Here is a 52,653-nt window from a genome sequence, read left to right as displayed (position 1 = left end):
AGATAACAACAAAAAAAAGGAAACTACAATGCCACTTTGGTTCGGTTGAATGTCTGATTTCAAGACTTCTTTTTTTTCTTCTGTACATAGCCTGCCACGTTCCAGATGCAGCAACTGCATCATTTATTTATCCATTTATTTTTAACCTAAAATCTATACTGTGGTCCAGAAACCTAATAAACGGATACACTCCCTCATCTGACTGAAACATCTGACAAAAAAAAGACACACGACTGTCAACTGACTTTAGAATGAAATATTTTTAAGTGGTGAACACACACACAATAATAAAGTGTGATCCATAACAACAAATTTTTGTCAGCCACTTAGAAATGACACGCCCTCTTCAACCTCGCTTCAAAAATGGATGAGCACGTTGTTCAAAGCTTTTCATGTTTTTTTTTTTTGTATAAAGGAATACCAGGGTGCTGCTGGCTGCTCAATACCTGGCCTCGACAGTCCAACAAAAACATTTATGCAATATGATCTAGAGTTTCAGCTGGTTAACACAACTAAGATAGGCAATGATTGTTTTTCCTATGGCATCTCTAGCCAAGTGATCTGATCATGAGCTACACACACCTAGAAAAAAAAGGGGGGGGGGGGCAAATAGAAATCATATATGCACTTTTTTTTTTTTTTTTTTTTTTTAAAGATTTGAAATAACCTACAGGCCGTGTTTGTCATAAATCACAATCCCTTTAGAAGTAAACCATTTATCCCAACATCAAAGAAACTGTGCACCTGGCTATTTAATGCACTGTTTCATTGCAGTAATATTACAGGACCACTAAAAAAAAAAGGAAAGAAAACTATTTAAGTTTTTAAACACAGTAGTAGGTCATTCAATTAGATTTACCAAAGCTTAACATTACACTCTTAAATCTTGGAAGAAAAAAAAAAGTTAAACACCATAGATTTGTGTATCTGTAAACACTAGAGCACTACAATTCAAAACATTACAAAACAACGTAAAAAGAAAGCCAGTTTTAAATTTGTAATCAGAGAAATACATGTTTATTTCCTGATTCGTATATTTCTAAATATTGAAATCAAAGATGATTTTTTTATTATTATTTTTTTTTAAAGATACTGAAGCTGCACCCAAAAAGCACCATTGCTCATAGAGAAGGAATGGGGACAAAAAGGAAAAAAATCTAAGCTTACTGTCCCGAGCGCAAGCAAGGACAATGATTCGATCTCGAGGAAACACTTGAACTGGGCTAGTATATGTGTATATATATCACGCCCAAAGATTAACGAGAAAGTTATGAGAAATACAGAATACATTTGCAAAAGCACTAACTACCTGCAAATCTAAACGCCTCACAAAAACGCTGAAGTATTCGAATAGGCAAGGCACTTGAAAGTGAGTGGCCGAGTGTCAGATACGTTCTGGTTAACATATCCGAAAGGCTGAAAGTCCAAAAAAAATCCGACACATCTTTGAGGACTTCAGAACACATGTGCTCCTTTAACAACTACATAATGCAGTACTGAATAAATCACTAAAAGTCTTTAGCATACAGTATGTGCCTTACTGATATTCGAGCTGCTGGTTATGCCTAAAATGCATTCAAAATTGTCACTTATTGATTGTAAAAATGTAAATAACAATGAAAAGTAGTAACTACGGTTCCACACTATTGTGTATGAGTATACTAACTATATACTATATTGTGATTTAAGAAATGTGAAATAGTCTACCATATGTTTCACAGTACACACACAAAAAAAAGCTTCATACATTAGCGTGTTTGGGAGGGAGAAACAAAATAAATCTAAAATAATAATAATGATAATGATAAAAAAGAACTCTACAAAAGCAGCTTAAAGCTAATTTTCTAAAATACCCTTTGACAATTTCCAGGTCAACAAAGTGCTTCTATTTTTTTTTTTTTTTTTTTTTTTTAAACAAGAAATAATTTCTCTTCACACAGTAATGATGTCTGACTGATGTTTCTGTAATAAACAGTCAAATCTGGGCTAATTAATTATAAACTCCATGATATCTTTTCTGGGGAGGGGGAGAGGGGGAGGGGTTTAATGCTTAATAAAAATGACCTAGTATCTAGTATAAAAAAAAACCTGTATTGCATGTAAGTATTTGATTTTATATAGATCAGTCAAACACCATTTATTAGATTCTAATAACTATAATTTTAAATCACTATATGAAATACTGAAACACAAAAATGCTATTTAGAAACTGTAAGCTTTATATGTATTAGTAGTTCTTCAAAGGGCTAGATCTTTAAATAGTACCTTAAACAGCTGTACATCACCACTTCAATATTTTTGTCTTACAGTAAGGACATTCTGTTTTACTAGGTGCACAGTTTTCACAAAGTACATAATGTTGGCAAGGCTGCAGTACAATGCAACGATCATGCTTTTGGCAAACTATACATTTCTTTGACTGAAGCTGATATATTACCTGTGTTGAAAGAAGAAACAAAACAAAAGAGTCACGCATTAGAGCAGTCGTATTATGTACAAAGCAAAGTTCCTTTTTCTTATGTGTACAAGATTGTTGTACATAAATGAAGTTTTTCAAATTACTTTGAGAGCCATGTCATGAATACCCAATTCGTCAGACTGCTTTTGAGAAAGAACTACCAGCCAATCACAAGCGCAGGAGGAAAGAAGAGGAGGAGTTGGGCATGTTGTATCAAGAACTTCTTTTCTTTTTGATGGTGTGGTGATCTGAGAAAACCCTTCATATGGTGACATTCTGCAAATGTTTTTTTCCTGTACCACAATGTTTCTCTTTTGCACATACAGCTATATACACTACCGGTCAAAAGTTTGGAGACTGAAATGTTTCTCATGATCTTAAAGATCTTTTTATCTGAAGATGTATGATTAAATGTTTGAAATCGGTGTTGTAGACAAAAATATAATTGCACCAACGTATTCATTTCTTTCATTAGAAAACTAACATTTTATTTACAAAAAAATCATTTTTTTTTTTTTTTTTTTAAACGGACGACTCGGAGCGAAATATTCCAAAAAGCAAAAAGTGTCCAGCGTGGGTGGGAACTCCTTTAATACTGTTTAAAAAGCATCTCAGGGAGATTCCTCAAGAAGTCGGTTGAGAAAATGCCAAGCATACATTTCTGGAAATTCTAAGCAAAAAGGGTGTCTACTTTGAAGATGATAAAATATTAAATTATTTTGACTTATTTTGAATTTTTTATCACAACGTATTTCCCATAGTTCCATTTGTGTTATTCGGGGTTTTGATGACTTTATTATTATTATTCTAAAAGGTGGAAAGGTTTGTGGACACCAGGCCATCACACTCATATGTGGTTCTTCCCCAAACTGTTGGAAGCACACAACTGTATAGAACGTCTTTGTATGCTGTAGGTTTACAATTTCCCTGTACTGGAACTAAGAGGCCTAAACCTGTTCCAGCATGACAAAGTGCACAACACCAGCTCCATGAAGACATGGTGTGTTAAGGTTGGTGTAGATCTCCTCGAGTGTCCTGCAAAGAACCCTGACCTCAACCCTACTGAACACCTTTGGGATGAACTGGAACACCAAATGCACCCCAGACCTCCTCACTCAACATCTTCACTAGTGCTCTTGTAGCTGAATGAACACAAATCCCCACAGCCACACCCCAGAATCTAATGGAAAGCCTTCTCAGAAGATTGGAGCTTATTACAACAGCAAAGTGGGGAATAAATCAAGAATGGGAGGTTCAGAAATCTTGTATAGCTGTGATGGTGAGGTGTGCACAAACTTTTGGCCATATACTATATCTCTGTGTTTACAGCCACCTTTACTCACAGACTCAGAATATTCAGAAGTAGGGATGTATAGTAACCTTTTTTCTTCCTTCTTCAGAATGAGTATGCAGGAGCATGATGATTTTAAATGAAGTGCATTAGCTAGCTACATTAGTTACCTTGTTCTACAGTTTGAAACGTTTTATCAGGGTACCTGTGTTGTAGGAAGATGCCGTATTCTCTCCTCTTGATATTATATTATACATATATTATATGTCCAGATCACGGTCGTGTCGATATATACAAGGCTTACTGTACATAGTAAAATGCAGTGTCTGATACTGATATCAGACCAATCATTTGCAATATAAGTAAGTGAGCATGGTAAAAGCCCAACACCAATAACAGTATCAGAGGTTATTCCGTGGTTAAAGGACATATCCTGAACAGATGATTAGAATCCATTATACTTGGGTTACAAACTAGATACTGGTTCTTCAGTGACTCTGTCATCATCTCTAGATTATCTCAGTTGAAACGGTCTTAACGTGGTGAATCTTGAGATGTCATCAAATGCCTCCTTTCCTCTACATTTATAACCTAGTTATTTTTTTCCCTAAAACAATTAAAAAATTATCGTTCACGGTGGAAAAGGACTAAATTACTTTGATCATTCACATCAACCACTCCAGAGATAAATTTCATCCACGGCATGAGGAAAACACACTTAGCTAGCAAGCTAACAATTAAAACACCTTTAGGTAGACTGGCTGTTTTTTTTTTTTCCTTCTTCTTTTTTTTTTTTTACCACCGGGTTTATTAAACTGGCTCCTTACCTGATATATTTTTGGGGATATAGCATAGGCAAGGTTAGAGAGCAAATTACAAAAAAAAAATATATATATATATATATATATATATATATTGTTTTGAAACATATTTACTATAAGTGGTACAAATTAAACTAACACAGTGGGGTCCAAAATCTGAGACTTGTAAAAAAAAAATGTTTTACTGGACATAAAAAGTTTTAAAACTTTTAAAATTCTAAAACTAAAAAATAAATGTGCAACATGACAATTCTGTATTCAAAATGTTGCACAATTTCTAGGTCACTGTTTACATTTAAAAACCATGTTACAACTCCTTTGTACAAAAGGTCAGGATTTCTGTGAGTCTTATCCCTTCTGCTGAAGCACATGTTCAGAAGACACTGTGATGGATTTGATCTAACTTGGATCGTCAGGTTTTACACAAACTTGCGGAGTCTGTGTCAGCTCAAGCTCATGCTGTCATTAAAGCAAAACAAACTCCTACCAAATACTACGAAACTGAAATTCATGTAAATATTTCTACTTTTCACTCAAGTTATTGCTGATATCATTTATACAGAAAACCTTTGTGTTAAATTGAAAGGAATGCCAAGAAGGAGTATGTTCACTAGTGGTCTCAGACTTTTGGACCTCACTGTATGTTAGAGGCAGAATAAAAACAGCCCTGAATTTATTTATTTTTTTGTCACTTTTACCTTTGTGCCAGAATTCAGCCACGGCAACATCCGACAGGTTTTTCCCAGACCACCACATGTTTTTCCCTTTATCATAATAAACCTGCATACTGCTATTCTTTCACACTCTTAGCACATACATGACGTGATGAGTGTTAGGTGGTGGGAGCGTGATCTTCTTACCCCGTCGATAAGGTCAAGGTCTGAGCGCAGCTGGTTCTGGATGGAGTGGAGTTTTGGCAGTGGGAGCTGGTCCAGGTCTCCATAGCTGCGCAGCAGAGGCGTGCTGGGTGAACGACATAGTGTGTCAAAGTCTCCTTGCAGCTCTTTTAGCTTGAGCTCGGAGTCCTTGCGCTTCTGCTCGGCCAGCTGCCTCTCTGCCTCCGCCACCTTCGCCTGCTCTTTCGCCTCTTTTGCGTCTTTCTGCCATGCTTCACATGCCTTTGAGGAAACCACCAAGAGGAATAAAGATTAATAAAGAAACATTTTCTGAATCCTTACTGCCTGACTAGCTTTGTTCGGGGAGACATATTTACTTATATAGTGGAATGTGGAAGGTTTGCGATGATCTATTTCTTATTTCTCAATTTCTGCTTGGGTGAAGTGTTTAAAAAGGAATCTAAAGTTCGAAGGAGCATTTGTTTAGTAAATTCTGCTTGAAATATCAATCCCTTGTCTCTGACCTGTTTGACCTGGTGCCAGGCATCCTCCCACTGCTTGATTTTCTTCTTGGCCTCGTCCAGATCACGGAGGAGTCGGGCCAGATCTCCACTGCTGGAGCTGACCATACTTGAGCTGAACACTGGAGATGGACTTGGCGAGAGGCTGCCACTCATAAAGTCCCATATACCTCCAGCTCCACCATTCAACCCTATTACACAAAGCAGAACAATAATAAAAACATACAAGAGCAGTAGATGAAGACTGAATGAATTAATAAATATTTACTATATAATAGCTCAGCTTTTATTTACTATATAAAATTTTCTGTAGGTAAAAAGTTTGCATTTTGGTAGTATTTGTTGGAATTGCCTTTTAAATGCTTGGACGTCAATCAAATTCTTGGGGTCACTTCTCACAATACTTTGCTGGAACTTTTGCCCATTCCTCCTGACAGAACTGGTGTAACTCAGACAGGGTTGTGGGCTTTTTCAATTCAGTCCACAAATATTCTATATTTGTGACTCGGGTCACAGCTTTGTGTTGGCCACTCCAATACTTCTACTTCATTGTTTTTAAGTCATTTTGTTACCGCTTTTGAGGCATGCTTAGGATCACTGTCCTGCTAATCCTTCTTGCCAAATGATTCCATCTATTTTCATAACAGTCACCTTTCCAGCAAAACAGCCCTACTACATGATGCTGCCACCCCCATGCTTCAAAAGTTGGGATGGTGTTCTTCAAATCTTCAGATTATAAGGCCTCACCTTTTCCCCCGATCATTATGGCCAATCAGTTAAAATTTTTGTTTCATCTGACCAAAGAACACTCCTCCAAAAGCCTGGTGATCACCTGAAAACTTCACTCAGGCTTTTTTTATGCTGGTTTTAATGTCTTGGAGTATGGGCTTCATCCTCGCGTGACAGCCTTTCAGGCCATGATGAAATGCAGAACTCTCTTCATGGTGGATGTACATATTTGGAACTTGATGCCACAAACTCTTTCATCAGTTCCTTTGTTGTTGTTCGTATATCCCTGGATGTTAACATATGCCTCTTTCTCTGAATGATGCAGTCTGCATGGTCCAAAGAATTGTTTGTACAGATGCTTGTGGTACCTTGGTTGTTTGAAAACCACTCCTAAGGAGAAACCAGACTTGTGGAGATGCACAATTTATTTTCTGAGGTCTTGGCTGAGTTGCCTGGATTTTCCAAAGGTATCAAGGGCAAAAGACACTCTCTCTCAGGTTGCAAATATGTACATCCACCATTAAGAGAGTTCTTAATTTCGTCATGGTCTGGTAGGTTCTAATTACAACCACAGGTGCACTCCCAGTCAACTCCTAATTGGGCAATCTTCTGAAAGTCATTACATCAATTTTTAGAATCTTCCAGACTGTTTAAAGAGACAAGTTGGTGTATGTAAATATTTGACCCACTGTAATTCTGACATAATGAATTAAAGCTGAAATAAATCTTCTCTAATCGACTGCTTTAAAATGACTTCTGATGTTCACATGCCGTAATTGACTTGGCAAAAGTAATGTACGGAATGTGTGGAGTTGTGAAAAATATCTCTAGCCTAGGTATTTGTAATATTTTGCCCTCAACCGTACATAATGTTTTTTCATATTTGTATGAGTTACGTTTTCCTTACCTAAAGAGTTTTGAGTAGATGTAGGTGTCCCTAGGAGATTGTGCTCGGTTTTGACTGGCAAGCCCTGTGTCTGGCTCTGCTGAGAAGCCATTCCACTGAGCAATGACTGGGACAATGACTGGGACAGAGAGCTGAGGGGGGAGGCGGACAGAGAGGAGGAGGAATGCAGCGATGAACACCGTGCCAGAGAGCCAGGAATGTTGACAGGATCCGAGCCTCCTAATAACCTTTGACCTACAGAGGAGAGAACAGATTGTTTCAGTAAGATAGAAAAGCCATGTTAGGCATCAGGGATCAGCTAAAAAAAACAAAAAACATACGTGTAGTTTGACACAACCAAGCATTTACTGCATTTTCTTACTTGTTACAAAGCCATTATTGTCTTGGTCCTCTAGGTCTTTATCAAGGGAGGCAACACTGATGTCATTGAAGTTTAGGTCAAGTGCAGAGCCTAAGAGAATATATGCAAAAAAGGAATTAATTCAGTTGTACCGTTCAGGCTATCATGTAAAGAAAATGAGAAAAATCTGAGCAGCCTTTCCAAATATCAGTTTTAATACTACATTCTCCTCCTGGTAAAAGTATCTTCTATAAATGAACTGATGCTTAGAGAAACCACTGGATGGGAAATTTAAATCACCTCACATGCAGAGCCTTGTAACATAAGAGAAAGGCAGCACTCTACCTACACTATGCACTATAACGAACATACACACAGACCTGTGCCCTGGATGTCACCCAAAACCACTTCCCCACCACCTTCAACTCACACTGTACATCCCTCAGGCATTAGCTGAATTTCAAACACGTTCACATACAGAAATACAGGGAGGCCTGAGGAAGTTCATATCATATAAATATGTTTACCACATACCTATTACTGACTCAACCGTATTGCTTCCTGGATAGAAAGGAGTAGCTTTTGCATTCATAGTTGATAATGTAGTGGGTGAGGAGCTGTCTGAGCCAATGCTTGAGGCTAGGCTGGATGTGATGCTTGATGTTATGCTTGATGCCAGTGGGTTCACCACCGAGAATATGCTGCTGTGGCTCTGTAGACAGAAACATGCTGTCAAGACAACATATTGTGACAGAAAATGCAAGCATCAGCACATGAGATCATTTGTAACGCTAGCAAAACATCAGCTACAGCTAGTTATCAGTTTGATGTGCAAGGTTGAGAAGGTCTTTACCTGCTTATCTTGGTCAGTTATCTTCTGATTATTTTCTCCACACGGTCCTTTATGGTTCTTTGCCTAAAATGAGAAAACCACATTCAGTGACATTAAAGCCAACATGCTCCAGTTTGAACACAAAAATATATGCGTAAGAAAAAAGTTAATTATACCATTTATTCATTCATACATACACACACACACACACATATTTATATTAATTAATATATTATATATATATATATATATATATATATATATATATATTTATATATATATATATATATATATATATATATATATATATACATATACACACACACACATACACACACACACACACACACACACACATACATATATAAAAAGTCAGGACCATGATAATTTGAACCGTCTGTACACCACCACAATGAATTTTAAATGAAGAAATCAAGATGTGATTGAAGTATAGACTTTCAGCTGTAATTCAGGGGATTTAACAAAAAAATATTGCATTAACTGAATTACAGCCATTGTTTGCAGAGTCCCTTCATTTTCACAGGCTCAAAAGTAATTGGTCAAACTAACAATTATAAATATAATGATTATTTTTAATACTCGGATACAAATCCTTTGCAGTCAGTGACTGCCTGAAATCTGAAACCCATGGACATCACTAAATGCTGCGTTTCCTACATTGAGATGCTTTGCCAGGTCTTTATTGCAGCGGCCTTCAGTTGCTGCGTGTTTGTGGGTCTTTCTGCCATCAGTTTGTGTTCACTAATGTAAAAGCATGTTAAATTGGGTTGAGTCGTTATCCATCTTTACTGTGAAGCGCCGTCACTTTTGCAGCATTTGACAGAAACTGAGCAGAAAGTATAGTTCTATACAGACCCAGTTCCGTTGGCAGCCATACACGACCACGCTATAACACTTCCTCCACCATGTTTAACAGATGCTGTGGTATGCTTTGGATCATGAGCCCTTCCTTTCCTTCTCCATACTCTTCTCTTCCCATCATGCCGGTACATGTTAATCCTGGTTTCATCTGTCCAAAAATCTTGCTCCAGAACTGGGCAGGCTTTATTAGACGTTTTCTAGCAAAGTCTAATCTGGGTTTTCTGTTCTTAAGTGTTACCATTGGTTTGCATCTTGAGGTAAACCCTCTGTATTGATATTCATGAAGGAGTATCTTGATTGTAGCCTTTGACAATGATAAGCCTACCTCCTCCAGAGTGTTCTTGACTTGGCTAGATGTTAAGAGGTTTTTCTTCACCAAGGAAAGAATTCTGTGATGGTAAATGATCTGCACATATATAGTGGTTCTACAAAGTGCTTTACACTGTTCCACATTCAACACACACACACACCAATGGTGGCAGAGCTGCCATGCAAGGCGCTAGCTTGCCATTGGGAGCAACTTTGGCTTCAGCGTCTTGCCCAAGGACACTTCGGCATGTGGAGTCATGTGGGCCGGGAATTGCACCACCAACCCTACGATTAGTGGACATTAGTGGCTCTACCACTTGAGCCATCATCCACTAGTTGTCTTCCATGGTGTATTGGTGTTGCTGAGCTCACAAGTGCATTCTTCCTTTGAATAATGTACCAAATTGTTGATTAGGCCGTTTCTAAAATTTTCAGCTATCTTTCTGATAGGTCTGTTGTTTTTTTTTTTTAATTTAAATGATGACCTCCTTCACTTGCATCTACACATCTTTGGACCGCATATTGAGAGTCCCCATGAACAGCTACCAAATGCAAAGTCAACCCTTGGAATCATCTCCAGACCTTGAAATAACAAGGAAACAGGCCATACCTGGCCATAAAACTGCTTATCAGTCAAGTGTCCCCAATTACTTTTGAGCCTGTGAAAATGGAGGGACTACGTAAAAACAAAAGGCTGTAATTCCTAAATTGTTAATGCAGTATTTTTGTTATAAGCTGAAACTCTACACTTCAATCACATATCGATTGCTTCATTTCAAATCCATCGTGGTGATGTAGTCACAAAAATTACAAAAATTGTCTCAGTGTCCAAATACTTATAGACCCATTGACTGTATATACACACATATTTACAAGTCTATGCCTTATCGAGGATAAAATGATGCATTTGACTAATATCGTGTGAATGTCATGTGTAGAGACTGTTAGAGGAATGTGAGTTTAGAGAATTTAGATAATTAGCTAGAGTACCATATGGTATGCAAGAATGCATTTTATGGTCAATGTATTAGTGGAACAAAATGCAAAAGCAGAACCTCAAAACTTTCCCAACGTGTCAAATAATTCCTTTTTTTTGGAATCAAATAAAACAAAAACTGAATAAGTAATAAAAAATTCAAGGGGGGGAAAAAAGAATCAAACAGAACAGAATGCCTGGCAGTGTGGCCACGTCTGCAGTTCTGGAGGAAAGTCCCTTTCAGAGAGCGGAAAGAGAAGCGAGTCGTGGAATACCTGGTCCTCCCGTTCAAAGCCCGGCGCTTTGGGATAGTTAGACGTTGGAGATGAAACACTGGATGTGGTGGACTCTGAACATAAGCTACCATTAGTAAAGCTTTTGGGCCTGCCGATGGGTCCAATTGGGGACAATGAACTGGTGCTTCCTGAGCTTGATGTTACAGTTGAACTATTAGTGCATGACACCTGAAGGAGAGAAGCACAGAGGAGCTTAATGGAGGCCTTTCAGAGGTGGCCAAATAGCCCGAGTCTGCAGCGTTTGGTTCATTTACTTCACTTGCTAATTCTAAGGGAGCATTAGTAGTGGTTTGGGCTCCTGACCTGGTCAAATAGGTATAATTTGTCATTGTAAGCCTAATTCAAATTAAAATGCTCTCATCTGAATCTGAAAGTGAGCAACTCTTCCTACAGACTGCAACAAAGTGGGGGAAAAGAAATATGCAAATAAACCCAACTGAAACAGAACGGAACAAAATATTACTAAAACAACAAGAAAAGAGTTTTTCCAGTGATCAGGTGTAATCAGTACGCTGCCTACTACTTTATTCAGTACTGTGTGTTGACTGTTGAGTGTTTAAATGTGTCGTCGTTCCCTCAGCACTCCAGTAGTTGTGTGGCAGGTGGGTGCAAACAGTCAAACACATACGCTTGCCATCTGCCCGTTGTTGCTGGTGCTGCTGCTGATGGAATTGGTGTTGCTGCTCCAGTCACTGCCGAGACACTCGGGATATTGTTGGGAGCCCAGCTTAGCCTGAGAGCCTGACTGCATTGCTGTGAGCAGAGTGCTCATGGTCTCTTCGGTAGAAGGAATTCCTAAGAACCACACAAACGCTTTAGAAGATTTTCACCCTCGCAAATTCCCAACTAAGCACAGATATGTCGTTTAGCTTACTTTCAACGTGTGCAAAAGCACAGAATGGCCCCCTGGGACAGTATCCAGTTTGCTTCATGTCATTGCATTTTGTAGACTTGTATATCTGTAGGAACAGATTTGTTACAGTATATGACATACAACCACTACAGGTAAGTTCAAGATGATTCCCCCCCCCTCTATCAGTAGATAAAAAGGGATAGATGGAAACAGAGTGCCACCGGCTAAGATGACAGGTGCTGTTGAGTTAAATTTTCATTAGTCTCTTGACTTGAAGAGGTAGCTCAGGCAATAAGAGACGTTCAAATCCATTCCACATTCATATGTTTACCTATATATACAGTCTGTAAAACATTGTATTTTGATCTAGATATGCTCTGGACTGTTTTTAATCCCACTTCCAACAGCTGCCAAAGGAATTACGAACAAACCCTCCAAGTCCTTGGATACTTAACCACAGTCACACAATAAACAACGGAACATGATACAACATTGTGGCACAAACTGGACCCTTTCCAGACTGTAGTCAGTTCATTCATTGTTATTCATTGTCGTTCCATCACATAAGCACTAGTAACAAATATTAACGAAATGACTTTTCTTGTTTGTGAACACCTACAGTCAGTCTATAAATATTCAGACATTGACAAAGGCGATGTTATTTTAGCAGTCTATCACAGTGTAGTGAAACTAAATCTGCTGTTTAAAAAACTTTTACCACACTAAACCAGTATATATTTATATACAATAAATAGTGTATATAAAATGTCAGCGAGAGTCTGAGGGAGGAGGAAAGATGTCACTTTACTTTCTGTGGTGCAGTAAACCTGAAATAAACAGATAGTACTGACATTACTGCTACCTGACATTACTGCTACCAGCACAAACAGCTAAAAAAAAAAAAAAAATCTTCGTGGTCTTCTCTTGCAGTAAACGATACGTTTATTACAATTAATAGTAAGAAGCAAATTATGAAAACAAGTTGACAGGCATTTTAATTCACTGACCTCGGGGTGAAACTGCTGCTCGGTGCGTGAGTGGCAATACTGACAGCTGTCTCCACTCTCACACTTTGAAGGCTCTCCCCATTCATCACCATGCTTTACACTTGGGCATGGAGTTGACCTATCGGAAAGCACAGGAGCCCAGGTCCATATTCCACACACATTTAATCCAATCTTTTCCTTTTTGAGCATGTTATTACGCACATAGCGGCACATCTGCTCCTACCTGTATTTGAACTTGCGTGGATTCCGTCTTCTATCTCGACTATTATGGTAATGGGGACAGGCGTAGCCTTGTCTGCATAGACGAGGGGGCTTGGTGCATTGCTCTGTTTTATAGTTGGCCAAAACAAAATTGGTGTCTGCAAAAATAAGGAAAACAAAATAGCTCTGAATACAACCAAGTGCAACTTTGTCTTCATGATTTTCAGTTCACACACCTCAAAAGTTTACATCTGTAGTGTTTAATGAACCTCACCCTGCCATCGAGGATCTTCAATAAGAGTCTTCTCGATCATGGCCTGGCTGGCCAGAACTCCCGGCTGCAGATCCGGGATTCCCTCTCCAGAACCCAACTGGCCGTTCTGCAAAGCTTCTTGTGCTTGTATCTCTCTGTGAAAGAGATTTGTACAAATCAGAACAGCTCCAAAATCATGCATTCAGAGCCAGCGACTCTTGAGCCTGTAGAGGTGAAAACCTCAAACAAAGATGCAGCAGTGACTCCCAATTTCACAAACCAGTTGCTAGGCAACTGCAAGACAGCATATCTAAATCTTCATTTTTCTGTTATTCAACCGGTGAATCACATTCTGTTATATTTGCATGCATGATTGCAACAATTTGTTCATTATTTACATATTTGCCAATTATGTTAACTATCTAGTTCTTTATTGCCTATTATTCTGTCAATCAACAGTAAAACATTTTGTCTCACCTGGAGGGATTCACAAAAAAAAAAGTTGCAAATGACATAGCAAAACATTCTGCCTGGAGAGCATTTATACTGCATTAGGGAAGCTGCTACAGAAATCCCCTGCTTCAGCAGAAACAGGATTTTCAGTTCCACCAAGTGAAAGTAAACACAAATTTCTTCCTGGTTCTGCCAATGAGCAGGTCTGTTATTCCCCTCTTGGACTGAGTTCACAAAGTCATTGTCAAAAACAATAAAAATGCTTTCAGTAATGATGTCATATCCTGCAGTAGCCTGCTGTCACATACGTGTAGCTTTCTTTGTCTGTAAATGTGTTTCCATCAAGACTTTCACATACATTGCAAACTTGCCTGTCTTTTACTTCCCTTGCCCCCTGATGCGGGTGACAAAACTAGACAGAACACTCCCGTATTGATTGACTGATTGAGATATATATATAAGAATAGGCCAAGCCCCAAAAGGCAAAATATTAAGCTTTTAATGGTCTCCATAACAAATCATTGGTCAGGAAATTAGCAAGAATTAAATAAATAGATAAAGTAAATTAGTACGGGATAGCTTTTCCCTTTGATTTATTTGAAAGTTTAAGCCTTGTGTAAACTTGCAGACAACTTTTTATTTATTTTTGATTTTTCTTTCTTTTTTTTAAAATGTTGTACACCCAGACATGTGTTAGATTGAATTTTACATCAAATATTTTAATCATCATGATTTTTGCACCTTGGAGTGGATCCTGTGCTACCAACCAAACACTCTTGCTGAAGACGTCCAGCTGGCCGAGGGAACCTGCAGGCTGTCCTCCCTAGCCTGGGATCTCCACCGACCCCAGTCCCCTGACAAAACAACCTGGCACAGCCTACAGCACTCTATGGACTGGCACTGCTGCTAAGTAGGTGGGACACCACTCATTAAGAATCGTTAGGGGATGTGGCTACAAGAGGCGAGAGCAGGCCCGGCTTGCTATGGCACCTAGCATTGTGTTTTGGCTGACCAAATCCATCCCTTCCTCTACTAACCTGTGTTTGTCTTTCCTCCCTTCTCTTCCTCAGGGTGCCACACAGCCTATCCCCAGAGAGCTGGAATAGGAACCGAGTCAGGACACTGGAGAGGTGTGGGGAAACGTGACGTATGCATGGTTATGTGCACACGTATCCATTAATGCCACTTGAAATTGAACGTATGAGCTAAAAAGCATAAAACAAGCTTGGGTTTAGGAATGAACTGGCTGAGGTTTGCTCAGTTGGCAGCAGCCTTAGCAATGGCTGGATCCTGGCAAATAAGACAGTGTGTGGTTTGTATTGCAAATGCTGATGCCAAAAGGTCACCCTGAAATGCTTTTACACATGGCTCATTATAACCCCATGGTTGGGCATGAAGGAGTTAATGACCTGTTTCTATTGTCTGGGCATTCTCAGTGATGCATGTTAGAGTGGTGTGTACCTTGCTGCAAATATCAGTTGATGAATCCCCAAAAGTGCGCTCTCTTCCCCTTTGAAAGAATTGGCATGAATTGGGCAATTAGTCTGGTCTGCAAAGAGATTATGGTTTGAATTATGCAACCCTGTATCCCGAAGTAGTGTCTCCCTGAAGAGTGCTGCCGAGGCACTCTTTCACGTAATCTCCAATGGTGAAATTCTAAAAGAGCTCCTAACTGATCATGTACACTACATCCCCTTTGTGCTTGTGACCAAGCCACATGGGATGATCTGTTTCTGCGCGGATGTTTCGGAGTTCACGGATCAGCTGGGCACAGTTTGTTTTTACCTGACCCTGAATTTAATCAAGGGCTACTGGCAGATTCCCTTGTCACCAAAGTCCAAGGAAGAAAATGACTTTCTCCACATCATTTGGTTTACACTAATTTTTCACTCTTGGGTTTGGGCGGTTCAGGCTCAAGACTCTATTATTCTAATGTGCAAATGCTGCAGCTTATTACGATGAAGTAACTTATACTAACTACTAACAGTGGCATATGCAGCATAGAGTGCAATTCTAAAGTCCTTGAAGCAATCCGGCTTCATGGTGGATCTGGTAATGTATGTGATTGGAAGGTTGAAGGTACAGAATCAGGGCTTTCACTTGGATCATGGGCAGGTGCGTCCCCCAAAGTGATGATGCTGTGATTGCAGCCTGCCCGTAACCTAGCATTGCACCTAGAGATGGCAGTTCCTGAAACTCACCAGCAGGCCAAGGGTGTGCTCTTATGCACTCTTACCATGAGTCTGCTGTTTTCTCTAAGCAGTGTACTGTTGAGATTGTTTTGTACAGCAATGTGAGACCAAAAGAATATAATAATTTGTTGGAGGTGGATTTTTTTTCCCCTGGACATTCCCCTATGCATATTTACCAAATTGAAAAGCATGTTCTATTTTCAGCTCTCATATTGAGATACATACAAGAATAAAACATACCTACAACCAACCAGCAACTCATGTCAATACTCTTACCCTATAGAGAAGTAATTGCACTTACCTGATGTCATAGACTGGAGGCCGAAGGTCGTGAGGCCCATGAGCAAAGGCGCAATGCAGACCATTTTTTACACAGTGCCCCCGGGCATCTGTTTCATGGATGCAGGTGCCAGTCTTATAATAGCGCAAGTGGTACTTGCGCTCTGTATCACCAGTGGTCCGGTGCAAGTATGGGCAGCTGAGAACAGGAAGATATCATTAGAACCACGATTCTTTTTGCCAGTCATTGCCAATTCACAGCTAGTTGAACTAGCTAGTTCTCCCTATTGCATGAAAGCAATCACTCCAGGTGCAAACTACCAAGGGCTTCCGTTGAGACACGTACAGCTGCATCTGCAAGCATCTTTTCAAACTGCTGGTCATACAAATATTCAAATCATGCATTCTCAATTAATAGCAAAACGCAAAATCGGCTAAACCCGAGGCCACAAGTTTAAATACCACTTGTTGTTAAACTGCAGTGATTTCTCACTGACAATTTGTCCATTGCAACTTACGCACATGTAAATTCCAGTCAGCTTTATAGATGTAATATAAATATATGGCATTATTTTTGTCAACAGTGTCAGAAAACTCATACAAAAAAATCTCTAAAACATCTTTACTTTTTTTTTTGTAGTAGCTATATATGGTACTAAATACAATTTAAAAAAAAAAACATTTTTATCTGATCTCCATGTACCGCAAATTTAGTGTATGGGGGATCGCCATGGACAGTAACGCGTAAAGAAAAGCAGTTTACACAATACTTATGCTTATTATAGACATATGCTTAAAATGGCCATATGCAACAGGTATTTATATATATTTTTTTATCCCTTCTTTCTCACTTCTATCCCTTCTTTCTCTCTCCCTTCTTCTGTTTTTCAAACTGCTGCTCATAGTGCTGCAACACACTTGGAGGAAAGCGTTATCCGCCCACTTCCACCTGTGTGATGCCCATTATTGGCGAATGTCACTGTGATTGATAGGGGAGCGAGAATATGCCCCCCTCCCAATTTTGCTGCATGTCCCAAGATTGACATTTAGCAATCAATCTTTAAAAGGTGCCATTTATGAGTGTACTTTATATTTCATCTGTGTCAACTTTCTGCACCTTGTTGTGAGCACCACAGACAGCAATTACTTCAACTTCAGAGAACCGACTGTTCGCTTGCTACCTAATATATCCCACCCTGTGACAGGTGCCATTGTAACGAGATAATCATTGTTGTTCACTTCACCTGGAGTGGTTTTAATGTTATGGCTGATGGGTGTATGTTCAGGGTTAAGTGCAAAGCAAAGCTCTGGACTGGACCCTAACAATGCCATTCAGTGTGTTTACATGTACAAAGTAATCTGACTGTGAGGAAACTAAATGTCTACATCAGTCACTTAAGTCAGATTAGTAACTATGCTACTAGTAGTGAATAAAGGGACGTAAAGTAACCGCAGTCACAGTGTTCTGAGGGCCTTATACAGAGCTGGTAATTTAAGTCTAAAAGTTATTAAATTAATATCTCATTCAGAGTTCAATTATACACCTGCTGAATTTGATTTTCTGGGTGCGCCATTCATAATTTGCTAATTATTTGCATGTGATTGAAGAAAAATCTGGCAACCTCTAAGGTACCAGTGAAGTATCAAACAGGTCTTTCAACAGCATCTTAGACTACTGGGTTTAGACACAAGCCATTGCCTTTAAGCCCAAAAAAATGAAATCAGGGATAGAAAATGTTGACTGAAGATGGAAGTACTGTTTTCCTTCCCCCTTTGGTGTCAAATGTAATACAATTTAACACAAAAGAGACAAGACCTCAAGCATTGAAATAATAAAGTAATATAATAGGAGCGTAGCATATTGCCTGTGTACATCTGTATGAATTGTACTCGTCACATGAATAAATGCAAACTGGTTTAATTTAACAATAAGGCTTCCATTCAGCTTATAAAATAGCACTTTATCCATCAGATCCTATTATTTGGGATTTTATTCTTATATATCTCTCTCTGTATATATATTAGAGCTGCAACAACTAATTGATAAAATCGATAATAATTGATGATGAAAATCATTGTCAACGAATCTCATTATCGATTAGTTGGTCTCCGCGCGGCACGGGGTGCGTTTACTCACTAGCAGACACCCAGAGTCACCGACAATGACTTTCTTCAGTTTACTTTCTGTCAGCGTTACCTTTTATTCCCAACATGACCTCAGTAACCAACAGATGGAGGTGAACTCATCACGTGAATGAGGAAGAAAGTCCTCTAAGGCAGGGGGGCATTTTATATTAAACACCGCGGAGATCAAACACTGATGTATGAGCACAAACTCGTGTTTAAATCCAAAATGCTCCACTGTGTGTAAGGGGCAGGGGAAACTGGTGCAAGTAGCTTAAAAGGTTTAGTTTCAAGTTTGCACGCTTGCAGTGTAACTTCTGTAGTTTATTATACCGGAAGTGATGTGTTAGTAACGAGGCCGCGTTGCTGATCACGCATGGTGTAAACGCACTGATACAGAGTGGGAGCGCAAGTAAGATCTGTAATGTCTAATTACAACATTATGATCACAAATAAACACAAGTAAAATAATATTCCTAAAGGCAGCGAGTAATAGAAACCATGAGATGCAGTTAAAGTGAGTTTTTATTATTAATTTAGGACTGTAGTTTAATTCTGTGCTTTTTGTGCATCCATAAAAAATAATGCATATTTACCGTAATTTTCGGACTATTGAGCGCACCTGAATATAAGCCGCACCCACTAACTTAAAAAAAAAAAAAATTTTGTACATATATAGGCCGCACTTGTCTATAAGCCGCAGGTGTCCACGTTGTAAACATGAGATATGTACACAGAAATATGTTACACAGAGATTTTTTTTAACTTTTAATTAAATACGTACCGTAAATGCTTTATTCCGAACAGTGCCTGTAACACGGCTGGTTAAAAAAATAAAAAATACAGTTGCCTACCAGGAAAAGTCATTGATCGCTATCTTCATCTTCCTCCTGCGCACTAAAACCACTAAAGTCGTCTTCTTCAGTGTTGGAATTGAACAGCCTCAGAATTACCGGTACTTCGTCACACACTTCCTCAGTCTCTCTTTTGTTGTCGCTCTCAATGTCACTTACGTCTCGAGGCAAATTCGCCCTTGAGCTCGTGCTGTCCTCTTCATCACACAGCAGTCCAGCCTTTCGAAACCCGCTGGTGATAGATTTTTTGACACTGCTCCACGCTGTTAGGATCCACTGGCAGACTTGAGCAAAAGTTGCTCCTCGCATGCTATTTCCTTCTTCGACAGCCAGATCGATTGCCTTTAACTTGAAAGCTGCATCATATGCATTTCTTCATGTGTTTTCCATGATAAGGGTGTGTGCATGAAGCGCAAAATGACTGATCTGAAGAATTTAGTGTGAGTGCGTTTGATTTAATTCGAACAGTTTCATTGGTCGACTGTGACCTGTTCGGTAATTTCATTGGTAAGCTCGTTAGCCCGTAAAAATCCATAAATTAGCCGCATCATTGTTTAAGCCGCAGTGTTCAAAGCGTGTGAAAAAAGTAGCGGCTTATAGTCCGGAAATTACAGTACTATAAAAAATTACATATTATATATAATTAATTTTATTCATTTATTTTAGTTTATATTGTATTGTATTTATGCATTACTTTTTATGGATGCACAAAAAGCACAGAATTAAACTACAGTCCTAAATTAATAATATATATTCTGGTGTGTGTGTTTGTATTGGGTTCTTTTCTGTTTTGGGCAAACAGTTGTGTAAAGTTTTAGCCTGAAGTTTATATTTGTAACACTCAGTTTGTGGATTTTATTTTAAATAAAAAAAAATTTAAAAAATGGTATAGAAAGGTTGCCCCCAATCAGAAAAATAATCGGCCAACTAATCGATTATGAAAATAATCATTAGTTGCAGACCTAATAAATATATATATTTGTAGTTCACCAACAGTTACTTGAGCACACACACAATGTGCACACTAAATCGAGGACATGAAATTGTAATGTGTGCACAGGATGTAGACGATTTTATCATGATTTTAATTCACTATTACGAGATGTCAAATTAATAAAATAATGGCAATGTTTTTGTTCGTTCATTGTGCTCTCCGGTAAATAAAACATGCCCACGATTGGGAGGATAAGCTTACTGAACACTCATTTGTTATGCTTACAGCAAACACTTTTGTTTAAGTCAATGTTGTTCATAACTATCAATAAAATAGTCGCTCCTTGGCATGAGCAACGTCCCAGATTAAGATGGGGTCTCCTCTGATCTTGTCTGTGTGACTTTAAAAGGGATGATATTATTAATAAATGAATAATGTCATATTAATGTATTTAATATTGACATCAAATGGCATTCCATAGGGTTAGGGTTTTTTGTTGAAGTACATTTACAGCCCAAAACCTACATTTCCGTGTGACATATTGTGGCTAAATTACCCTATCAGAGAGAGGAGCTGGACCTCATACTGCCCCTAGAGAAAACTACTACTTCAACTTGTCTACATGGAGGAATATCTTTATTTAATCTTACTGAAACACAGTTAACCTGTCTGGTGCACTTTATGATCAATTTAACATTTGGTATAGAGTCAAAGTAAATGTAGCACATAGAAAATAATCACATTATGAGCCTATCATTAACACTTTATTTAGATCTCTACAGGCCAAATGAGCAGAAGACTAAATCAGTCCTGTGGTTTACACATTTATAGAGATAAAGCTACAAGCTGGCAGTGGGGAAAACCTGATTCTACAGGGTTGATCTAACAAACAAACAAACAAACATTACACTGATTACAATATTATATAAAATAGGTTTTATAACAAAACACAGACAGAAATTAAAGAGTGAGATTAGTTCACAGTATGATACTGAAAATGCAGCAATTCCAAGAATCTCAAATATAGAAACTGTGTCTCATTTAGGTAGCAACAGTTACTATAGTAACAGCTATGCAATGACAGAATGGTTTCTACAGGATGAATGAATGTGTGAGCGTGATTACAGTGAAGCTGCATGGCACTCAGAAGCTTCCCATCATATGAACACACATACACACATACACATTATGCCATTCCAATAATATCTGGAGGCCAAAAGAAATAATGACTCAACCTTGGAAACACATAATGGATTTTCAAACAAATTTTAAACTGCATTAGTGTCCTAAGAAATTATACTAAGTACACTATATTGCCACTGACTATCATGCCCATATGTGCTTGTTGAATATCCCATTCCAGATTTATTCCCCGTTTGCTGTTATAATAAGCTCCAGTCTTCTGGGAAGGCTTTCCACTAGATTTTGGGGCATGGCTGTGTGGATCTGTGTTCATTCAGCTTCAAGAGCGTTAGTGAAGTTGAGATCAGGGACTGATTTTGGGATGTCGAGGAGGCTCCAGTTCCGGTTCATCACAAAGGTGTTCAGCATGGTTGAGATCAGGGCTCTGTGCAGGACACTCGAGTTCTTCCACCTTCTTCCGAACTTAACACACCATGTGGCTCTATATACAGGGGTATTGTCATGCTGGAACAAGTTTGCACCTCTTAGTTCCAGTGAAGGGAAACTGTAATGCTACAGCCTACAAAGGCATTCTATAAAACTGTGTGCTTCAAATGTTTTGGTAGCAGTTTGGTGAAGGAGGAAATATGGGTGTGATGGACAGGTGTCCACATACTTTTGGCCACAGTGTATACAGTGTAGCATGTTCCTCGTACATCAGCATTCGGAATTAGCATGAACAATCTGAGTGTGACATGTATTTTTATGACACACTTGTAACCAGTGCATTCACTTATACCACCTAACAACCGAGGCAACAACTGTTTCAGCAATAATTCCATATAAATTCACTGGGAGTACCATACTAGCAGAATATCAAATTTAAACAATGCTGCCTCTTGCATCAAAATTTCACAACACACAATAATAATAATAATAATAATAATAATAATAATAATAATAATACACACGTTTACTTCCTTGCACATATTCCATGCCAAGTAGTAAACATATCAAGTGTGAACCAATGAGAAAACACTACGTGCAATAGAGAGCCAATCAGGGGCCAGACCCCAGGGGGTGTGTCCTGTATCTTGTATTTTTGGTTGTTGTTGTTTCTTTCTCGGAGGTAGTAGGGGAAATCTCAGCCATTAGTATCTCGTATCTCACACACACACGTCTATAACAGCAACTTCATTTCCTGGTTTCATTTAAGGTATTGGACTCGCGCTCGGGTAAATAAATAAATACGCGCGCTGTTAAAAATTTGAAGTCGTAGCCATGACATCAGCACGTGACGATGTCACCTCGCGCGTTGGAGAAGAACAAGACACAAAAATCAGCTCGTTGATTTGTTGTTGTTGCAGTAAACCACAGATTATGATAAACAAGAGAGCGTTGCTTTATAAAGTTACTTCCTATTTCAGGTGAAGACTGCGCTTCCTCTTCACTTCACAGAGAGGCGTGTATGTGTGCGCGCGCATCACTGAACCTTTACAACAATGCAAAGAAGCAACTCTGTATTTACCGTGCTGCAGCGAGCACGTGCACAATAACGCGATAACGCATGAAGTCCATTAAAGTGCATGCAGGTGTAGCATAAACCAGTTGCGTAATAAAAGCCAATGTGTGTCGATGACATGTAAAGTATACACGCGTGCACGTTACACTACTGATGGAGGACGGGTGTGATGTAAAATGCCACTTACTCGTCTCCATCCGGACATATGCCTGTTGTTTCGTCGTACTTCGTGCAGTAGACATCGGGGCTGTAATTAAAAGTCCCGTCTCTCCTCCTGATTGGTCTCCGTCTTCGCTGGTTTAGAAAATGCCAGTGAAAACAGGTAAAGGGTCTATGCTGTGTGCATTTGTGCTGCAAAAACAGCGGGCACTGCTCGGTCCTGAACTCCTTCAAATATCTGTCAGGGATGTGGGAAAGAGACTTAACAACACCTCAGCTTTGTTGGAACTGCAATAAAAACACGTCGGAAATACCCCCAAAAAGCCACAGGTACGCGGTTATTATTATTATTATTATTATCTTATTAAATTGAACAAACAAAACAAAGGTATTGAGGAGGAGGAGGGTATAAAGTTAAGAGTTACTATTTCTAATCCAAAACACCCCCAAACGAGCCATCATGCTAGTATCCTTGCTGTTTCTAAGCTGCCGTTGGATATTTAATAACATGGGGTCCAACATAACAAACTGTAACGCAAACCGCGATTACGGATCGAACTTACGCACGATCTGGGACGTGCACCCCAGTGCCACGGTAATGGCGTACGCCAAAAGCGCAGCGTAAAAGACGGGGAAAAAACCAAAACGCCTGAGTTCGGGCCGAGGCGAAGGGAAGAAAAGCTCATCTGCCTGATTTGCGTTGTTGCTTTTCAAACCATGTTTCCAGAAAGCTTTCTTTTGCACAAACTAGACTTTTTTTCGTCTAAAAGATTCCCGCGTCCTAAGTTTGTCTCGAGTAGAATGATACTACAAATCCGTATCGTTGAACAGGGTTTATGTAAATATGTATTTTTTTACGTAAAACCAGCGAGCTGCGTGCAATACGAAAGAATTTAGAAAAGGGAAAAGCACCATATTTAAACGCACGAAGGAACGCAGTGATAGCAAGCTCTGCACATTTCTATCAGGTAGCCGAGTACCACAGAAGTACTGTCTTTTCTTTCAAAAAACGCATTTTCGTCCTTTAAAGCGTGCACTTTACTTACGTATAGTGGGTTGGTTTCTCGGTTTGAGGAGAAGCGCTCGCCGCCGTTTTCGAAACCGACGGCATTTTCAGTCAAAACAATAACTGCGCATGCGCCGCAGCGGCCCATCTTCTCCTCTCTTCCTCGCGCGCTCACAACGCCACTGCGAGGCCAATATTAGCCAGTGCCGGGACTCAAAAACTCCAGCAGATTTACAAATAATTTGGTTGTTTATTGTGCTTATTAAAACTACAAGTGTCCCAACCGCCATATTTTCTAATAATAATAATAATATTCATAGTGGACGATATGATTTATCCTTTCTGGTTTATTCTCTTACTGCTTTTGTTGTTGTTGTTGTTGTTGTTGTTGTGATTCCTTCACATCCATTTCAATTTGGCTCGAAAGCACTTCACTGTCGATATAAACGTGAACTACAGGAAACAAAGAAGCGATGTTAATACATATTAGAATGCGATATAGAGAGTTTTAAAGCCGTCTATTCTTACATTTCTGTTGTATTTCTGCTGCATTTCTGCACAGTACCATAATAAGGGAGGATAGCCGTGTGGGGGAGGCGCTTCAGTGGGTCACGTGCCGCTGGTGTGTCTGTTACTATAAATACCACGCGCACGAACCCATTATTTTCATACACATCGGGATATCTAAAGCGGGAGGTCGTGGGGACACGAGGAAAGAAAGCACGTAAGTCAGGAAGTAAAGCCGTGTCTTTGAGCACTGTAACGTAAACTACAGCTTATTAATCTTGTTTAGACGCCTGGAAATACTTTGACTTGGGGGAAGATGCATAATAGACGTATAAAATGATATTTGAAACCAGATTACAAGTTAGCTGACTAGCTAACAATGTTTTTTAACAAATAAATTTATTCAAATTCCTGCGAGGTATGGTGTAAATTAATACTTCTTCAGCCACATTAATACACACGTGTGTGTGTGTGTGTGTGTAATTTTTATTCGGTCTGTGGGGTCTCCAGCAGTTTCGCCGGCGCTGTTTTTATTTGCCCGCCATTTTGGACAATGAGTACTGAATGGTTAACGCTTATGCTGGGACATATTCCAGCTGGCTATGCACAATAAACCTGTCGTGTCAAACTCCTTTGTGGCTTAACTTATTTTTGGTTTATTACAGTGGAATTTAATAACTATACACAAATCTGTTATAAAATGGTTAGATAGCCGCCTACATAACCAGAGTATAACAGAATTGTATTTAGATTATTGCTCTGAGGATACACATGGCGTTAACACGGGTGGAAAACCTCTGTAAGTTTTTTTTAAAACACACTTTGGACCGAACTACGGTTTCAATACGTGTGTGTGTGGTCGAGTTTAATGTCGTCTAGCCGGTTATTGTGAAGAGGCAGCCATAAAGCGAACAGCCGCCATTTTGTCTGCGACACAATTTCTGCGAGTGCTTAGTTAGGATGGATAACTGTTCACTTGGGCTAAATAGAGGTGAAGCTTTGACTACCTGATGAGTAGTTGACTAATTTAATAGCTTAACTTTGGCTTTATTTTTGTTATTTTGTTTAGGACTGTTTTATTGACTTTTCAGCGTGAGGGGAGACCATGGCTCGTACCAAGCAGACTGCGCGTAAATCTACTGGTGGGAAAGCGCCCAGGAAACAACTGGCTACTAAAGCAGCGAGGAAGAGCGCGCCCTCTACTGGTGGAGTCAAGAAACCTCACCGATACAGGTGAGCAAACTGCCATCGACTATGCTTTACGAAGCTGCCCTGGTTATGACACCAGTTTCATTCACTCACTTATTGTTTTGATTTTGTTTCCCTTCTTTGAAGACCTGGGACTGTTGCTCTGAGAGAGATTCGTCGTTACCAGAAGTCGACGGAGTTGCTCATTCGCAAGTTGCCGTTTCAGCGTCTGGTCAGAGAAATCGCACAGGATTTCAAAACTGACTTGAGGTTCCAGAGTGCAGCCATCGGTGCTCTTCAGGTATATTCCTTCTCACATGCAGTCATGCATGTCTCCTGTAATGCTCCTTCTTAATGTGGATGCTACCACATTAACCCAGTATGCACTTCAATCCCGTAAACTGGGAAGGAGCTCGGGTTTTGAGTGCCACCCCTCAGTTGCCATGGTGTTTTGCATCATGAAAAACACTGTCCCCAATTGCTCTGTCAGGGAAGCTGGGGCAGTTTGCTGCCTTGTGTGAAAATGGTTACAGTGGTATTATAATTGCAAATAGTGTGAATATTTTTAAATATATCTTTCTTTCTTTGAAAGAAGCATTGTTTGCACTACTTGCTATAGATGGTGCTGTTACTTTTGTTCTTTTTTTTTCTCCAAGCTTTGAAAAATGTAGATGTGCAACTTGTTTAATTACGTTATGTAGGGACAAAATTGTGAATGGTTCATAAAGTTGAGAATGTGTAGACCAGAGTTCATTCAAAGTGTTTGAAGTACTTGAATTTGGCTTTTTGAAATGAAGTACTGCAGAACCTTGAAATTAGCACTTTATTTTAATCTAGTGGTGCTTAAAGTGCTTGAATTGCAAGTCATTAACTAAATAAAAAAAAATTAGTGTTTTTGATGAAACACTAATACGATACTCAACCCCAACTATTAGTTATTAATTTTTTTGACAAACTTTGGCTACTTTCCATAGTCTCAATGTACGTAAGGTCCTACTTTCCCCCGCAGATGCATGTCTCTCTGTGGACACTGTTCAGAGAGGAACAGCACATTTCATTTATTTCTAACCTTCTCTGAATGATTCAGTTACATATAAATATAACTGAAATCACAGCACACTGTCTTTGGCGTTTATGGTGACTTGTCATTCCCTTGTGGTTATAAAGTCAGGATTTTAGCAGAGCAGCAGCTTGGCAGTGACTGCTGGTTAATGTGTAGTCTTAATGGGTAAAAACATGTGTTCGTTCAATTGTCTGACAACAAACAGAAACGAGTAAATGAGCAGCTTTATTTTGAATTTGGCTGTACTTGAGCACAGAAGAGATGGGCTGCTGTGGCTCAGGTGGTAGAGCGGGTTGTCCACTAATCGTAGGGTTGGCGGTTTGATTCCTAGCCCACATGACTCCACATGCTGAAGTGTCCTTGGGCAAGAAACTGAACAAGTTAACGCCTTACATGGCAGTTCTGCTACCATGGGTGAATGAGACGCAGTGTAAAGCACTTTGCATAAAAGTGCGGAGTGCAGACCTTTTAGAGGTGATGCACTGATGTAATGAATGTGCAAATTATCACATGACCTCATCTAGCAAGATTTAGCAACTATCAATTGAAAGTTACTGTGCTTGTGGGGGGGCATTTAAATTTTGTATGACATCTCTTATATAGTCCTTCAAAACAAGTCCTTAAGTCATGGAATTTCATTACAAAGCATTTGTATGGACCTTGTGTCTAGATCTTTTTTTTTTTTTTTTTTTTTTTTTTTTTTTTTTTTTTTGCTGCAATATTGCCCAGCCTTAACCAAGCCCAACTTGATCATTGACACTGCTGTATGTATTTTATTTGTTTTTTTTTTTGTGTGTGGAAGCACGTGATTGCCTTCACTATCCTGGATGACTGGTTTCAATTGAACCTACCAGTCACTAATCTGTGTTAACCATCTGTTACCTTCACAGGAAGCAAGTGAGGCTTACCTTGTTGGCCTGTTTGAAGACACTAACCTGTGTGCCATTCACGCCAAGAGGGTCACAATCATGCCCAAGGACATCCAACTGGCAAGGCGAATCCGAGGGGAGCGAGCATAATGACCATTTTGTCTTGTTTTAATCTTTGTTTAACCGTACACTCTAAAGCAGTGGATTTTAACTGATTGCATAATTTTGTAAAACATTCCCTACAGACTCAGGTTTCCGGTGAATAATGTGTATTTACTATTAGCAGTGCTCATTGTAGAGTAGCATTAGTTTGCATGCTGCAATATTTATCTTTTTACATTGATTATTGGGTTGTTAATAAAATTTCACTACCTCAGTTTGTGTACTTGGCCCTTTTTTTCCTCTCTAAATAAATGTACAGAGGGTTTTGTGAACATGCACTGTGCTTAATTCCATATGGTGCTAGTATTTCTGGTACATGGGTGTAGTCTGGCTACTGATTAAACTGTCTTTGCAAGTGAAAATGATCACACTAATTACAAGAAGGCTCAGCATTCTTATTGTGTAGTTTTCTGAGATCATTGGCTTGTGGTTGTCTCTTCTAGCTCACCCACTAGAGGTCAGGATTATATCATTACCATGTGCACATGACTGTAACATCTTTAACTTCTGACAATTTAAAGGACTTTTATTACTGCCCATATCTTGCTCTGGTGTGGGTTTTTTTTTTTTTTTTTTTTTTTTTTTTTTTTTTTTAAAAAAGACTTTTACCCTTGTAAAATTTTATTGCTACCTGACAGTTGGTGTCTACAATGCATGCTGATCTGCCCTTGCTAATGTTTGAAACCCCAATTCAATTTCTTCCTCTTTTTCCAGTGAGTATTTTAAAATGTAAATGTAATTGCAGGTCAGCTCCATTATTCAAGCTAGAATTCCCCCTGTATGCACAACTCCAGGATTATGCATTAATTCACACCTCATTAATTAGCTTTGCCTTGACAGCACTCTCTCATTGGTGTCTGGCTCCTGTTGATGTATTAATGGAGCTAAAAGCCTGAGGCTGTTTGGTTTGTGGATCGTTTTCATAATCCATGATGTCAGCCTGTTACAAGAATCAGTGCTGCACAAATGCCAAGCAAGCCAAAAGAAGAATGTTTCAGCTTTATACTTTGTGGTTAATTTAACAGGAAGCTCAGTGTAACTATATAGCTGATTTTTTTTTTTTTTCTCCACAAACTAAGCTCTAAAACTTTTTCATGAAAGTGTTTGTATATAACTTTATATTGATTGCACTTACACTTTAATATTGGTATATGACTTTAGAGCTGGTTGAACCACATCAAAGGAGAGGCTGTGCATATGAAACATGCCAGCAGCTGTGACATCAGAGTCCTTCAACTCTGAGCCTTTCTCAAGTCTCAGCTGCATCTGCAGGTCTCCTGTCACACACTTCTCACAGTCTGTACTGGACCTCTGTCCCTCTATTCTTGCTCTTTGTATCTATGAGCTCATGTGTTATCCTGTCTTTTTATTCACACATGCACATAATGAAAATGCCCCACTTGCTAGTTCTCTTGGGATGGACCAAAAGGGTTCTGGGCTCTGTCTTGGCGCCACTTGTTTTAAGTAACGGCGCTCACCAGCCCTTCATTAAATTTTCACTTGTATGTCTTCCCACCATGGTCCCTATGTCCCTGCCTCTTGTGCATCCCCCGGCGGTTCTCAGCATGTTCCTGATAGCATCTGTGGGCCTGAACATACACAAATCTCATAAGGAACTCCCTGGGGTCTGTCTGTGATTTGATGTTTATTAAGCTACTTCATTAAGTTAATTGATGTAACCGTACAGAATTCCTTACGTTAAGAACACAACATGATGCGTGGTTCTCATTTCCCAGGCCATTCCCATTGTCACAGCTGAAAAAACAACTGCTTGATGGCCACTGTTTTTGTTTTTGGTTTGTTTGTTATGTTTTCCCAGACCAGACTAAACCTGCCAGGGGGGAGGGGAAATATACCACTATCTGAGCTAGTAAAAAAAAAGGCTAGGCTTTTAGAAATCAAAGTCAGGATCCAGAGCCTTTCCTGGTAACACTGGGAGCAGGGCAGGAGAATTCTCCTTGGTTTGGACACCAGTCATCACAGAGCACCATGAACACACATTCTAACCTAGGGGCAGTTTAGCGTAATCCGCCTACTTGCATGTTTTTTGGACAGTGGGAGGAAAGGAGAACCAGGAGGAAATCTGGACTCTGGAGTTGTGAGGTGGCAATGCTACCCACTGCGCCAACATGCCGCTCTCAGCTACAAAACTTTCAAAATAGCTGTTGATGTTAGGTGCTGTTGAGTTGACTGAAAATTGTCCAGTCTTCTATCAACCGGCTAAGTCAGGGGTCCATCCATCCATCTTCTATACCGCTTATCCTTTTCAGGGTCACGGAGAACCTGGAGCCTATCCCAGGAAGCATCGGGCACAAGGCGGGGTACACGCTGGACAGGGTGCTAAGTCAGGGGTGTCCAATCTTACCTACAAAGGGCCGGTGTGGGTGCAGGTTTTCGTTCCAATCAAGCAGGAGCCACACCTGATTAATCGCTTGATCTTGGCTTTCACTCCTGGTGATTGTGTCAATCCACTGTGTAGCAGGCGTTCCTCTGCTGCACTGACCTTCCACTTTGCCCAGAATTGCATAGAAATAATTATGAAAAAAGGACATCAAAGGAGTATTAATAAAGTCATAGCTGCCTGGCAGAACGTGTAAGAAAGCTTAATTTAAACATTTATAGATATTAAAATTACTCTCACTCACTTAGTCTCCGGACCTGCTTTATCCTGGTCCGGTTACTGTGGATTCGGAAACCTATCCCGGGAATACTGGGCATGAGGCAGGAGAACATGCACAAAATCTCTCTGGAGCTGTGAGGTAGCATCGCTACCTACTGTAAGTAGATAAATGTAGATGTAGGTAGAGCTAGCTAGTCAGGTAGCCAGTTTAGCTAACGCTTATGCGCTGTATTCTCATCTGAAACATCACATCAGTGACTAAATTGAGGTTTAAGCTGTTGTAATGACTACACCACGATTTCAAACAAGGGCCAAAATGGTGCGAAAATGGCAACACAGGCAACCCCACTGGGGGCTATCTTTTCACAATGACGTTCACTTCGAGAGGGAGGGGGCAATTTGCATATACACAAAACATTTAACTTCTTCATTTAACATTTATTTTTAATAAACGTAAAAAAATAAAGTCCGTGTAAAACACTAGTCTGCATGTCATGGGTCAGGAAGCTTGTTTGGGACCATGGTTTCACCAATACAACTGATAAATCCTGTAATTAGTCTTTGCTATGAAGTTACAGATGTGGAGAAATAGGTATAAGGTATAAGGCTAAGATGGCTACCTGACTAGCTAGTATGACAGGCACTATCTGTTTTTACATTTACCTACTTTTGTCATTTGTATGTCTGTAATTTCATCGCAGAAATTCATTTCAGGATTTAACAGTTGTAGTGATGACATCACGGTTCCAAACAAGCACCCTGAATCAGTCTTTGCAGTATATACTAAAACAAATGGTTCTGTACATAGTAGAAAGGACTGCTGTGTCGATGTTTTCCCCTTTGTTTGCTATAGCATATGTTTGCAGAAACTATTTATAGAAACTATTACATTACATATTATAGAAATTTTTAGAAACTATTACTATTTACTTTAGAACAAGATCCAGCCACGAGCTGTTTTTAAATCAGCCCATAAAGGACACCTTGCTTTTTACATCTTCAACCTTATTCCAAGACTGGCATAAAAATGGTGACACTGGCAACCCTGCTGGCTCTGTATTTTACCAGCAGCACTCTCAGACGATATAAAATGTACATTTATATTTATCATTTACATTTAACATTTATAGTTACCTAAAATGTAATGTTAAATCCAAATGTAACATTTGGATTTATATTTAAAATTTACATGGAAACTTAAAAATATAAAGTCAGACAGAATTTTTTCTTCTTCTTTTGGTGCCTCATACACACCATTTTAAATTTGGCATCAGTGAGACCTCATGATATAATGCATTGCCCAGATGTAATAGTTTTACTGTCAAACTGTTGGTAGATATTAGATTTTCACCTTGTCATCTATTATCATGATATCTCCAGCTGTCTGATATCACCACTGAAGTATTTACATATACAGTATGTACAGAAAAATGCAGATGTAGGTAGGAACAGTTGTGCTGCTCTATTTATTTATTTAATATAAAGAAAAATAAATATTTAGAAACCCTTGTTCTGCTTGCACATGATTTTTCTTCATTGTAAGCCATAATTAATCACATTTAAAGGAGGGCTTTTAAGGTTCATTGTGAATACGCACAAACTCAGCCTGTCTGGATTTGAGTTAAATATTGGACTCTTTATGGGGGAGTTTAAGCCTTTTTCAAGCCCTCTTTCTGGAATGATGCCTGAATTCTAACTTATGGTTGCAAAACAACAACAATAATAATCTTCTATACTGCTTATCCTACATAGGGTCTTGAGGACCTTGGGGCACAAAGTGGGGGACACCCTGGACGTAGTGCCAACCCATCACAGGGCACAATCACACACACATTCACACACTATAGAGAATTTGGAAATGCCAGTCAGCCTACAAATCATGTCTTTGGAATGGGGGAGGAAACCGGAATACCTGTAGAAAACCCCCGTAACACAAGGAGCACATACAAACTCCACGCACACATTCAGAATTGAACCCCCAACCCCAGAGGTGAAAGTCAAACATGCTAACCACTAAGCCAACAATAATGCCCAACAACAACAACAACAACAACAATAATAATAATAATAATAATAATAATAATAATAATAATAATAATAATAATAATAATAATAATAATACAACCCCAATTCCCAAAAAGTTGGGACACTCTGTAAAATGTAAATAAAAACAGAATGCAATGATTTGCAAATCTCATAAACCCATATGTTATTCACAGCAGAACACAGAAAACATATCAAATGTTTAAACCAAGTAAATGTGCCATTTTAAGAAAAAAATAAGGTAATTTTGAATTTTGATTACTGGAACACATCTTAAAAAAATGTTGGGACGAGGGCAACAAAATAATAATAATAATAATAATAATAATAATAATAATAATAATAATACACAATAAAGTAGTTATGCTTCACAAAGGGAGTATATAATATATACTTTGATATCTGGGGGAAAAGCCACAGTCTCAATGCTAACAAATTCATTGCTGCCTCATACAAAGTGGAATCTTTATGAGAGCTGCATCATCTATCAGTTGCAGCTGCTTGTGAGTGCACATTTTGTCTATCTGTTGACATTTTTAACAGTTCGAGACTCATCTAAAGCACCTCTAAATACTCCAATTTTATTGGATAAATAATTATAATTTCATAATCGTAATTTTACTTACGAATTATTGTATATTGCTCTCATTTTTAGGTCTAATTGTAGAAGTAAATGTTAATGTAAATTATTATTATTTTTTTTTTCCGATCTGAGTGATTTCATACATACTAGCCCTGGTTTCAATGACCAGTTTATTTGTGTTTGAGTATGAGCCTTTGGGAACTCATGTTTAAGGCATAAATAAAGGTTTATTATGTTTTACAAACTATTTTATCTCCATAGGCCCACCGAGACAGAAAACACCATTTTAACATGCTTTGGTTATTCGGAGAATGTGCATTGGAGACTGTAATGTGATGGAAATCATCTTTAGAAAGAAATCAGACAATCCACCCTACCTGCATGTAACAACTACTTACTTGTTTTACTCGATATTATATAGGAGGTGGCACAGTGGCTTAGTGGTCAGCATGCTTGCCTCGCATCTCAGGAGTTGGGGTTCAAATCGCACCTCTGCCCTGTGTGCCCAGAGCCTGCATGTTCTCCTCGTACCTCACGGGCCTGCTCTGGGTATTCCAGTTTCCTCCCCCAGTGAAAAAGACATACATTGTAGTCTGATTGCCATTTCCAAATTGTCTGTCGTGTGTGAAGGTGTGACCGATTGTGCCCCGCTTCGTGCCCCAAGTTCCCTAGGATAGGCTCCAATGTTAATCACAGATTATATTTGCTGTTTGTTGAAGAGAACATGAGTTTTAACAAATTTTAACAGCTTTATACATATCAACCCTATTACTACATAGTCTCCAGTCCAGGAATTGCCATTGGTTGCAGTGTTAGTAAACCACAGATTATAATTAGAAATCACTGGTGGCTTGTCGAAGGTGGCAGGTAAGCCAAAGCCCAACCACATACACTCACTGTCCACTTTATTAGGAACACCTGTACACCTCTGGCAGAGCACAATGCATAAGATCATGCAGATACAGGTCAGTTTCAGTGACTTTCAGTTAACGTTTACATCAAACACCAGAATGGCATGGTTGTTGGTGCCAGACAGACAGACAGTATTTGAGAAACTGCAGACCTCTTGGGATTTTCACACACAATAGTCTTTACACAGAATGGTACGAAAAAGAACAACAACAACAACAACAAAAAACATTCAGTGAGCAGCAGTCCTGCGATCAGAAACACCTTGTTGATGAGAGAAGTCAGGTGAATAACCAGACCAGGTTCAAGCTACGGTAACTCAAATAACCGCTCTTTACAACCACGATGAGCAGATGAGAAAGATGGGCTACAACTGCAGAAGACCATATCGGGTTTCAAATCTTCAGCAATCCAGTTTCAGTAAGCCTGCTATCCTATCGACTTAATTTTGTTTGAGACTATGTTGTTATTAATGTTGTCCTGCTCCACCAAAATCTACGGTCATGAACCATTCTTGAATGAAATAGAGCAACATTTCATTGATAGCTCTATCAGTATTACTTGCAGTTTGATATAAATAATGAGAGGAAATTTACACCAGATGATGTTTTTTTCTTTTACTCTCTTTAACGAATAAGCATTCTTCAACTAAGCTACAGATTAATATGTCATGCCTATGGTAGTAATGGGTGTTTGTGACTCCCAATAACATATTTCTTGAGAAAATGAGAAGAATGATCCATTTCATAAATAATAACAGTCCTACTGAAAATGGCAGGGACAGCTCAGGAAAATTGCCCACTGGAATGACACAAAGATATGACTAAGGTTAGAAATGTGACTTAAAGCACTGTACTGAATAAACAGCACTGATGGAGCACTGTTGGATGGGTTACTGAAGGCTCAAGTAATGTGTTTACATTACTTTTTGCCTTCCGCAAGCCACCTGCCCCCTGTCTCTACCCCTGGTAAACAGGAGCCAACACCTGGGGATGGAATTGATAACACTTCTGTCTGAGCACACAGTAAGTCTCGTTAGTAAGTAAGATCTCGTAGATGTTCCTGTTAAGGTGGGCAGTGAACTTTAAATGAACCAGTGTGTTTAAAACCTGTTATGGCATTTTTGTAGTGTAGGAAGCTTACCAAATATTAAAGGAAGAAAAACAAAGACCAAAATGATGCAGAGAAGAAACAAGTCAGAGGTCTTGAAGTCTGTTTTTTATTTGTTCCCTTACCATGGGCTCATTGAGCACAATCTTCCTGGAGTATAAAAGTCATTACCTTGATACATTATGTTTTTTTTTTGTTTTTTGTTTTTATCTCTAAAGTTTACTTTTAGAAAAAACAGATCAGTTATTTTATCTTTACTGTTTACTTTCCATCATTCCATGTCTTTGCAAAAAAATACCCTGAATAATTCCTTTTTTTCTGTATAGATTACACTCTGCGGGAAATAAAGCAAACATGATGCTTCTTCTTCAACTGCTTTTGTAAGCTGAACTGTATACCCCTGTCAGTTGGTGGCTACACCTACATTCTCTGCCCTACTCCTACCCTACTGCATCTGGAGTTTCAGAGCAACTTAATTCTGAGAGGCATACAGGGTTTTCAATAGAAAAAAACATTCCAATTGTTCTTCTCAGAATTGCAACAAAGAACAATCTCAAGCCACATTCCCAATAGCTCTGGGACTACATTCAGTCCTACACCTCAGACTCACTCCTAACTGGAATGTTGAGGTCCAGAGTGTGGTGGCAGAAGCGATAGACCACTGACCAGCTGGCCTTCTGCTTCACAAAGAGCCTCAGCTTGTCTCTGAAGGTCTCACCCAGGAAGCTGTAGATGATGGGGTTTAGGCAGCTGTTGGAGAAGGCCGCCAGGTTGACAATATGCCCAGTCAGAGGGTAGTCATGCCACAGGGTGGTTGCTGTGCGCTTTGAAGGATCTGCTGTACCCTGGAGCAGCTGGATGCTAATGAAGACGTTCTCAGGTAGCCAGCAGATGAAGAACACCAGCACCACCACAACAATCATGCGCAGGGCCTTTTGTCGGCGTGGCCACAGGCCCCTGTGCTTCTGAGCCCGCATGAGGATACGTACGATCAGGGAGTAGCACAAACCGATGATAGAGAAAGGCACCAGGAAACCGATTGTCACCTCCAGCCACTGGATCTCAAAGACATTGGCGAAGCAGAAGTGGACCTCGCCTGTGTGCTGTGTCTGCACAATGGTGAAGGGCAGGAGGGTGGCCAGGATGGAGGCCATCCAGATGAGGCTGCAGCTGAGCTTGGCATGCTGCATGGTGCGCAACGGTCTGCTGCTCATGGAGTTGGCCAGAGCCACGTAGCGGTCGAAACTCATCCATGTCAGGAAGAAGATGCTGCTGTACATGTTGACTTGCAGGAAAAGGGACATGAAGGTGCAGAGAACAGCGTAGTCATAGTACTTCTCATTCAGGTTAAAGACCTCGATGAGCGAATCAGCCACTAAAATGAGATCAGCCACTGCCAGGTTGATGAAGTAAAGGTCAGGGATGGTCATCTTCTCTCTGTGGTTCAAGTTAACCACCAGTATGAGGATGTTCCCAATAATGCCGATGGGGAAGAGTAAGATCGTGTACAGGCAAGAGAGGAAAAGCCCAATGACATAAAACTTACTGGTGTCTGTATTCTCGTTCAGATCTGTCGAGTTGTAGTCAAACGAAGTGTTGAAGTGCTCAGTGCTATTCTGATAAATGTGAATCAGAGTGGTTGTCTGCTCTTCCATACTGGCAGTGTCTTTGTACTGCATGTCCCGAAACATAGGTCACCAATGCTACATACTGCATTTGAGTGTGTGCCCAGCTCTCAGTTTTGGGTGGACCGCTCATTTAGGCTGCAGTTCCCATTTTTACCAGTCAGAGTTTACAAGAGAGACAGTTCAGCAGTAGTTAATAGCATCCTGACGAGTTTGCCTCTTGAGACAGGGCGGCCGTGGGAATAGATGCCAATAAGCACCTCCATGTTTGCAGTCATCTCATCTGTGGGGGCTGCCTGGGCTTGTGTGATCCATGACACTGACACGAGGGGTCTCTCTCTCTCTCTCTCTCTCTCTCTCTCTCTCTCTCTCTCTCTCTCTCTCTCTCTAGAGGCTGTGCTTCTTTTGTACAGTTTGTTCTTTACACATTTTAATTCCAGTGCTGCTTTGCCTCCTCCAGTCCAAAAGCATGATTATTCATCAGGCAGCAGTCGATGACGCTATTACTGTGACACCTAATCTAGTGAAACAGAGGAAGGGAGGAAAGAAGAGAGAGAGGAAAGGAAAAAAAAAAGTAATTACAAGAGAAGAAAAATACCAGGCACCCTGCTCCTGTGCCGTGCCTAGCATCAATTCCTGTCTCGTTTTGGCATCTCGGCTACAGCCAAAACATATTTCTGTAACATATCAGTATTTAATAATATCTAATAGAGTGTCAGTATCCCAACTGACCCACAGAATTATAATACATAAGAAGTGAATTAAATGCAAAATAACTATGCACAGCAAATTTATATCAGCAGATTTTCTTACAAAGCTGAAAGAACATATGCAAATGATCCACAGCTGCATTATTATTTTTGATTTGCATAATGATCAATGAAAGATACAAACACATAAAACCAAACACACAACAAGATCATTTTCTCTTCATTTGGAGGAAACAGAGGTGAGTAGAAGTCAACAAATCCCAGCACCCAGTTTGCCATTGCACTCCAATGAAATATTAGGACTGCTTACATTTGAATGTCAAAAAGTATATAAACCCTATTTGATTTGATTAGACAGTTACATTTTTTTCTGCACTTCCCTTCATTAAAGATGCAAAGGTATTGCCATAATGAGAATGATAATCTTGTGCGGCGGAGAAAATCTTGACCTTTAACGGATGACCAGAGCCCCTCTCCTTCCCCGCTGATGAAACCTGTGAAATATTAATTCCTTTCCTGTAAAACACACACCTTCAGAGCTACACTTCACCAGTGCAACATACACATTCCAGATTCTAGTCAGACAAAAGACCATTTCAAAGCCATTGCAATAAAGAATACAGATGTACAGATTTCACTGTAATTATATCATATAGTCTGTCCACCTGTTACAGATGTAAATCACATGCCCTTTCACAGCAAAGCCCTGGGCTTAGGGATCAGGTTCCCAGTGAAATTGATTGACTTGAGGAAGAAAAAACAAAGTTGTGCTGCCAGGTTACTATAATTAGCATGTTTCATTTTCAGCCTGGTAAAGAATTCAGAATTTCAGATAACACATTTTTTTTTCAGAATAAAAAGTATTACCATAATAAAGTGTAAATGTTTATGAATAAACTGAGACATGAAGTTCTCATAAATAAGCTTCATCTCAGATAATGAACAGATGGAAAAAGTATGAGCGTAGTTCTTTATCCTTTATGCATCCTGGCTATTTATTTAAAGCTCACCGTCCAAAAAACCTTTTTCTATTTACTTAATAATCTCTAACTCTACTTAGATTTTCCAAATATATTCTTGATGATAAGCATACATATATTACAGACAGCATACAGTATGCTCAACCATTGCAACTTTTTCTATAGACTCTTAAATTCACAGACCAAACACTCTAGAAATGGGCGTTTGTAATTCATTTCCATTTCTATTTAACCTGCAAACAATATAAGTGATGAACTGAAGTGATTTCGCAATGGTATCACTGAAAGGTATTGATCATGCTCAGTCAAGCTGTTTGTCACAAAGTGCTGTTTTTGTACCCAAACCGATCCCCACCAGCTCAGTAGATTTTATGACCTAAAGAAGAAAGGTTCTTACCTTCCAGGCGTAAGGCTGTCACACAGGCAGCGCAGTGCTCCGTCGCAGAAGTCAGACAAACCTCGGAGAATTGTAATCCTACATACAGTTCCACTCCCAGCGCCCCCTACTTGCAAAACCTTGCCTGAGAAAGGGATCGAGCCAGGGACGATCAGAGCAGCCTCCCACCATTCCAGCTCACTCCTGAGATTTGCTGCATGTGTATGCGTGTGCGTGTGTACACTGGCCGTCCAAGCTCCTCCACCTCCTCATTTGCTTTCTCCTCCTTCCTCAGCTCTGTCTTCAGTTCAGCATCATAGATGAGAAAGAACCCACTGACCTGAGTGACTTTGTAACAGGTGAATGCAGACACGCCTCCTGATTTTCCTAACACCCTCAGCTATGAGTTCCAAAGCCTGAATTATTGCTTACAGGAACCTGACTTTTAAAAAGTCAAACCTTGTGACTGGCTCAAATCTCTACTAAGAAAATGCAGGAGCACAAGGTCCATGTTCCTAAGAACACCGCAATCAGAAAGAACGAGTGCTGAAAGACAGAAATGTTCCATATAAATGTTTTATTGTAATATAAGTAAATTCATGACAAATTCATTGAGAAAATGGATCCTTATAATTCGTGTGGTAATACATACTGTAAAACTGTATTTGGGGGTGACACTTTTTTGAAGGGTTCCTACATAGTGCATTCATAACACATTAATAAGCATTGAATAAACATTTTATAAAGCAATTTATGAAAGGCTTATGTCAAAACATGTTATGATACTGGATTTTTAAAAATACAACTTTGTCTTTTTTATGCAATATTCTTTATAAGTTGACTGATTTAGACTTTTTAACTGTGCTACTCTATTTTTTATCCACATCTTGAAGTTGAAGGCATTAAAGTCAGGGGCACACATCAGTGGCTTAGTGGTTAGCACGTTTGCCTCACACCTCCAGGGTCCGGGGTTCAAGTCCCGCTGGGGCCGTGTGTGTGGAGTTTGCATGTTCTCCCCGTGCTGCGGGGGTTTCCTCCGGGTACTCCGGTTTCCTCCCCCAGTCCAAAGACATGCATGGTAGGCTGATTGGCATGTCTAAAGTCCACCTTGTGCCTGATGCTCCCTAGGATAGGCTCCAGGTTCCCCATGGTAGAAGATGGATGGATGGCATTAAAATCATTCAATTCTCTCATAAATGAGAACAGAATGCCATGCTTGTATAAGCAATAGATCCCGTAAGAACACCTCACTAAAGGTAAGATAGCAACTGGACACATTTTGCCAATACTATATTATGGTATGTACTGTACAGTATGTCTTATATGAAATGCTTATTCTTATTTATGAAGCCCATATGCCAGCCAAATTTATGATTTTAACAGCTTTTACAGCTTTCCCAAACTGTTCCCAAACATTCCCTGAATGTTCTGTTCTATTTCAGTAAAAACAAGCTAATAACATGCAAGATATTGATAATAATAATAAAAAAATACATTGTCTCAATTACACAACTGATAATGCGAATTCCATATAAAGACAAAGTTGCATAAAATCTCCAATGTCATCTTACACGTTTTGAGATAAGCCATTTATAAATTCTCTAACACTATAGAATATTTATGCAGTGCTTATGAATGTGTTATAAAGGCCCTATGTAGGTACCCTTTAAATAAAGTGTATTTATAGTAAATAAAGTGTATTTATATTTATATAATGAATAGTTATGCCATCTGTTTGGACACATTGTTTGGTCTAAGCTTCTTCGGTCATTAATCTTTACTTTGAAAAGCAATAGTATTTTATAGTATAATTAGTATAATAATTGTACATAATATATATTATTACAATTGACATAGAAAAAAAAATACCTTTAAAAAATCTTTAAAATGGCCACAACAAAATAATATAAATGTTAACTCTGAGCAGAAAGATTCTCATATTTCAGCCAGTTCAATATAAATAGCTCAAGGAAAAACATTTGGGAATTCATTCTTTTGAACAACGCACACACGGGAAAGAGAGACTACCAAATGAGACGCAAGTAAATGTCACTGATGTCTTTTACAAGACCAGTTGCAGAGCGCTGAATGGCGTACAACAAGGAGCCTCTGACCGTGGCCAAGTTAAATAAACAAATCTTTGTTTGGGAAAAACTACACTGTAAACCATTTAGTGTAAGATTTATAGTAATTTACTGGTAGAAGAGTTACCACTTAAGTCATTATAGATTATTACTATTGTTTTTAACATATACTACTGAATGTTTGCAGTAATGTACTCCATACATTATATATTTTGCTTTTAAAATACTTGGAAATATAATTACAGTAGCAAATATAATCCAGCACATTTGCCTAATGTGGGATATAACTGAACAGAAAGTTAATGGTCTTGCTCAATGACCCACTCATGGCAGCTTGGTGATGTTGGGATTTGAACACACAACCTTCTTAGCTGTAATGCAAAGCCTTAACCACTGAGCCACCACAATTAGCTCAACTAATAGTTATATAAACAAACAAACAAGTATATATATTACCATTCTCATCCCTGCCTATAATATTAGATATCCCACAATGCATTGTCAAAAAATAAATGTAATAATACATTTACAGAATTTCATTTTGCATAGTGAAGATAGACTGCAATGTGTGCAATAGTTATTAATGCTTTAAAGCCTTATTTTCCCCTTAACCCTTTTTAACCTAACATTTTTCAATATATGGTTCAACGACAAGACACACCTTATCATGCGTAAATATAACATGACGACTTTCAACTCTTACAATAAAGTGCAAAATTGCCCTCATTAATTAATCAGTTGTAATGTCATTACACTTAAATAATTAACAAGGGTAATTTTGCAGGAATTGAGAGGAAGTGGTTCAATAATAAAGTAGACAGGATATCAGTGCAGGATTACCATTAGCATGTACATTGAAGATAGCACGAATGATTTCAGGTTTGTGTCAAGGTTGTAATCACTCAATGTATCAATAAGCGTATGCAATAATGTTTCTGGACACCTTTTGAGCCTGAATTAACATATCCTTCTTAGACTACAAATAATGACAAAAATATGTACATAACTACATCATTAAATAAATAAATAATAACTGAAGAACATGCATTAACTATGCAGTTAATGTAGCATAGTATAAGGCAGTATTCAATATTACTCATTTAATAAAGCTTTATACTTCTGGCTGAAAATTTGCTGAAAAATTACTTTAATATCAAAAATTCTAAATTGAATAGTTGTGTAAGCAAACTATTGAAAGGAAACAATGAAAGTGTTAATAAGAGCAACAGATTGGAACTTTTGTCGTTGTTGTTGTGCCAATTACTTTGTATGTTGTTATTCTGTCTTATATTTCACTAGTATTTATGTTAATCTGACTTAAAGTGTATTTGTTGAATAAAAATAATTTTAAAAATGGTAAGGAAATGATATGAAATGAATTTATATCACATTTGAAAATCCAAATTATGATGCCGCTGGGTAAAAATATTATAATTAGTGAATAGGTAAGTAATTTTAAGCAATTTATTCAAAACTTTAATATATATATATATATATTGGGGAGTACACTTTGGGATCATTCCCTAAAAGTAACTGTACCACAATGGCAAGAAATTGAAAAAGGTACTGTTATTTAAATGAATGATTCTAAAAGTCATATACTGTAACATATGTAACGGCTTCATTTTAAATGTAAAAACATAAAAAGGAAAGGTTTATAAAGTTTTTGAGCGAGTGTTACCTTCAAGTTTAGACCAACAATCTATACAAATAAACTGTACTATAGAAGAGCTTTGACTGCAGTGCAAACAATTATATCTTAGGTAGATATCTGGAATAAAGGAAAATTTATTATGAGATTATTATATAACAAATATAAGACCATTAATCCTATTTCTAGACATATTTCTTAATTTACAAATTATTTCTATAAATAAGTGTGAAAAAATTAGCAAAATTATCTGCCAATAGAACAAACCTATTTCAAGCTTGGAATGAGTAAATATGTCTAGAAATAGCTTTAATAATCTTATATTTGGTTTGTTGGAATCTTGTAATAAGAAAAAGTAGATCAATTTGACTAGAATCAAGATATTTTAACTTGCTAAGATGTCATTTTTTGTAGTGTGAAAGTTTTGAAAATGTATTATAATCTTGTAATATGAAATACTAGATATTTTCACTTTAAGATGTCATTTTCTGACATGTACGCTCTTAGAAATGTCCCATAAGTCCCATTAATGTATTGTACTCACTTATTATTATGAATATCTATCTATCTATCTATCTATCTATCTATCTATCTATGTGTCTGAGCAGCATAAACATTTATACAATTATGTTTATCCTCAAATTTAATTCACACAAACACGACTTATTTATTCAGATGTTTGCGACAGCACGACAACAAAAGGAAAGACTTTAGCAGGTTGTTAGCTTTTTATCTCAATTGCTTTGACTAAACACCTTTAGTTATTTGGTCAGAACATTATAAGCATTTCTCGTTGCTTTCACACAGATGTACAGTATTCATGCAGCCGTCTTCTACTGAGCGTTTCTCACTGATCGAAATAGATTACCTTGTTTTTCTAATAAACTTCCTTACTTTTTCATAAATTTTCAACCCACTCACTGTGTAAACACTTTCATACAGAATAATCAACCCAACAGTCATAGCAGGAAAATATACAGTATCTGTTTCATCATAAATGTTAATAATGTGGAGTTGTAATGCTATTTGAATGATAAGGTACAATTCTCGACATGTGAGTTCATTCTCATATTGTATTGTATCCTATAAGACAAGTCCAATTGACTAGTTCACTGGTGCATCTCATGATCTATCATGTGTCATAAACATATTATATATGCATATTATATTACTGTACATGGAGAACCTGAGTTCTACCATACAGTGCAGGTAAATGAAATGCTGTGTCCAAATAGACCAGTGTGTTTGAATGATCAGCGAGGTTATATTTCTATTTTCTCACCTAATTTACATTACAGTATTTTTTTTGTTGTATTTTTTATTCTACATTTTGGCTGCTGTACCTTACATTCATGTAATGTTTATACTGTACTCACAGTATATGTAATGTAGTGTTAAAGAAAGGTGTGGATAAATGCTATGTTACTGTTACAGTCTTTCTTGATTACTAGGACATGCTTAATGAAACTGGGATCCACTTGATCTTCATAATCATCGTGTTCTTAGCACAGCAGAAGTCTTGTTTCACTTTTTCACTGTTTTAAAATTTTTATTTGCACCCTTTTTTAGAAACATTTGAAACACGTCTCATCCAAAGACCAAATGCTTCATTGGATTAACTGACTCGAACAAAATTAAAGCCTTCATTGACAGCTAATTACTAATTAATAAATAAAAACAGCTGGCACTTTTGGGGTCCTTGAGCAAGGCCCTTAACCCCTCTCTGCTCCAGGGGCGCCGTATCATGGCTGACCCTGTGCTTTGACCCCAACTTCCTAACATGCTGCGATATGTGAAGAAAAGAATTTCACTGTGCTGTAACATATTTGTGACTAATAAAGACTCATTATCTTTAGCAATTACTTGATGTGATGTGATACTTGATTACTTGATATGAATCTCCAACGCACCTGTGTGAAACTCCTTTGCGCGATTATTCAACGAGCAGTCAGTTTTTATCCATTTCGAAATCAAAGCGGCCGAAGGCACGTATTTGTAAAGAGAGCCCATGGCAGAGAAGCACTAATATCACCGTGCGTGCTGCCATTTCCAACTATGATGTCTTTTGACGCATATCAATTATTTGGCCAATACAATACATAGCGCCTCATTATAATTCTGCATTCGCTGAATGAAGGATTGGTTCCACCTGAAGAGAGACTAATGTTGAGGCCTGACATAACTCTGTATGTTTTCATTTGGGACAATATTTTGGGATTGAATGGTTCTCCCTGTATGCATCCACCCTGCATACTCTCCTTTTCTGAACCTGATTGAGTAGTTCTTCTCTGCTTGAAGATGGAAGGTGTATGATAACATACCATATGACCAGATGTCCATCCTGGAGGCAATGAATGCTGGTTGCCTGGCAATAGGTGTAGAGGACTTCTAGGAATGGATAAGCCATGCATGGAGGTTTTTCCTTTTGTATTGCAAGGGATAACTTTCTTAGTTCTCTGGCTACCTAATACTGTAAACAATGTGATACAAGTACTGCACCATAATGAATGTCTTGAATTTGTCTTAGATCGTGCATGTAAACAACAGCATGGAGAGACCTTCTTGGAAAATTGTCTTTTTTTTACGGTATTTCAACAGGGCATCTAAAAAAACAAGTATAGTGCAGCGTGCAGTAGGGTGTATCTCTAGTAAAATTACCTTTTGAGAAATAAATACTGTTCCTGCTTGTGTTTTTTTGGCACATACTGTGATTATGTGAAATTCAACAAATGGCGCAAGCATACAGCTCAAATCAGGTCCATATCGATAACTGTATTTTGTTGTCCGTTGTCCGTTATGTAGGAATATATTAATTTGGGCACAGTTTGTGGAGTTTGATGGAAAGATTTGCTTTTGTTGCATGTTTTTAATGTTTTGGGAATGTTAGAGCGTTTTGCAAACAAAATGCGTTAATTTGACCAGTGATGTTCAGCTTAGGCCTATCAATTTTTAAAAAATGTTTATTTATTTATTTATTTATTTATTTATTTTTACCATTTTTTATTATAAGATTACAATAAACCAAAGATAAGATTATTAAGCCTATTTCTTGACTTTATTTATTTATTATATTTTAAAAAAAAACTATTTTTAAGCTTTAAATTTTCTTATTCTACTTGTAGATAATTTTTTTTGCAGTGGGGGGAATTTTTGAAAATAGACAAATGTGTTCAAGCAAATGAGTAAAACTGTAAATTGAATAATTTTTTTTTTTCATTCATTGGTATTTGTCTACAGAGGATATTCAACGTCATTATAAAGTTTTGAGAGGAGAAATAAATAAAAAAAAAAGGCACATAACTTCAGTGCTCTCTGTCTTGACAAAGTTCTTTAAGCTTGATCACAGTCTTGGTTAAAGCAGTGATTAAAGGGGTAATGTATTTTGGTGACAGTGATGCAATGGTTGATGAATTTATTTAATGTAGAAAAATTGGTTTAAATTTTTAAATTTTTGAGTTTTTTGCATGATGTTTTGCTCGCAGTGGAACAGCTTACTGAACATTTGAGAGCATTGAGACATTTGAGTTTTGAGCTTTGAGATTCGGGAAATGTGCGAAAACAACTGAGAAAAACTGTAAGATTCAAACAAGATATACAAGTAAAGACAGAGCCATCCAAGGCAAGGGTAAAAACGCTCTCTGTCTACTCTGACGTTTTCAAACATTTTCAAAAAATTGCTTGTCCACCCTGAAACGTCTGAAAGCGCTCACATCCCTACACTGCTCATGTGTAAAAACGTAAGAAGCTTTGCCCTGTGTCGTTTCCATCAGGTGTTTATTTGAAAATGCACATGCTTGTACAAAGTGACATTAATCTTTAACAAAGTTATCAAACTGGATAGCAGGCACAACAACTGCAGTACAATATCGTCCACCATCTTGTTTGTTTTGAGTTGAATGGGTCACATGACTTCATCACGTGACTAAAAAAAGTCATCATTTTTGAAAATCTCCGTTTTCTCAGTCCACACTACAATGCGAAAACTGCGTTTTCAAATTTATCCATTTGGGAACGCGTTTTCGAAAATCTCCATTTTTACTGGACAAAAGACGCCGTGTCAGTGTGGACTGAAGATGCGTTTTCAAATTTATCCGGATTAACGCGGACGTAGCTTTAGAGGTGTTTTTATCTGAAGTTACTACATAAAACAAGACAGTTATGGAAGTGTGCTCTGTTTTTTATTAATACACTTTGAGCATAAAGATATGACAAACACTGTGATCAGATTTGACTGTACACAAGGACCACTTCTTCTCTTGGAAATGAAATAAATGTTATTTTCACGCAAAAACACTGATTCACTGATACACACTGCATGTGTTAATTTAGTGTTTTTTTTTGTTTGTTTTTTTTTTGGTCCAGATAGCAAAATGAAAGTCCTATTGTTTTTCATTTTCTTTTTTTTTCTTCTTTTTAACTTGCCATATAAATTCTCCTTGTATAACAAACAGTTCTCTTGCTACTCTTTGCATTCTGGTGCTCAGCTTTTCTCTGTGAAGCAGCTGATCAAAGGGCAGTGACAGTGCAGAGACTCTGGTGTCTAGAGATGGCCATCTGCTGTCCACTGTTTCCCTTTATCATACCAATTCATTCCCCTAGACTCTCTTATCTCTTTCTCAGACTCTGTAGATGTAAACACGGGCTCTCCATCTGCGCATCAGCTTCATGGAAGAGGTGATAACGCACAATTATTTTACACAATAAATCTCCTTATGTCCACTATGGTGAAAGGAACAGACTCTCCACATGTACCCTGTGGTGCACACATCCGACACCTTCACACCAGTCCTGTCCTGGGGGGAAAAGGAAAACCAACTGCTATTCAACATGAGGGGTTTTAGATAAATTCTTTTTTTTTTTTTTCTAAAGAGAGACATGCAGCAGCTAGATTTTTAACAGGGACCAAAAGAGTGATCATATTCCCCCTGTTTTGGCATCTCTTCACTGGCTTCCTGTTAAGTTCAGAATTGATTTTAAAAGTCTTATTTATGTATATAAAGCTCTTTCTGGTTTTGATCCACAACACATTATTGACCTTCTTCACTCTTACTCTCCAACCAGAACACTAACTTATTCTATCTGTCCTTCACTGTTGTACTAAGACTAAGGGTGACTGAGACTTTTCCATGGTTGGTCGGAAAAGTCCAGAACACTATTTGGTGGGGTTTTTTTTGTATGTATGTTTGTTTGTTTGTTTCAATAACAAGATATCAAATTTCGGGAGAAGCAATTGAACTGATTATGCAATCAAAATGAAAGATTCCTGTAGGTAATATTAAAGAGCACAGGTCTTATCGTCATCAGGTGTTCATACTGTTTATTTGAATTAAAAAAAAAAAAAAGTAACTCTAATTTAAGGGTACTTTTATAACATAGGGTTTTATAGCACATTCAATAGCAATATGCATTTTTAAAAAATATTTTTGTAAAAGAAGAAGATGAAGAAATGGCCAATTTATGGATGCCTTATGTGAAAAATCCTGAAGTGAGAGAAGAGAAGATAATAGACATGAAGAGAAGAGAGGTAAAGAGAAGAGAAGAGAGGTGAAGAGAAGAGAGGTGAAGAGAAGAGAAGGGAAGAGAGGTGAAGAGAAGAGAAGGGAAGAGAGGTGAAGAGAAGAGAAGAGAAGAGAAGGGAAGAGAGGTGAAGAGAAGGGAAGAGAGGTGAAGAGAAGAGAGGTGAAGAGAAGGGAAGAGAAGAGAGGTGAAGAGAAGAGAGGTGAAGAGAGTTCAAGAGAAGAGAAGAGAGGTGAAGAGAAGAGAAGAAAGGTGAAGAGAAGAGAAGTGAAGAGAAGAGAGGTGAAGAGAGTTGAATAGAAGAGAAGGTCTGTTTTGAGCACACAGACTGGAATATGTTCAGAGAGGCTGCTACAAACCACAACAACACAGACTTGGAGGAATACACAGCATCAGTAACTGGCTTCATCAGCAAGTGCATAGATGATGTAACATCCTTCAAGACCATCAGTACACATGCAAACCAGAAACCACGGATGGCTGCTGAAGAGCGCTCGCTGTTGAAAACCCAAGACTCTGCCTTCAGGTCTGATGATAAGGCAGCCCTCCGCACAGCAAGGGCCAATCAAAGCACAACTACGCAGAAAGAATCCACAGTCACTTCACAAACACCAAGGACACAAGGCGTATGTGGCAAGGCATTCAGGCCATCACAGACTACAGACAACACCACCTGTCTCTGATAATGAGGCCTCGCTCCAAGATGCTCTGAACAATTTCTGGGCATGGTTTGAAGCACAGAACAACATGCCAGTGAGGAAAACCACCCCAACTCCCACAGACCAAGTACTTCATCTGTCTGTAGTAGACATCAGACATCAAACTCTGTCCTGAGTCAACACACAGAAAGCTGCAGGTCCTCAAAACATACCTGGCCGGGTGCTCAGGGAATGTGCTGATCAGCTTGCAGATGTCCTCAGACAACTTCAAGACATCTTCCCTGAGCCAAGCAGTTGTCCCCTGTGTGCTTCAAGACAACCACCATCATCCCTGTGCCGAAAAAATCATCTGTGTCCTGCCTGAGTGACCACCGGCCTGTTGTTTCATGACTAAATAGTCCGTCCTAAATAGTTTCCAAGATTAAAATGAGTGTGTACCGAATTGTATTATGTTGAAATGAGTATCCCAAAGGAGCCCAAATGGTCCACTACAGTATTTCCGGTAGATTTTTGAAGTATGGATCCAAAGACACTTTTTCAGCTAATATTACCCACAACTCCTTGCCTGGGGGAGGAGGAGTTTTGTGACGGTTTGCTTCATTGAATTCAAGGATGCATTTTAGCAAGGTGTAAATGAAATGTGGAAAAATAAATCAAGGGAATGCTAGCTTAAATGATATAGGGTACATTATATAAGGAATAATGAATGAAGAAAAGCAACGAGGAGTTTGTTTACAGTGACAGCAACAATGTCAGAAACAACAGCAATAACGTTCTCTTCTGTTACATGACGTGTTAACATGTCCCAGTACTTGCATACTCCTTTTGCTACACACTCAAAAGTATCTATTCTATCTATCTATTCTTTTGTTAGGGATATATTTGAAAAAAAAAAAAAAATTATACCCAGAATTTATATATTTCTGTAAAACTGCTTTGTGACAATATCCATTGTTTGTCCAATGTCCAAAAGCATTATACAAATAAAATTTAACTGAATTGAAGCCCTGACCTTTTGTTCAGTGACTCAGAGCCTTAACCACTGAGCCATCACTGGCTTGATTAGTGTTTTGACCATAGTCTGTTCATTGCCTGACCATTTGCCTGCCTCATGTTGCCTCGCCTTTGGGTTTTAATAAAACAAGAAACCTTCACTTGTGTCTGTTTGCCTGCTTCGTGACAGCATGGCCGTGAGTGATACTCAAAGCCGTGCCTCGACACAGCATTATTATTCCAAACTTGGAATATAAATTCACCATCTTCACCGAACGCTTGGTATCCCCACAGGGGTACTTCTTATTGGCACAGAAATTCTAAGAAAGGCGCCATCACCGAGTGCAAGTACCGCAGCTCCATGTCATTAACTTATACAATGTCAAGCTTAAACACAGCTAATGTCACATTTGATTTGTTGTCCCTGCCTCGAGTCACCAGCTGGGTGCAACTGCCACATCAACTCAATCAAAAACAATCAGACACCAGAGGGGGTGCAATTAGGAAAAGAAAAAAAAACAGTGTCCAATGGTAACCACTTCTTCGTACTTCGTCTGCTATATACCACTGGATTTGCATGATCCAGGAGGATGGTACATTAAATTCGCATCCAATGAGTGGGTCTTCCTAATAAATATCTCCATGGCGACAGCACACAAGTTTTGTAAAGTGTGCATAAGCTCAATAAATTTTAATTTTCAATTTAAAATATGATTCTATGTTCTGCAGATGGCAATTTGATTTGAGGTATAGCGTGGAATAGTCACCTATGCTCCATCATGTTTTTTTTTTTGTTGCCATTTTTATTATTTTGTTGACCCACAGCTCTTAATGATTATTTGAGAAAGAACTAATTGATTATTTTCTCATTATTCGGTGACCTTTACTCTTTACTTTGAAAAACCAGATGTGATGTAATGATTTGGAGGATAAATTCACAAAATAAATCATTATATATATATTCCTATAATATATCCACAAGGCTACTAGTATAATATAGTTACTAGTATATCCATCCATCCATCTTCTACCGCTTAATCCTTTTCAGGGTCACGGGGAACCTGGAGCCTATCCCAGGCAGCATCGGGCATAAGGCGGGGTACACCCTGGACAGGGTGCCAGTAGTTATTATTATAGTATAGTATAAAGAAAAATAATTTAAAAAAAAAACAGAGTTATTTCCTATAAATAGCTTTAGCAAACAAAAAATGGCAAGGAATTATGAGACCATTATGTCAAAATTGATACAAAATACTGTATAACATTCAGTCTTTAACAAGCAGGCAAAAACAGTGCAAAAAATGTCATCTTAGCAGGTGAAAGTATTTGGAGTATATTCTAATTTATATAGCATTTCCTATTATAATGTTACAGTAAATAAAATATAAGAATATGAAACCTATTTCAATTAAATTTTTACTAATTTCAAGCTAATGTTCAACAAATTAATTTAGATAGATAGATAGATAATTTATTGGTCCTCAAAGAGGAAATTTGTTTCCACCGTGGGTACGTAGAAAAACAAAAGCATAACAACATCATACATATAAACCATCATAAACAATCACAGACATAGAGGGGAGAAGGGGACAAAAAGAAAAACGTCAGGATCATCATACAACAAATGCATCTGGCATCACAATGGCTGAGTACCTATCTGTTTAACGCTCGTATAGCCATAGGAACAAAACTCCTACCATAGCTGGTCTTTCTGCACATGGGTAGTCTATATCTGCGGCCAGAAGGAAGGGGGTTGAAATATTGATAAAGTGGTGTGGTTTGGATCATTTAAAATTTGATGTGCCTTCCGGACCGTATATGAACTGACACAGTCTGATAAATTGGGGCTGGGAATACCAATAATTTTTCTTGCTAAATTAGTTATTTTCAAGAGCTTGCTCTTATTGGTTACTGTTAGCATATGGAAAAAACAAAAGGCACTATACATAAGAACCGGTTCAATAATACTTTGATACTGAAGAAGAAGCAGACTAGGCTGAACAGACAGATATACGAATAACTGCGAGTCTCTGTCGACAGCACTTGTAAATACATAGAGTGTGCTGATTGAAGTTGAGATGTTTATCCAATGTAATACCAGGATATCTGAAATGCTCCACCCTTTCAACCATCTCTCCATTAATGGTAATACTGGAATGATGGGTCAATGTTTTCCATCCATCCATCCATCTTCTATACCGCTTATCCTTCCTTCAGGGTCACAGGGAAAGCTGGAGCCTATCCCAGGGAGCATTGGGCACAAGGTGGGGTACACCCTGGACAGGGTGGGTCAGTGTTTTGGAAGAGCTAAAAACCAGTTCCTTAGTCTTTTCGATATTAAGGTGGAGAAAGTTATCATCACACCATGTACTAAAACGTGCTATGGAGCGTTGATAGTCCCAAAAAGAATCACTGTCCTTATTAAGCAATGCAAGAATGGCAGTATCGTCTGCATATTTAAAGTAATGCGTGGTGGTGACTGGACTTGGACACTCATTTGTATAGAGAATATAAAGAAGTGGACTAAATACACACCCCTGAGTGGCGCCAGTGTTGAGAACAATAATGGGCGATAATACGTTGTCCACCTTTACCACTTATGGTCTATTAGAAAGGAAATTATAAATCCAGTGTACTAGTGGTGATGGGGCTCGCAGACACTGTAGTTTCCTGATTACCTGATGACACTAAATTGAGTTAAAGGCGGAGCTAAAGTCAATGAAAAGAAGTCTGGCATACATTACATTTACATTACATACATACAACCAAAGTGATATATCAAGCAGAGAACAATACATGTAGTGCTACTATACAAGATCTTTTAACTGAGTTCCACAAGAAGCAAAG

At 38.5% G+C, this 52,653-nt stretch overlaps 3 protein-coding genes across 7 annotated transcripts; 1 reads left to right on the top strand and 2 right to left on the bottom strand.

Annotated features, from left to right (window-relative positions):
* Positions 1 to 1,883: 1,883 nt before the first annotated feature.
* On the bottom strand, positions 1,884 to 24,736 carry unkl (unk like zinc finger). 2 transcript variants are annotated; one of them, XM_053612575.1, is made up of 17 exons: positions 24,686 to 24,736; positions 24,198 to 24,610; positions 23,180 to 23,389; positions 16,459 to 16,635; positions 13,534 to 13,667; positions 13,282 to 13,417; positions 13,059 to 13,176; positions 12,073 to 12,157; positions 11,827 to 11,993; positions 11,178 to 11,366; positions 8,757 to 8,819; positions 8,438 to 8,615; positions 7,925 to 8,014; positions 7,564 to 7,797; positions 5,931 to 6,118; positions 5,431 to 5,688; positions 1,884 to 2,437 (listed from the first exon to the last, which is right to left on the bottom strand). In XM_053612575.1, exons 2-17 carry the CDS (start codon positions 24,260 to 24,262, stop codon positions 2,282 to 2,284), a joined length of 2,448 nt encoding a protein of 815 aa, XP_053468550.1. In that variant the 5' UTR covers positions 24,263 to 24,610; positions 24,686 to 24,736; the 3' UTR covers positions 1,884 to 2,281. The 2 variants fall into 2 exon arrangements, with proteins under 2 accessions (XP_053468550.1, XP_053468551.1); XM_053612576.1 differs by lacking the exons at positions 11,178 to 11,366; positions 24,686 to 24,736 and having other exon boundaries at positions 24,198 to 24,360.
* Positions 24,737 to 24,828: 92 nt separating this feature from the next.
* On the top strand, positions 24,829 to 28,160 carry h3f3a (H3 histone, family 3A). Of its 2 annotated transcripts, none has more exons than XM_053612577.1 (4): positions 24,829 to 24,881; positions 25,734 to 25,897; positions 26,000 to 26,153; positions 27,806 to 28,160. In XM_053612577.1, the coding sequence occupies exons 2-4, from the start codon at positions 25,770 to 25,772 to the stop codon at positions 27,932 to 27,934; spliced, it is 411 nt and encodes a 136-aa protein (XP_053468552.1). In that variant the 5' UTR covers positions 24,829 to 24,881; positions 25,734 to 25,769; the 3' UTR covers positions 27,935 to 28,160. The 2 variants fall into 2 exon arrangements, with proteins under 2 accessions (XP_053468552.1, XP_053468553.1); XM_053612578.1 differs by having other exon boundaries at positions 24,831 to 24,881; positions 25,756 to 25,897.
* A 5,334-nt stretch (positions 28,161 to 33,494) lies between these two features.
* Positions 33,495 to 39,266, bottom strand: gper1 (G protein-coupled estrogen receptor 1). Of its 3 annotated transcripts, none has more exons than XM_053613458.1 (2): positions 38,924 to 39,266; positions 33,495 to 37,356 (listed from the first exon to the last, which is right to left on the bottom strand). In XM_053613458.1, the coding sequence occupies exon 2, from the start codon at positions 36,900 to 36,902 to the stop codon at positions 35,805 to 35,807; it is 1,098 nt and encodes a 365-aa protein (XP_053469433.1). In that variant the 5' UTR covers positions 36,903 to 37,356; positions 38,924 to 39,266; the 3' UTR covers positions 33,495 to 35,804. The 3 variants fall into 3 exon arrangements, with proteins under 3 accessions (XP_053469433.1, XP_053469435.1, XP_053469436.1); XM_053613460.1 differs by having other exon boundaries at positions 33,495 to 37,351; XM_053613461.1 differs by lacking the exon at positions 38,924 to 39,266 and adding an exon at positions 37,996 to 38,042 and having other exon boundaries at positions 33,495 to 37,351.
* Positions 39,267 to 52,653: the final 13,387 nt, after the last annotated feature.

The sequence above is a fragment of the Ictalurus furcatus genome, chromosome 24 (genome assembly GCF_023375685.1).
Source record: "Ictalurus furcatus strain D&B chromosome 24, Billie_1.0, whole genome shotgun sequence".
NCBI lineage: Eukaryota > Metazoa > Chordata > Actinopteri > Siluriformes > Ictaluridae > Ictalurus > Ictalurus furcatus.
This window is presented reverse-complemented; position numbering and strand designations above follow the sequence as displayed.

What these genes read in the sequence shown, in the direction of transcription:
- unkl (XM_053612575.1), bottom strand. Translation starts at nt 24,262, where the DNA reads ATGCCGTCGGTTTCGAAAACGGCGGCGAGCGCTTCTCCTCAAACCGAG. An exon ending in CCTCCAGTCTATGACATCAG is followed by an intron (nt 13,668 to 16,458) that starts GTAAGTGCAATT and finishes TCTCTTTCACAG; the next exon opens with AGAGATACAAGCACAAGAAG. An exon ending in CCTGGCACCAGGTCAAACAG is followed by an intron (nt 5,689 to 5,930) that starts GTCAGAGACAAG and finishes GTTTCCTCAAAG; the next exon opens with GCATGTGAAGCATGGCAGAA.
- gper1 (XM_053613458.1), bottom strand. Translation starts at nt 36,902, where the DNA reads ATGTTTCGGGACATGCAGTACAAAGACACTGCCAGTATGGAAGAGCAG.
- h3f3a (XM_053612577.1), top strand. Translation starts at nt 25,770, where the DNA reads ATGGCTCGTACCAAGCAGACTGCGCGTAAATCTACTGGTGGGAAAGCG. An exon ending in AAGAAACCTCACCGATACAG is followed by an intron (nt 25,898 to 25,999) that starts GTGAGCAAACTG and finishes CCTTCTTTGAAG; the next exon opens with ACCTGGGACTGTTGCTCTGA. An exon ending in CAGCCATCGGTGCTCTTCAG is followed by an intron (nt 26,154 to 27,805) that starts GTATATTCCTTC and finishes TTACCTTCACAG; the next exon opens with GAAGCAAGTGAGGCTTACCT.